General features: G+C 42.2%; 2 protein-coding genes across 10 annotated transcripts; both read right to left on the bottom strand.

Annotated features, from left to right (window-relative positions):
- Positions 1 to 12,680: 12,680 nt before the first annotated feature.
- Positions 12,681 to 33,281, bottom strand: LHX9 (LIM homeobox 9). 9 transcript variants are annotated; one of them, XM_017832964.1, is made up of 7 exons: positions 32,858 to 33,281; positions 32,486 to 32,618; positions 26,934 to 27,052; positions 25,026 to 25,228; positions 23,889 to 24,244; positions 18,569 to 18,771; positions 17,002 to 17,374 (listed from the first exon to the last, which is right to left on the bottom strand). In XM_017832964.1, exons 3-7 carry the CDS (start codon positions 27,048 to 27,050, stop codon positions 17,117 to 17,119), a joined length of 1,137 nt encoding a protein of 378 aa, XP_017688453.1. In that variant the 5' UTR covers positions 27,051 to 27,052; positions 32,486 to 32,618; positions 32,858 to 33,281; the 3' UTR covers positions 17,002 to 17,116. The 9 variants fall into 9 exon arrangements, with proteins under 9 accessions (XP_017688456.1, XP_017688455.1, XP_017688453.1 ...); XM_017832959.1 differs by having other exon boundaries at positions 17,117 to 17,374; positions 26,934 to 27,216; XM_017832965.1 differs by lacking the exons at positions 32,486 to 32,618; positions 32,858 to 33,281 and adding an exon at positions 29,435 to 29,491.
- LOC108506172 (basic proline-rich protein-like) lies at positions 27,539 to 29,481 on the bottom strand. Its single transcript, XM_017832877.1, has 3 exons — positions 29,435 to 29,481; positions 29,007 to 29,268; positions 27,539 to 27,967 (listed from the first exon to the last, which is right to left on the bottom strand). Exons 1-3 carry the CDS (start codon positions 29,479 to 29,481, stop codon positions 27,539 to 27,541), a joined length of 738 nt encoding a protein of 245 aa, XP_017688366.1.
- Positions 33,282 to 65,539: the final 32,258 nt, after the last annotated feature.

Below are 65,539 nucleotides of genomic sequence, written 5' to 3'. Positions count from 1 at the left end.
CTGGGAAAAGAAAGAGAGAATAGAAAAGAACAAAAAAAAATTGTGTGTTGGGCTTTAATGTCATATCACAAAAAACCAAATGAGTAAAAGTGTATTTTAAACTTCCAGTTCATCATGTACAACCATGGTCAGAATTTGATCCATTGTCTTATTGTCTGTTTCCTTCTGGCACTTCCATAGGACCAAGTCTGACTAAAATTTTCAAATTAAGTTTATATGACAGGCATGATCTTTGTGATGTTACAACATGATCCAAAAATATAAAGTGAAAACTAAGGTTCTGGAGTTCCTCCCCATCTTGTCTGTTTCTACTGTTTGCATTCTGCTGTCCCAGTCATTATCTTTTGCTTACTGAGATTTCTCTATCTCCTTTGATTCCTTAGACATTTCATAGCTGCTGGTTAGATGCTATTACCATGTGACATGTTCAACCTTTAAAACAAATAATTTACTGTGAAAGTTGAAAACTGTTAGAATGATGAATTTGAGTGTTTATCACAGAGTTCTTCAGGCCTAAAACTACTGTCAAACTCTAAAACAAACAAGTATAATGAAATTACCCTTCTTTTCAAGGTCTCAGAAGGTGGATGGTAGGGGTTTTTCTGGCATTTTGCTTATTGCTGTGCAGCCTGTCTAGAGGTGTTGTTCATAAAATAGCATTTTCAGCTTTTATCTGACAACCACATTTGAAATTAGCAGCAGATAAGCACTGTGCTGCTACCTGCCATTCCCACTCATGTTTCTGTGGGAAAGAATGTCAGATTAGCTAAAGCTGGAGGCCAAGCCACACAGAGAGAAGAGAAGGAGCTCAGACAGGGTAAGCAAAGTTCCCCAAACCCCAGAGCAGTGAAGTGGCACCAAAGCAACAAGCACTTCTGTTGTAGAAGAGACTGAGGAACTGCTCTGCACAGTGGAGGACATGGAGCAAAAGAAAAAATTGTGCTTAAATGGTTGTTTTCTGTCTTAGCTAGCCAGCAAAAGTGCTACAAGGAAAGATATACACAGCTTTAATTTAGTTTCTAGTCTGAAGAAAGCCGCAAACAACACAGAAGCTTATGGTTTCCATCAACCATAGCAGAGTGAAAAGGTGAGCGTTCACAGTCAGGCCTGGGCTTGGGAAGACCTCCTGTGGTCTTAAAGCCCCTCCATCACCTGCCTGAGATGAGAAGGGTCCTGTTAGAGCAACACAACAGAGCTGTTTGGGTAAGAGTCCCAAACAGTGAGCACTGGGACAGGTAACACGAATACCCAGACTGGATCCTGGGAAGAGAACAAGTCATGCCTAAATTCTCTCTTGCGTGGGTCCTCCAGCTAACATGGACATTTCCTGTTGTTTTACTATTGTTCATCTATTTATCAAGTTAAACAGAACCAACCCTCCCCTAACACCATTTTCAGGTGTCATATAGACATGAGATTTTCAGCCTCTGGCATTTTGCTTTAAGGGAAAGACAGCAGCAATGCCTCAGAAACTGAAACAAGGACCAGGCTTTTTACCTCAAGTTTATTTCTTAAAATCAAACCCTGGCTCAACTGAGTTTCTGGTAACTGTACTTTAAGACTGATAGTGAGTGTGATTGAATTTAATAGGAAGTTTAGCCACTTAATTTGGCACTGGGTCTGGCTCGAAGCCTTAGAAACTAGTAGGCAGCTAACATCTAGTGGTGTTTCTGTAATGGAAGGAGATAAAAGTTGGACAGATTTCCAGTTTTCTCAACTATAACAGCTATGTTCTACTGTCCAGAAAAAAATGGTTTGTGATGAATTCTTGCAAAGTGTTTGAATAGCTGCAAGTCCTACAGAAATCATCAAGCAGAGAGATGCTAAAGATGATGCAGAATAAGGAACTGTGCTAAATATGTTAGTCTTGTAATAAAAATTTTTATTGTGCTTTCAGCACTTCATACTTTCTACGTGATATTCGGAATAGCAAAACAGTATTCTAGCTGATTGTTCTCTGCATTTTCATTTGTACCTCCCAGTAAAGCTTTTGGACAAGCTTGAGGTTATAATTATTTGACGGAGTCCAAAATATCTTCTTCTGAAGTGAAGAAAGCAACCATTGCCTCCAACTGTAAATGCTCTATTACTTCTATGGTATTTAGGACACTAAAAGAAAAGAGCCCACAGAAAAGGGCCAGAGATTTTTAATGTCAGCACAAGGGAATGTCATTGTTTGTTTCCTTTCAGTTAAAATCCTCAAAAAAATAAATAGCAAGTATTCATTGCTCTAATAACACCTCTTTTTTTAAAAAAAGGCAAACTCATTCTACAGCTTATCTGAAGTTATGTGAATATTATACAAGAATCAAAAGTAAACCAACATAAACATTAATGTTAAATAGAAACTGATATGTTCTTAAACCCTATTTATTCCAACAAGGGTCAGTAAGGACTTGTTCTATGCTTTAAGTCTGCAGATAACAAAATCTGAGCGTGCAGGTAAGACTGGGAATGAAAAGTTTTCAGGCCAGAAAATGTAAAATCCTACATGTAACTTCAAACACATTGATAAACACAAAAAACTTTCAACAAAATTCTGATCATTCTGTAGCAGAGAACTGTAACTTTCTAAACAAAGATTAATTCTGTCCTTTTCTAACTAGACTAGAATCTCAAAATTACACTTTAATTCTTGCTGCAATTGTCTTTCACATAAGTTGAATAAGTTACTAAAATCTCCCAGGCAACAGTTTAGAATTGTTTATGATACTTGATATTTTCTTCTCTTTTGCCTCCTCTTCTACTACCACTTAGTGACAAATAGTGTTTTTTCCTCTGACCCCATACATGCCCTTTGTAGTATTTTTACAAACTCAATATCAAAGTCTTTCTTCAGGAAAAAGGAAAATTGAATTTGGACCTTCAGATTGCCAAAGTAGGAACAGAGTAACAAGGCAGCAGGCATTGTCAAAACATATTTAATGACAGAAATCTTCAGAGAGCTTTGCAAGATCAAAAAAGAAAGAAATTACTTGATGTTATAGTACCCTGTGGGACTTGATTTTTGTTTTAAATTGGGAAATATTGTTCCTGAAGAAGCAGCATATTGATTTGTTAAATCTCTGATTTAAGAGTAGCTTTTAAAAATTGAAATGTAGATGGCATATTTTCTTTGTGAGTTGGGGAAGCCTTCAGAGAAAATTATCTTCTCTGAGACTCCGCAAGCATCAAAACATGACTTATTTGTAAAACGTTTAGTTAAGAAGCACTGAACATGTTAGTAGGAACTAGGGCTTTCTGCCAGGACTAGGTGCAGAAACATTCTAAACTACACAAAACAATTAATTTGCAGTTTTGAAAGATACACCAGGGCAGCTGCATCAGACTATCTGGTAGTAAAAAGAAAGAAATACTGGAAAAGTCAAAAAACTACAGGAAAGAAAAAATCTTCAGTACAGATATTACAGATCAAAAGCAAGCAGGAAGCTAGACCACTTTTCAGATTTTTGACTAAGAAGAAGGCATTTTAAGCTAGAAGTAGTTCTTTCCTGAAGAAGAACAGTTTGATTCAGTACTTGTATAAAGACCGGAACTTATTTTTGGAACTATGTCTCCCCAAGGCCCAGAAATCTATCATCTAGATAGTGAGTTTTGTTCCACTGTTGTTAATTATCACAGACTTTTCCCGTATTTCTTTGGAGCTCTGGCTTTAAGCGTGTGAGTATGTGCTATGCCCACGATATGCATCTTTCTCCCCTAAATATGAACAACCAAGGTCCTGTCTGCACGTTAACTTGCATTTGCACCTTTATAGGAAAGACTTAAATGTTTGGTTTGTAGTTGTCTCACCCTCTAGTGGCAGAGAGGCCTTAGTTCTCAGAGATGAAGAAATGGGAGATAGAGTTTTTTCTTCTACTCAACTGTGCTGTGTTGCCTATTTACAGCAAGTTGATAAAGGACTGAAATTGTTTTATTTGTTTATGAAGCCACAGATCGTTGTCTACAATATGTGTCCATCACTTCTTATGGAGCAATGCAAAATATGCTGACCTGCAGGCACTGAAATAATTAAAAAGGTGCTAATGAAGGGTAGTAGTATGCTCAGATGTACCCCTTCAGTTATGTGAAATGATTGCTATTAAAGCCTTCCTGAGCCACCACAGCTAGTAGTAGTATGCTACTGCCTGAAGACTGAGACAGAAACCGTATTTTCCTCAAAATTCAAGTTCCCTATTAAATTGTCATATAAAAGCAGAAGATAGACACCAGATTATTTTTGTCCCCAAGAAAGACTTAAAATCATTGTGCAAAGTTTTCATAAAATAGAGTAGTGACCAGCTATTGGACAATTAAAACATTTCCTCTCCTGCTTTTGCAAAAAAAATATGTGGCATTGCCATTACTTACTCATAGGTAGCAATTAAGTGAATGGAGAACTCTGGAGATATTAATCAGCTATTAAGAAAGGCCTTTGGCCATATTTCAGAGGAGGATGTATAAAGTACAAAACCACGGGGAGCAGTAGCTTATTTGCCAGTGCACCATCACACGTGTTAAAACAATTTTACCATTCTTAAAAAGTTTTTAAAAGCGTAATTCTTACTTGTAAACATGTTGTTACCAATAATCAGGTACGGTTCTAACATGTCACATGGAGCTGTGATTTTTCAATTAAGAATAGATTACGGTGCATCATTCTAATTGCCTTCATTCTCCACTTGCACGCTGTGAAATATTTTTTACCTTCTGGCCAGACTTTGGGCAGTGGGACTTTTTTTTCACATGCCAGTACAAGATAAATATTTCTCAAAATTAGGGTACAGAAAGCTGCAGTATTTTTGCTACATCCAAAAATCCTACGGGCATTGTAAATGAGAACTCCTCCTAACACAGCACAGAAAATTTGCATTTTACCATATTTGTAAGACTGTGAAGGATACATAAGAAGCACAAAGCGCTTTTAGCATTGCTCTAAACACCAATGTCACCAAACAGCTACGTAGGAACACGAGCAACACTAAGATTCACTATATCCAGAATGCCCAAATTGTAGAATTAGCATAAAAAATGGGTTTAACAGTCCAAGCAGCATACCATGCCATCACTACTATTTTAGTACCAAGCATGCAGTTGCATTTTTGCAAAGATATGGCACACATTTGCAGTCATTTTGTAGATTTAGTGATCAACAGTGCCCTCAGAAAGACTTCTGGAGAAAGCAAATATTCAGAGAGAATAGCTGACAGTAACTGGGTGCAAGGTTTAGGCTCCAGAGTGAATCTGTCTTCTTTGGTTTAAAAGTCAAAGTTCAAGCTATTACCACACAGCTGGTTGCAGTCATTGCCAGATAAATCTGAAATTGTGCATCCTCACTGTCATACCATAGGACATAGGGTGCAAATGCTTCCTTGGGTACAGCCAGCTCACTTAACCTACTGTCCTACGTGTTTGATACTTTCTTCATTTTCTTATGTACTTTAAAAGTGTCTAATAAAGATGTTTTACTTAATGATTCCTTATATATAGATCTCAAAGCATAGATAATGGGAAACAGATGACAAGCAAGCTCATTTTATATATATATATATATCTCAGAAAAGAGACTGAATTCTTTTGAGCGGGATTGGTTTAATTACACCACAGACTTTGATCCTGTTCACAATTCCAGTGTGAATTCAGGCAAAACTTCACTGAAGTGATACAATTAGAGACAAAAAGTGTTTCAAGACCCAGAGCTGCAGCAGAACATCTCTGAGCAAAGAAGATGCTATTAGACAGGTGGTCAGAGTACATAGGTCACACCTGTGTACCAGCCTACCACCCTTATTTAATGCAAAGTCCACACAGTGAGTATTCTGGTCATGCAAATAAATCCATTAGAAAACAATAGTGCAATATCAGTACACAGGGAACAAACCATATAATAGTATAATTATAATTTTATGCATGCGTCAGATTTTTCATCATACTAAGCATTTTTAAGAAAGTTTGGATTCCTATTTCCTGGTACAGTACACTGGATTTCACTAATACTACATTGATGGTAATACATGTGCTGCAGCAGTGGCACAGAAATACTCACATCCCCCGGCCACCACTCCTTGCTCTTAAGACAATACAAAAACACCTGGTTAATGCCTCCTGCACTCCCTTGGACAGGCTGCTGCAAATTATGTTGATTAATTCTAATCACGTGCTCGATGTCTGTAACGGCAAATATTCACCTATGATCCTATTTCCCTTTCAAACAAGGTGCAGTGCAAAATCAGGATACAAGAATGAGGATCACAGAGACTGCAGTTTGGAGTAGCACTTCCTCCTGGAGAAGGCATAGATACACTTACCTGTTCAGACTACTACTGCTGTTCTCCATGATGTCCTTAAATAATAGGGGATCAAAGTTCAGCTTGGATTAGGGACAGAGTAAGTCTGCAGAGGATTCAAACCAGGCATTCTGAATTTCATCTGTACGCACCACAGTGCAATCAGAACGGTACAAAAGGATACTGTATACACCCGTGCCCATATTCTTTCTGACATAGTAACTAGTCAGTTCTCCAAACAGTGTTGCTCAGGAGGCAGAATAACAGCTTTCCAGAGGATGTGAAGAGACACCTCTCTGAACAGGACTGCCATTAGCACTACAGGTGAAGAACCACCCTAGGACACACTCCCCTATTAGCCGGAGAGGCACTGGCAGGCTCCATTCTGACACATGTCAGCATCAGCATGGAGCAGGGGAGCAGCGATGCGGATACTGGCGTGTGTTCCCACCGCCGCGGTCGCTCGCACCGCGTTTTACAGCCCGAGTCAATTGACAGTCACCACACAATGGCATTTATGCTCTGAGCAAACTATTATCCTACTGAGGTGACCATGTGGAACTGCGTGCAGATGATGGCACCGGGTTTTAAACAGTTAACATGGTTGTGAAGGCATTGTTAGACTCTGTCCCCCTTTCCTCTTCAGGCTTTGGGTTGCCTGAACGTTTTTACCTAAAATGAGGGAGCAAGAAACCACTTTCACCTGTGAGCAAGGAAATCAGGATCAAAAAATCCCTAGAAATACTGGCTTGAGTTTGAAACAGTTTCTTTTCTACAGCTTTCTAAAAGCTGCCCAGGCTGGTTCTTGCTTATCCTCTTTATGGTTCAGACACAAACTGAAAATCCCAGTTGCTTCATATTTGTACATTGGCAGTAAAAACCAAAATCTGGGCATGCTTTATTGCTATCTCTGTCTCTCATATAGCTACTTTAAAGTTGTGCTGAATATTAAGTATTATAATTTGGAAGCATAGAAGAAATAACATCTGTTGTAACCTGCAATACCAAAAGTAGGCCTTTTCATTCCATGCCAGTGAGGAAACTAATAACATATGTGCGGAATGCATTTATATATGGCAGTGACATATTTGCAAAATATTCAAGTTATAGTTTCATCCTTTGTCCATTTGTACTCTAGACCATTTTTCCAATTGCTTCCATCCATAGTAATGCTAATTCATAAGTAAATGTAAGCAACTGACAGCAAACAAGGTAAAATTCAGAAGCTATAGGGATGTTTCACTAATTTTCTACTAACATATCTGAAAATCTTTAAAATCTGTTAGAAGGAAACAGAGATGGTATAAATTATACACTAAACTCTGATTTTATTAGTTTATGCCTCCAGTTAAGTCCAGCACTGCAAGTAACCTCATTTAAAAATACCTCAGTGGTATCACACAGGATAAGGAAGTTAAAAACATTCATACATGTTTTCACTACCAGGATCATAGCACATGGATGCAAGTTGGAAGTAGAAAGAGGAGCTTAAATTAGTTTTTCCTGTCAGGGTTCTGCTGCCCATTACCCTTATAATGAATTACACAGGATGATTTCATGAAGGCCAGGTTGGAAAGGGCTTTGAGCAACCTCAAAGTGGAAGGTGTCCCTGCCCACAGCAGGGCTGTTGGAAGGAACATTAAAATTCATCCCCTTCCAACCCAAACCATTCCATGATGCTAAAACCAGTCTCCAGTGTGGGAGAGCTGGGTGCATCCATGAAGGAATGAGCCTGCAGACTGGGGGGAGCCACCACCCCTTGCACAGGGGGCCAGGAGCTGGTGCCAGCTTTTATTTTCTAAGCAGCTTTAACAGGTGCCCTTATCTCTGTCCCGGGAATGGAGGAGCCCCAGCTGCAAAATGGAGCCCTGAAGAAAAACAAAAATTACCAAATCATAAAGTATTCCTTTCTTACAAAAAGCCAGCCATTCCCGAAGATCCATGGGCAGTCTGGGATAGAGTCAGGCCATGCAGCATTCCCACTCGAAGCAGGACCAGAGGCACATGAGGCACAAGGCACAGCACAGCTGAAATGGGTGGGAGGGCTCAGGTGGAGCTGGTTAGGTGATGAGAGTGCCCTCGGCTCAGCAGGGCTCCTGCCACAAAGACCATGTAGGCCCAGGATTAATAAAAGGAATAAAAGTTGCTTGAAAAGAGCAGTCAGGAGTGCTCAGCCCTAGGGTTGCTATCCACTGCAGAATCTCATATACAGTTCAGGCAGTGCTGATAAGGCTGCTGGAGTGATGCTGCTTGGACTGGCCTCACATGGGCAAAAATGGGACAGAGGAAACACAGATGTTCAAAAACAGAGGGGTGGGGGGCAGGAGGGAAGTAAAAGAATTTGGAGGATTCAGCTCGCTCAAAGTAAGAAGTTTTCATAATGAAGTGTTACTTAATTTAATGGCAAAATTCTTCAGAGCTCAAGAGAGAGGCCTTTGAAAACGAGTTATTGGAGAGCCTGATTCCAAAAAATAGGTTTCCCTGTTACTTTTTTAAAGAAAAAAGAAAAAAAGCCCACACATATTAAAACACTTCTGAACTGAGTCTTAGTTCTCTAAAATTGGTTTTCTCACTGGTGTTATACATTACTTCATTTTTTAGTTTTTCTTAAGACCAGGAAGTCTAATAGGCCATTATAAGATTAAGTTTCTGTTTCAGTAGATCCAAGTAAGGAATCAAGAATATTTAATCAAAAAGCTCCAGATTTCACCAGAACTCAGCAGTCCATTCTAGAAATGCAATGAATTTAGACAGTTTGAATAGATGCAGAACACAAACATCCTTTTGAGCTCTCCAGTTTTGTTTGTGTTATAATACAAGGGGTTAAAAAAATCTCAGAATCTGGATGTTATTTATAAAAGGTCTGAGCACTACAAGTCATATAGTCTTTCATGATACTGTTTTAGTGATAAATTGTGATCTAGAGAGCTTCTCGATTTTGATTCTTCCACAACACCAAAAGTGGTTAAAATTAGTAGTTTGAACCACAGATTACTATGTAGTTGCTGTCATGTTAGTGCTCTGTTACGGGTTAAATAGAGAAGAAATTGATTCATTCCAGTCAATTCTAACGCTACCGTATGTGTAGAAAAGTTCTGGACAGATGAACTATTTCTATTAGGTCACAATGAACAGCAAAAGCTCTAACTTCTTAATTTACCCCAGCCAGATTCACAAAAAACATATCTGTCCAAGGGTTAGATTTTTAAGAAATGTTTTGACAAAATGGGTTAGGAAATTACTTCAGCTGATGTAGTTACAGCTTGTCTATATAACCTCATATATAAGAAGCAAGGCATCTTCAAATAATAAAGCAGAAAGAAAGCTGTAATATCAGTCTGCAAGACTGATAAAACCTACTTTGCAAGACTGATATTCAGAGCCTCAGTGCAGCAGCATTTTATATCAAATGTGCTAGCAGGTACATAAAAGGCACATAATCTTAATGTACTTTTCAATGCCCATTTAATTTTCTTTTCCATAGCACACTCTTTCTTATAAAGTAAAAAATATTCTTCTGGACAGCAAGAAAAGAAAATGAGAGGTGTTGTCTGACACTTGTGGCTGCAGCCTGAGCAGTAATAATGCAATTATGTTTGCAAGTAAAAATACTCACCTCCAAGCTGCCAAGTTTGTTACTTTCTAAACTGATCTTAACTGTCCCTACTGGCACTACATGCATGGCTCCCTATTGTGATGGGATATGTATTTGTTTGGGAAAGTTAATTATCCTCTATGAATTAAACAGAAATCATGAGCCTGCGTATCTTTATGTCTAAGATATAATAGCAATTGGTGCTTTCAGCTTTCCTGATGTTGCATTTTATTTTACTGATTTTAGGATATTGGACAATAATATTTTATTTTGCTAGATAATTATTCCTGAGAATTTCTTGTTACAAATTAGACTCTATTACACCTCAGTTCTGGGATCAAAGTGTGTGTAGCAAAGCAATCTACTTGATCATTTACTCTCCGTTAAGTCCAAATTCCTCAAAGGAAGTGGTGAAATAAGAATTCATAGGATGTTAAATAAAAAACTACCACATCTCTCCCAGTGACTGCTTATATTTGCAATCTGATAACCATTTCTTAGCTTGTTCTTTCCATTATTAATTATTTGCTATAAGCAGCAGTCTCAGAGATTCAAAATACTGCATATCTGTTCAGTCTCAAAAAGAGAAGTGTGAAACTGAAGTGCAAAAGGAAAGCATATATAACTTTTATTATCTTGCAGAAAAATAATTATTGACAGTATTTTTATCCTCTGTTAAAGCCCAATTTGAAAAGAGAGCAAACTGGGAAATAACACTAATATTTGTGAAGCTAGATCTGGCCTTAAGTCTAGCTCTCTGCTCCTAGCAGTAGCAACTACCAGAAATTTCAAAGGATAGTTGTTTGCAACCCCTTTTCCAAAAACAGAAGCATGCTTGAGCCAGAAATCAGTGCGGCTAAAAAAATCCTATAATTTCTAATATCAATCATATTAGATAAAAATAGAATTTTCTGTATTTGATATCATTTGTTATGGTAAAATCAGTCACAGAGGGGAACACCTTATAGTAACATGCAAGCCAGGAATTAAATGATTGCAGTAAACTTGTTTTTCTAGATATTACAGGAAAAACTGGCAAAATAATCTGTACACTTAAGTATATTAAGCACTACTTTTTTTTCGGTCCAGAGCTATGGAAAAAAAACAAAAAAACCCAACATACAAAAGTACAAACTTATAAAATCTACTCCAGAAAAATGTAAAGGAGTATCAGAACAAAAATTACGACAACTGCCTTTGCTAGAACGTGTAAGCATGGAGAGTTGCTTCCTGTAGGTTTGAATGACTTAAATAAATATGAAAGTACTGGTTATCTGAAGGCAAGACAAGGATATGTATATAGGTATGTGTCGAGATAAGTCTGTGTCAAGTGAGAAGCGCAAAAGAATTGTTCAACATTGCAGAATAACTGAATAAAGTCTCTGACACTGCAGTAGCTTCTGGAAATTCCAGTAGTATAATTTGTGTCCTGTATTTGGCTGAAGGAGGAAGAAATATTTTGAAGTCAATTTAATGCATGTGCCAGGTGCTTGGATAAGCAGCTCTGAAGAATGAAGTCCAAAGCACAGAGCAGCATTTCTGTCCTATATATTCTGTCTCATTCTGAAGGTTATGCTTTCTTTAGAGACAAGAGTGTAATTTCATCTCCATGTTCATTCAGCTCCTGGCTCAAAGCCCACAGAACCAGAGAGAGAAAATTTCACCAATTTCAGGGGGCTGCAGTGTCAGCCTCCTGTCATTCGTCCTGGTCCTGCAAGCCATTTCTCTGGTGAATCATTCTGAGTGAGATGTTCTAGGACTGCGCAATTTGACTTCTCTTTGAAGACTAGGGGAGCAAAGAAATGCTGTGTTTAGACATGAATGTGTAACCACTAGAAAGACCCCCAACACATTTCTCACTCACGACAACACTGAAAACCTACATTTGTGTTGCATTCTCTCAAGTTTTGCTTGAAATTACTCCTTTCTTTCTTTCTCAGATAATGCTATCCTTTCAACATGGTCACTTTCTTATTGCAGGAGACAGTTCTGCATCCTTGAAAAAATTTGGATTGTCTAATGATACTGGTCAGGTTAACCAGAGCACTGTGTGAAAGACTGTCTCCAAACAGCACAGTGTTGTTAAGAAAAATCAATCCTTTATGCCTCTAATCAGACACGGAGAAATAAATTTATCCTGGTTTTATTTTAATAAGTGATGATTTTTTCAGTATTTCACCAGGATTATTTAATTAATTTATTTTTCTAATTTAAATGAGGTGAAAAATGCAACATACAGACAAGTATCTAGACTAGAAATATCTCTGTTAAATATAAAACCAAGAGGAGAAGAAATTCAACTTACTGAAGAATAGAGTGACTTATAAAAGAAAAATTATGGCACATAGGTTTTTTTCTTGGTCCTAATCACCACCAAGTTCTTTACTGATTGAAATAATTGAAATCTGTAATATTTTTCTGTGGACAACAGGGGGAAACCACATTGTGGCTGACATGAATAATTGCTTTCTTACATTTACTTACTTTCTACAGCAATAAATATTCATAAGGCTCAGTTTAAGAATTTCACAATATACTTAAATTTCTGATCAAGCTGATTTGAATTAAGTTCACTATGCTAACCTTTTCAATAGAACTTTACAACATACTATAAAACTGTTGTTTAAACAATTCTTCTCATAATTACCACCAATAAATGATACCTTTTTATTGCCATTAGAACACTCTTGTTACCAGTTTCCAGAGATCGCTGCAGTAATCTGTACATAACTTTGTCTTATGTTGTTAAGAATTGTATGGTTTTCTTTTTAGAATTCTGAAACTGGAAAAGCTTAAGAAAACATGCAAAATGCTGAGGATACACGTAAGTGAAATATTTAATGTCCATCATTCATAAAAGTTACATTGTTTACATAGGGTTCATTAGTATATAATAAAAATGTCATCTTAATGAAAGATTTTCTAGCAAATCTTTTATATGTTAATTTGTTTAACATATGCTTTGGCTATACAGCTAAATAGGAATATATTTTAAAAAATCTTTCTGCAAATAGTTGCTTAACAGTTACAAAACCTCATTACTAAGACGTGGTTATTGTTACACTTGCCTGTTGGCTTGTAAAAATCATCTGTGATTTGGACTGGGAATCTTAGGACCAACTTTCTGTAGCATACTTGCTCATTGCATAGTGACCATGTAAACAGCTCAGGGATCCACAAATTATATCCTTGTACTCTAGACATCATTGAGGATTTTACATATTGTACTGCTCGTGTTTTCTTATATTGATGAAGAATTTGGGGGTTGTTTTATTGTTGATGCTGATGGGAATTTATTTTTAAAACGTCAGTTTTATACAGGAAGTTAAAAAATTAAAAAGTTAACACCAAAAGAAATAATTTTACACTGTGCAACAGTATTGCTACCTCATTCTTTTTGATTTTAGATATATATAGCATATTAGAACTGCACTGTACTGCTTCTTCTCAAAAGAAAAGTTTAAATTAGTTGGAACAATTGACTATGTGTTTACATAAAGTTAACTATGTTTGCATCAAATAAAATGTTTATTAATGAAAGCTATCATACAAGAAACATCAAAGAGAAATTCATTATACAGAAATGTACACTATATGTGACAGATGGAAAAGTGCATGCAGATTTGTCTCATTTAAAGAAAATTAATTCGGAAACAATAGTACTAAAGTTACTGGGTTTTGATTCCTATGATCTTGGATGAGTGAAAAGTTCTCTTTGAATTTACAAAAATCCATTTAACAGATATGACTAGTACACATTAGCAAGCAAGTGGAATGAATGCACTCGGATTTTATTTTACAAGTACTTGTGCTTGACAAATGTGATTTTTTTCTTTTTTTAAAGAAAAGGTTTCGTCGAATATGGGCTGGGTAGATTGCTGCCAGGTTGCTCTGGTTTTATACATAGTTTCTCTAAATTTGTTTTTGATACCACACAATTTGTTGAAGCCTTCAGTTCTGTTAATTAGACACCATAAAATAACATATGTTTTGTTAACATTCAGGAAATGACATCAAGTCTTTTATTTTTATTTTTTGGCTCAATAGATTTTTAAATGTATGATTATCGTAACCTAATATTGTCTTTGTCTTCACTGCAGTGGATTTCCGATCAAACTTTTCCCCTTCTTTTAATACTTTAGGGAATTTTCAAACGTCGGGATGTTTGGCTGTAATGCCCCATGATTTGTTCTCCCTGAAAGAAATCATAGTGACAATTTATTAAACTACAGAGCAACCTGGCTTTTCGGGGTCTGCAATTCTATTTTGTGTTCAATATACCTAGCATTAAATCTTGATTCATTTCATCATACTATTTAGGTTATATTTGTCATGCAATTACTTTAGCTGCTAGTTTTAGAAGTCTAAGACAGGGTTTCAATATCAAATCAGTGGGGCATTACTTTGTATGTTCAAAAAAGGAGCTTAAAAGGCTAAAATCTAAATTGCACCAGCAGTAGCATATACATCGAATATGAAGAAATTGAAAACCTAAGAAGGAACCATATTTTAAAAAATTTAAAAGGCTGTGTTTCTGTGTTTAATACCAATTGTTCATAGGTACCATAAAAGTAAAGAGACGCATTGGTACACGTAGACTTTAAATTTAAAAAAAAAAAAAAGGAAAAAAAAAACCAACAACGAAAAATTGATGGGAAATAAAACTCCTTAGATTCAAAATGGTTTATTCACACAAATTTAATAGGATATATCACAATTGTTTGGTCCATAAATATTTAGGGGAAATAGTTTCTATACAATGCATTTATCAATAAACAAAGAAACATGGACAATTTTGCTAGACCACTTACTGTACTATAAACACGAAGCTCAATATATAAGATTATTGGATTTATCAACTATATCTGAAAGAGTGCACAACTGCTTTCTATGACATGTTTGTCCCCTCTAACAGGATACACCATAAAAAGAGTTTCAGAAATAAGAGGTAAAACAGTACAAAACTAGTGAGGTGTCAAAAGGGCTTAAAACAGTTAATTTAACAAACAACACATATATCCTGATTTTTCACAAACTTACTCCCAAGGTATATCATAAGGCACATAGTAGAACTGAGTTTTAATTAGTCTACTTAATAAAGTAGATCTCTAGTACCATATATTGTTCTGTCAAAGAACAAAATTTATAAGTATCAATATTTTTACCTGTAAAAGTGTATTAATAAAGATCTCAGCCTTACCAAGGTCGTTTGGTCTGGTTAGTGGTAAATGCCCATAAGGTAATAGAAATAGGAAAAGTCAAGATTCAATATCCGTAGAAGATGATAACCATACTTGCTAAATATATAATGGCAAACACACCTTTCTTCTATTACAGTGTTAACATCTCTTCCGTCATCTTTTTTTAAAAATAAGCTACTTTTCTGTGCTAATTTTCTAAAAACCCTGAGCAAAAATTACAATAATGCACTTTAATGTGGGCAGTGAACTGTCAATATGTAACCACACATTTATACAGCCAAAAAGGACACCTTTAAAATATATTAAATAGCCACTTTGACCACCAAAAAGAGATTTGATGGTGTTTAAAAAGTGGGGTATATGTGCAAAGTTATTCTTAACAATCCACTAAAAGCAAGACATAGATCTTGACTGGTTATTGTTCGTTTTTGTTTCTGAGACTCTCCACAATCTAATTGGTGTTCAACTACAATAAAAGGATACAAATGAACATTCACCACTGCCCAGACCATTCAGACTTTTAGCTTAAATAAAACTAAAAAAGAAAGATCACTACTGTAAACTAAGAAATGTATTCAGATCAGCATCCACAAGGCTTCTGAGTTTATCGGCTTTAAAGTTATTCACTGCCAATTCCTGGTTTTGTACGATTTTTGCTAACAGTTTTTTCTTTTCTACAAAGTTTAAAAAGTTAAAGCATATGTTAGAGATATTAATGAACTAAAGATTTTTAAGTTCCTGTGTTAAACCAAGTGTCTGATACAATCTCAGGAAACATCTAAAGTAAATTCAAAATAGTAATGAATAAATTGTACTGAAATAATTTTCCTTAAACATCTTAATAAATTATATTTTGCTTATTTCCATTTTCCCTGGAAAAAAAAAAAAAGTAGGATTTACCAAAAATTCATTTTAATAGTACATGTGCATGCACCTTCCTGGAAATTATTTCTATGCTTACTAAAGTAGCTAGGCAACCTCTTGTGTACTTTGATTGTATGGCATCAAAGCCATGTAGCAAACTGCAATTTTTATTCTTTTTAATTCCAAATCAGAGCTGCTTGACAGACAAAAATTAAAACCGCTCCCTATGCAATATTTCAGATCAGTAGGACTCCTCACCTGCATTGTTATTCTGTTATTATTAATTTACTAATATTCTTATAGGAGCGAGCTCATTCTGGAGGGTTTTTCCCAGATCTTGTCTTCTTAATGTACAGGACACAAATCTGGAGACCAGCAGCCTGATCCTGCCATCCTCACCCACATGCACTCTCATCACTGGGTCTCTCCAAGTCCTCCATCCAGGCATGGCTTTCAGTGGTGGCCAAGGACGTCCCAGCTGGGTGAAGAACTGGCAGAGGAGCGTTTAGCTATCCCAGTGAGATCCCCAGTGCTCAGGGAGGATCAGGCTTGTGACTTATGCATTAGAAAAGAGCACTGGCACTTCCAGTCTGACTGTTGCAATGATTAGTTTCGTTAATTTTGTATTTGTTATTCAACATTTAAAAAAATAAATCATACAAAACTTTTAGATGCATTATAAAAATGAAATTAAATTTAGGGTTCTTAAATGCTGAAAGTGAACATACAATCCTGAAACAGCATTCTTTTGATGCTGGCTTTTATCTGGTTATGGAGAAGGGAAAGAAACTTTTTTTTGTTTGTTTTTGTGGTAACAATCAATTCTTTTCAAGGTTCTGGAAATAAGTAACATACAATTTTAAGAGGCACTTATGAGAATGATTCAAAACCTTCTCTTAGGTCATTTGATGAATTTAAAAAATTTGAGTACAATTTAACAACAATAAATGTTCATTTATTATAGCAACATATGACTTCAAACTCATTTGCCAAGTGGCTGCAGATGCTACACATCAAGCTGTTTATTTTCCCAAATATTCTGTGGGTTTGTTTGTTGGTTTGTTGGTTTGTTGTTTTTTTTTTTTTAAAAAAGGCTTGAAAATAATAATAATAATTATAATAATTATAATAATAATAATAATGAAGAGTAAGAATTAAAAAAAAAAAAAAAAAAAAAAAAACCTGAAATGTTAGAAAAGGTTTGTTAAGGTAGTTTGTGAGGGGCTCCCGGATTCGTGGCTGTCCAAGTTAGAGGTCACTGATGTCACTACAGTGATAGTGGGATTGGTCAGGTCTGTTAAAGTGGTCGCAGTGCCGGGTGGAGTGAGTGCGCCGCTGTCTGCTGAGGGCGGTGCCGGTAGTGAGGTGCCATCAGCTTTATCGACACCCCCATTCTCCTGCCGCAAAAGGTTCCTTCTGAATTTGGCTCTTGCGTTTTGAAACCAAACCTGCAAACCAATCCCAATTGATTTCTTTACCGATGCTTGTTTTTGTTTTGCTCATTTTTGTCTTTGTTCTTGCTCCTAAGTCATTTTTGATGTTTGCTTTTGTGTGTGGCCCATCACCTAAGTCATTCTACAGCCATTCTTGCTACTGGTGGTACCGCCTTTCTCACAGGCCCAGTGCTACAGATGCTCGCTGGAACATCACAGCCCCACGTGCAGCCCTTTCAGAGCAGCCCTAAGAAAAATCTACTCATTCAATCCCCAAATGAAAGCAACTTTCTTGATGGCCATGTAGTGTTCCTTGGGTTGGGTAGCTTTGGGGTCAAGACACATGATAAAGATTGAGGTAAAGGGTGAATGAGCAGATTTTTGCCAAGGCTGAAAGTTTGTCTTGATTATTTGAAAATGCTGAAGAGGAAGGAGAGGTAATTACACCATCTCTATCATACAGACTGTTGATATGGGTCACCTAGTCTTTCTGTTCTGTAAGGTTCACTGAAAATCTTTTAGGTGACGTGTAACACGGACAAGGAATTGCCGCTAATAAATTCTCCTACCTCAATCTCTGCCCTTCTTTGGCACTCTGCATATAATACACACCTCACTTTAACTTCACTGAGCTAACACACACCACATAGGGGGGTTTTAACATAATTTGCCAGGCTGTCCTTCATAGGGAAGTGACTTTTGACTATGTAGGCCCTTAATGATAACAGATGTCTAACAAGCATTGAGAGAGGGAGCCAGCTGGTCCTGGAGGATCATGTTGGTCAAAGCTTGTTGGTCATAGCAGGGGATCTCTTAGTGAGGGGCCACATTATCTACTTCTGGGGAGCCCAAAGGCTTCACCCGGTGTGCATAAAATTAGTATATTTGCTACTTCTACCCTTAGTGAGATCACCATGGAGAGACTACCAATCCCAGGATATCTGCTGGGTTGGTAGACTCTGAAGACAGTTTCCTCATGTTGAGGTTGCCACTGATTATAAATCACACTTTCATATTCGGCTGCCTTGGGGCAGTAAGGCATACATCCGACACTCCTGCCACGTAACACCATACCCCTCTGCACACCCACTAGGGACACACCTAGCAAAAGTATTTCTATGTATATTGCTCTTATTACACATAAGGGAAACGCTATTGACTAGCAGGGGTAGGGGGAAATGCTGTCAAGCCTGTGATGTGGCTTCTTACCTGCAGAACTCTCTTGGTCAGGCCTGTTTTCTGGGCAAGCTGCTTGAGGTCCTTGGCATCTGGATTGTGGTTGATAGCAAAGTAGGACTTCATGGTACGAAGCTGGTGGTGTTTGAAGGAGGTGCGCATGCGCTTTGTCTTCTGGGACGGGGGATAAGGCTGCTGGTCTCTGTCCAGGTGATCTGCCTCATTCTCATTACAACCTGTCCAATAAACAAAGTGGAACAAGGAGTTAGTGGCCATGCATCACGTAGGATAAAGGAACCAAGGCAAAATCTTAAGTCTCATACAGTTCAGAAGGAAGCAAACAAGAGAGAAAGGAAGGAAGAAAGGGCTAAGATGGTACATGGAAAAGTACAGATGTGATAATTAAATCAGACCCAAAAAGATCCAGAATATTATAATTTCCTATTCTTAAAACATGCTGTGTCCCCCAGGCCTGTATCTACTAAGGGCAGATTTAGAAAGTTTTCTCTCCTTTAGCATTTAGTCTTTTCCCTGTGGTGATGGTTTTGCTTTGGGCATTCAAAGAGTCATTTGGAATCTCATTCAGATTTTGAAATCTCACTCATTGAAACACTCTTAGCTTGAGAGAAGAATAAAGGTCAAACCAGCATTTTGAACGTTCCTGAGCTTTTCCCCAAATCACAAGCACCTATAAAAGGAGATGTGCAGCAGGAAAGTTTCTTATGACAGTTCATCAAGAAAGCGTAAAATCTGGAGTGTTTTTGCTGATAAAATAAATGCTTTTGGACTCTGCATGAGAGTTTATATGAACTGCTCAAACACCTTAATCTGTAAAACATGTCTAGAAAGCAGTTGCATCAAGGCTTGATTCAGTCCCTCAATCCCAATCCCAATCAGCAGTAGCTCTTACTTGATACTGATTGAGGACATTTCTACAAGCAACCAGCTAGGGGCTGAAAACTTGAAGAGAGCTTCCCTGATTTCCCTGATTCCCCTGATTCAGGATTTTCAAAGTGTCTATGAAAGATAAGTTTGTTTCAAATTACACTTTTATGGGTGTGAATTATGTACAAGAGTTGCAGCTCTTTGGGAAAAGTGGCATCATTACTTCATATTGGGGAAAGAAATAACAGTATTGGCAAAAAAAAAAGTAAGAAATATATCTATATTTTTCTTTTCAGCTTAAACAGAAGGGTTAGCAATTTCTAGGATCTCATTTTATAAAGATAGCTTAGTCTCACAGAAGAAAATTAATGTGTCATCATAGCAGGGAATATTAATTAAAGAAGATCTAATTAAAAATGTTTCACAATGTCTGTAAATTAAACCAAGTTTCAATACTTCTTCATTTGGACTTTTGAACTGCCTTCCAATAGTTACTGGATTATTTACAAGGCCTAGCTGATCCCCACTCCTAATTTAAAAAGAGGGAGAGAGAGAGAAAGAAAACAGAGACAAAGCAACTTGAAACCAGGAAAAAATAAAAAGTTTCTTGAAGATGTTTTCTCTTTTGAAATATAAGACAAGTCAACATGAACAGATGCTGGTAAGACAACACTTTGACAGAAAATCAGGTGAATATTTAATTATAGCTAGCTTTGCTTCTAGTCTTGGTAAGAAGTATATCTTCGCTTTCAAACAAAGTAGGCTGACACTTCTGAAAATATCAGGAGTTGAAAGTTGCCTTAAAAACAATATCAGGCCAGATTTGGATTGTATTTACTACTTGTTTTCACAAGCAATCACACTGCCTTCAGTCGAACTGCGTGGGCCGTAACTTATGAGCTGACATAAATCAGAGTACCAGAATTCAGCCCTCAGATTTTACTTCAGAGTTGCAAGCTGCTTGTTTGTGTTGTTTTTCCTAGGTTTACAGTAGCAACACAAACTTCCTCAGGCTCCTCTGTCCCGCTTACTGCTTTTGCTTCTGTACTCCTCTTTTTTTTTTTCTGTGATTTACTTTATTTCAGCTTTTATTTTCAAGAGAAAATGGGAAGAGAGCTCCAAGCATCCTTAGACAGTCCTGTACAATGATTACAACTCACTCTCTGTTTTACATGGGTGAAACAGTGTTATGTGGTTTGGCCAAATCACAGAGCAGAGTTTTGCACTATCTCCTGGAAAATTAAGGGGAAGAAAAAAATCAAGTAAGACATTATTGCTCATTCCTTTGCAGTGGGATTGGAGGGTTGTTTAATTTTGCTTTCAAAAGAGCTAGAATAGTTTGCCCCTTATTGCCAAGAATTCTTCAAGGGAACTCTTCATAGTTTTTCACATACATACATATAATGAAACAAAGTAAACAGCTCTGAGTAACAGCTGTGTAAAATATTTTCCTAGGCAAATCTTCTTCACCATCTCATTTCTATATCCTGTGAGCTGTAAGTCAACACAGTTTCCCACAAAATACATATTAATTCTATGATATAAGAGGTAATATAGAGAAAGCCTTGAATGTTTTAAGTACTTTTGAATAGTTTCTTCCATTTTTCACATTAATTCCAGACAGCTCACAGGTATGAATGACTTTTACCTCATAACATTTTGAGTTATTTATTGTTGTGTCTCCACTTTACAACCGATGAGTTGGGAAACAGAAACTAAACTACCAAACAAAATACAGAAGAGAAAAATTGTTGTAGATCCGGCAGCAGGGTCGGATTTTCCATTCTGGCCCTGCGCTCAGCTCCCCTGAAACATAATGTGGGCGCAAATCTGAGCCAGGGCCTGCAGGACGGCCTGTGAATACACACACTCTAATGCTCAGCTGGGGGAAGTTGTTATAGCTTCGCCGGAGTTTCGTTTTTTAAGGTCGGGTTCGTGTCCCATAGTGTCTTGGCACATGGGTACGGACACCCGCGGGGGTGGCTGTTTCGGTAGGACACCGCCTTGGCTTGCCGGGGAAGTTAAAGCCGTGGTGCCCACCGAACACGGAGTGCCAAGAGGAAGCTTGGGCTGTCGGTGAGGAGCTGCAAGCACGGAGCGCTGTGTCTCGGCCCGGGCGCGCTTTAGCGCAGAGCCGAGTCCGGGGCAGGGCTGAGCCCGGGGCCCCTCGGCCCTCCTGTCCCGGGGGAACAGGGGCAGCACCACCGCAGCCATGGCCGGGACCCGGCCCGCCTGGCCTGCCGGATGGGCTGCGGGGTCCCACTCCTGCCTTGGAAGCGCTAATGGTGTGTCCGACATTTAATTTTCTGTGCACTGCTTGCCCTTTGTAAATAATTACGTGCAAGAGCAGTTACCGAGTCACAAGGCAGGGAACGAAAAGTGTGTACAGGAAAGTGGCTGCCAATTAGTTAGAGATTTTTTTTTTTCTCTCAAGAAGAGATTTCATCGACCGCAACTCATTTCGTAACTGTTACAGAATTGTTTTCCTCCCCCTGGATATGGAGCGCAGTGGCTCAGTGGTCTGGGGTCGTTTGCACCGGGTACACGGTTTGGCTGCAAACTGTACTTTCTCGAGACCATGTGTCAACCCTGGACATTATTAGATAATACTTATAAAAAAAAAATAAAATCACGGCCCTAACAGAACAGATTTCTCAACCATCTAGCCTGAGTCCAAAGCATCATATTCGAGCGTTTGTTGATTTGTTGTTGGGGTATTTTATTCTCTCTGTCCGTTGCCCGGAGGATTCTGTGAGATCTCAATGCAGTGAGATGGATTTTCATAACGGGCAGTGCTTTTTAATCTCATTTGGAGTCAGTGGTACATCTTATATGACCCGTTGTTGTAAAGAAGGGGAGTTTTAAGACTAGCACACAAAAGCTATGTCAGCTTTCGCAAATAATGTCTCTCTTGAGTCCTGAAGTTTAAGGGGTTTATCCTACTCTTCATTCTTCTCTAATTTCTGGTCCTACTTCTAACGCTAAATTATCTCTACTAATATTTCCCTTTATGAATCTGGGGATTCGGGTGATAGTGTGTGGACCAGGGATAGCACAGAGAGGAGCGCGGGCGCACGGAAAATCCACCATTCGAAGCCTGGGCTGAATGAATACTGGCTGCGCTACAGGTTCCCTTTTCTTTAGCAGCTTTCAGGATTGATTGGAAGCTGCTCCGTAGCCAGGGATTCCAATGTCATCTTCAATTAACAAGGAACAATTAGCGCAGTGATTACCCTGGCTCCAAGGTCTACGCATCAGAGGAGATGAAATCGCCTTGCACAGCTCCCTGGTTCCGAGCTAAAGCCCGTTTCACGAGTGGCCCCAGAGGAGGTGCTGGGGGAGGGATGGGGAGGACAGGGGGGCGGTGGAGGATTCCTTATGGATCTCAATGAACTTGGTGGAGGGGAGAGAGCTCCGGACCGATAGCGGTGCACTGCTATCGACCGCGATTGTCAGAAGGGGAGGCCTTGACCCCTGTCCCGGTTGGGCCAGCGGTTCGCAGCCCTGAGGAAGGAGCCCCCGGCTCCCTGTCCCGGCCGGGACGGCTGCCCGCTTCGCGGTGAAGCACCTTGCACCTCTCCTGCTTCCCACAGCTTTCTCTCCTCGTTACTGACCATCGGGAGCTTGAGTTTTGCTAAAATAATTTTGGAGTTAGGAGTTTGCTAGTTCATATTTACCCTCTCTGCTTTCGTCTTCCATCTAATGAAACTCTGCCTCAGCTGCTTGACCTGAAAGTCCTTTGCCTCTGGCCACTTGCACTGTCTGTTTATACACGGTTTGGGTACTTCAGCGACTGGAGTCAGAAAAGATATTTAATACAGGATAACACTTTTTTTCTTTCCTACTGCTGAGAGAATAGAAACCGTTCTCCTTAATTACATTTGTTAGTGTTTAGTTACATGGAACAACATGCATTCATTGACCTCTTGTACAGTTTGATCATTTATGTGCCAGTAAAACAGAATTATTCAGCCTGAAGAATTAATCACTATAAATTGAATATCTAAATCGAGTTATGTGCATAGTACATTGGCATAGGAGCCATATACTATACCTTTTATTCTATTTTTTCTGATTCATTTGGTTACTTCTAATTTGAGGTTTAAATGGTGAAATGCTTTTAGCTAAGCAAATATAAATAATGATAAACTATCTCTAAGATTCCTACAGAGAAAGAGCTATGTGGGGTTGGGTTGGGGTTTTTTCCATTTTCCTTTTTTTTTTTTCTTTACCCTGGGAAGTGGCTAAGTTTGGGTGTTTGACATTAATAGGCAAAGACAGCCTTTGAGGAGGGCTGCTGTTAGCTTTCCTGCAAACGCTCCAACCCTCAGAGGGCTGTTTGTTTGATTTTCCAATGGTTAAGCAAGATTTGGCCTGGCTGAGTTACTCACGCACTGCCTAGCTGAGAGGAAGCCCAAGAACGCTCTGTTCGGGGGAACGGGAGGCAGGCTCGGCGTGTGTTTCCCACCTGAGTTGTAGCTGACGATGTCCACTCCCAAGGCAGGGCTCTTTCTTTTCCTGGGCCTCCCCTTCTGGACCGTGCCAGTGCCGTTAAAGTAAGGCAGGGCCAGCCCTCCGCTCTTGGCAGCCAGCTCGGTGTAGCTCAGCTGAGGGGGATATTCTCCTTGCAAAAGGGACTCGAAGTGGGCCCTGCAGTAAACCAGGTTGTCCTTCATGCCAAAGTGATCGCCCGTGGTCAGAGTCTTGTTGCAGGTCGTGCAGGTGAAGCAGCTCAGGTGATAAACCGACTCCCTGGCTCTCATGACCATTTCGGAGGCTGAGATCCCAAGGTGGCAGCGGGCACATCTCTGCACGGAGAACCTTCTGAAGGAAACGGAAAAGTGGGCATCAACTAGAACGGCAAAGACAGAGTTTGCCCCCGGTGCCGCTCGCCTTCTCTCCCGGCCACGGGAGGGAGCCTGGCCCCGACCCCGGCCCCAGGACGACCCATGTCACCGGCTGTGGCCCCTGGCCCTCCTGGTGTCGGGACACCCTCCGGGAGCCGGTGCTGGGGTCCCAGGGTAAGCAACTCGCCCTTGGCGCCGAGCTGACCTACTCTCTCAGGACTTGGGCGAAAGCCCTCCCGCTGCCCATGCGAACGGACGCGGGCAGGACGGGGTGGGGGAGATCGGTCCCTGCTCTCCTGGCATTCCTGTCAAGACCAGAAGTGCCGCGGGGAGCTGAACCCCGGGACAGCTGTTAGGCACGGATCAGGATCAGCAGTGCCCGCTCCCGGGGTCCGGGCACCCTCCGTGGGGCTGAGCCGGGGCGGTGGGTCCCCGGACCGCGGGAAAACCGGCAAGCTCCGGGCAGAGGGAAATTTTTGTTGGGTTTTAAGCTGGTATTTACGGAGGAAAACCGCCGGGCAGCGGGAGAGCCTTCGCCTGTTTGTGTACCGCCACACATGCTCAGTCAGCGCGTCCCCTGACGGTCCGTCCGGTTTTTAAACGTGCGAGACTTTTCGGAGGGGACGCGTTTTCAGGATTAAGTAATCGCTGACTGCGAAAAGCTACCTTTGAAAGCCCATGTGGAGAAAAGAGCGTTTCGGTTCATAATGTCTTTTGAGGGGATGTACTTTTGAACCCATAGGGACTTATTGCTGTACCTGTAGTAATCCTCCTTGCAGTAAATACTGCCGTCCTTGGCAAAGCAGGTGAGTTCTGACTCCAAAGCCAGTTTACATTCACAGCACTTAAGACACCTGAGGTGCCATTGTTTGTCAACAGCCAGCAGGTAATATCTGTCTGAGATCTTCCCTCCACAACCAGCACACAAAGCAGGCTTCTCGGGGCTCATGGGGGGCATGTTCTGCAAAACAACCACACCACAAGGGATGAGACAGGGAGAGGAAGACAGGCAGGCAGGCAGGCTGGGCTGGGGACGGGTCCTGCGCAGGGCCCGGGGCTCGTACAAAGACACTGCTCTCTGGGACCAAACTCTGTTCCCAGTGGGAAGTTTAAGGGGGATCCGGGACCATCCCCGCTAGTAAAGTGTTACCGCGATTCAGCTTTCGTGTTTATACCAGTAAACCTCTCCTAATGATATAAGGTCATGTCAATACCTGAAGGCAACTGATTAGGCCGTAATAAGAAAAGCAGAGCTCATTCTTTCCTAAGGTACTGAAGTTAAACTCTGAGGCTTCCCCATTACTTTAGAGTTTTAATCTTAGAGCACTTCACAGGAACAGCATTTTAAAGCAGGAAAATATCGTTTTCCTCTTCCGAAAGTTTATGGCAGAGAGTTCAGACTTGCACTCATTCTACGGCAAATCTTTACCTGTATTTAAACGAGCCGAAACCGCATCTCTAAACAAAGTCAGGCCATTTAAAACAGGAGTAAGAAAAAGAAGACAGGTGGATGATGTAAAGAGCAGGGAACGTGAACGCTCACCAGCACGGCTAGGGACACGGGTAGAAAGGTGACACAGGCTGGTTTCAGCTCAAACTAGCATCTTTTTGTCAGTAAACTTCTGCAAGTTCCCATTGATCTGCTCCCCACGAGGAGTGTCGCTCGGGACAAAGGGAGATGGAGGGACGGCGGAGACAAAAGCTCTGCCGTGAAACTTGGGGCAGCATTTGCTGATAAAGTAACAGGAGAAAAAAACCCCCAAACATCTTGTTCTAAAGTTGCAACTGTTTTAAAGTGGCAACTCCGCATTCATTTTCCAATCCGAAGTAATGTTCCTCGCCCCCCTTTTTTTTGCAGCAATTGAAAAGGCGAGTTAAATTTACCTTGCAAATCCTCATATAACAAAGCGTGAGTTTATTTAAGAGGAGGGGGAAAGGACCCTATGGCCCAAAGCCTTAAAGCAGTTTTTCAGGCCGTTACTTTGTGTGCAGAGCCTTGTGCGCGATCGGCGGAAGCCCTACAAGTTGGAGAAAGGGAGATCTCGCTTTGCACAAAGCCCAGCGTGACACTCGATTTCTCCGCCATCCTTTAGTACATATCTGAAGACTTTGGTCCTTTTGACTAAGAGATGTTACTTCTAAGCAAAGTAGTCGGCCGGCATAACATTCAGAGAGAGCGGTGCCTCTTTGTATCAATCACACATTTCGGACCAAAAACAGTTACAAAAAGTAAGCATTAGCGGTCTGAGGTTTAATTTAGGAGGCTCCAGGAGAGCAGAAAAAAAGCAAAGCACACCTCGGGAGCTCCAGCCGCAGCCTTGCTCGAAGGGGCAGAGCGGCCGCGGCCGGCCGAACAGGGGCAAAAGGCTGCTCCACCGTAAGGGCTGAAACCCCTCCCTGGTATGATTTAAAATAGTTTCCCCGTTGCTCCATAGAGCACACACAACAACATTGACTAGTCAAAGGTATAACCGAGCCTGGCCAGCATAGCACCCAACGTTACGGGTGGATTTACAGGGAGCCTCGGAAGGGTTTCGACAAGCAAGGGATGGCAGGGAAGGGGAAGGGGGAAGCGGCGCCTTTCTCTTCCCAGAGTCAAGGTCTGTCCCGGTGCCGGTCCATGCTTGCGGGGATTCCCTTGCAAAAAGTGCCAGCTCATTTCTTACCGTTTCTCGGCCGTTCATCTGTCCCCCTTTGGCCAGGCGGGACTCGGTTTTGGATCGCCTCTCCATCTCCTCCATGATTCCTTGGATGTGGCCTCCGGAGATCCCGTGGAAAAGCATGGCTGGGGGACGGAAAGGACAAGTATTTTCTTCTGCTCTGCACCCCACTATTTCCATATACAGACCCCAGAGTCTTTAGATCATCCAAAATGTTTACACCGAGGCGCACAGCGCAGGGAGGGAGGTTGCAATAGGAGCTTCTCTTTGCACAAGCACCGAGGGCTTCCTGAAGATGTGCAGAAAACAAACAAGGGGGAGAAAATGTAATAATAATTAGTTCTAAAAATAAAATAGTAAAAGCGAGCTAAAGGATCTGTTACTGTTCTGGAGAGCTGGGGCTCCTGACTGGAGAAACTTGGACCTGGGGCAGTAGAATCGGTCGGGAAAGGATATAGTTTTGAATACAAAGAAAGCAAAAAGAAGTGCTATTTTCAGCAGTCCCTGGTTGCTTTAAAGTTCCCAGTGCCTGTAGGTTGGATTTGGGACTGCTGCTTTCCGGAGCTCTGTCCAATTTGTTAAGAGACTAAAGCCAGCCCATTTTTGATAATTTAGTAGGAGGAGTTCTCTCCCTTGAGCTGCCGCTGATTTTTATTCAGACAACAAAGACCTGTCATACTCCTCTCAACCCCTAGTGATGGGCAAGCAGTGACAAACATTACGGTCGGGGCTGTGGGTGGGGTGGGGTTTATTACCTCCCCCAAACACGGAGTCCCGGGAGTTGGAGGCGACGGCGCCTGGCGAGGGGCAGGGTGGCCCGGGGGCCCCGCTCCTCTCCCGGGGGCCCCGCTCCCCTCAAGGCCGCTCTGCGGGAACCTCCTCTTCGCGGCCACCCGGGCCGGCACCGCCGCTTCTGCCGCCGCCGCGGGAAGGGGAGAAGGAAGAGAAGCGCCGTGGCGGGGCAGCCGAGGCGGGATGGAGCGGCCAGACCACTCCCCGGGCCCAGGGGGCCGCGGAGGAGTGCTGGGGGGGGGAGGGAGCTTCGGAAGCAAGAGAGTTCCGGGCAGATGGAGCGCTTACCGGGGCGCTGCCCCGCGGAGCCCCCGCCCGCACCCTCAGCAGGATGCGGCCCCTCCGCGGGCAGCCTGCGGGGACAGCCCCGGCCGACCGGGGGTTGCCCTGGTGGGACTGCCTCCCTGCCTCCCCTCCCGCTCCCCGGCCGCGCACTGCGAGTGATCACTGTGTGTAGGGGACTGGGCGATGCATTCCTTCCTGTCTAATCTCTCTGTCTGTTCCCCTTCCCCTTCTTTTCCCGTTTTCCTACTTACTTTTCACACCACTCTTCCTTGCCTTTCCCTGAAACAGCTGCCGGCTGTTTCCTGACACCTCGATCCCTACTGAAGGATCTTCCTGGCGGCAGTCCTGCGCTCCCTGCTCCCTGGGGGACACTCCACACCAAACCCGAGTGCGACTAGTGAAAGAAGTACCCCAGCCCCCACTTCCTTTCCAAAGCATCCCAGAGACATCCTCAGGGGCTCCTCGAGTCACCTCTTCCATGTAACCCAAGATTCAGGCAGCCAGTTTCCTCCCTTCTCTTTCCCCCTTAAGTAGCTAAAATTAATGTTATTTGCAGATTGAATGTTGCTACATTCCTCCGAGTGCCAGAATACAGCTCATAAAACACAATTTCACACAAAGATGAAGTCAATCAAGTGAAATAAGCCTGGATTTTTTTTCTCTGTTGGCACACTAGACCCTGGACAGCAGGGCTGCTATTTACTGTAAGTAATGTAATTAGCCCTTTTGGATGGAAATCAATGTGTTGTATATATGTGTGTGTTTTAATAAGAGAGTAATAGCTATAAAACCAACGAGACTCAAAGGGCTAAGGGAATCTCCCTTAAAAAGGGCAGATCCCTCCACGAGCCGTAGTCTCCTGCAGAGCACTCCCGGTCTGGAAAAAAAAAATCTGTGTGTTGGTAATAAGGAGGGAAAGATAGGCTTTCCTTGGAGAAAACAAGTCAATTAGCACAATAAGACATCAGGAAAAAATAAACAAGGTGATTCGATCCGGGATACGGGAGCTGTTCGCTCGGAATCCCCAAATCCATCCCCACCCCCCCTCCTTTCCGCCGCCCCTCCGCGACGCCCCGGCTGCTCCAGGAGACGGGCGAAGGTGCTTCCCTCTCGACCCCAGTCCCGCCGGGGAGAGGTTGCGGGGCCCGCGGCTTTTGTGGAGCGGCCTGGAGAGGGGGGAGAGAGGGGCGGCCCCGCCGCGGGCGGGGGACGAACCCCCGTGCGCTCGGCAGGTACCGCCTGGCTTGGGGGATTGCAGCGATTTCTGTCGACAGAGGTCAAAAAGTCTCACTTAGAGATGAGTTTATTTCTAATCGTTCCAATATAGTCTTTCCTCTCCACAGGCACGTTCAGGGTTTGTTTCGGCTTTTTTCCCTTTCGAACTAGATTTTCCTGTATTCCTGTCCAGCTATGTTGTCGGGGTAACTCACCCTGCCTCCGTTTCGTGTTGCGTCTGTTCTCCTGGAATGGTCTGCATTTCCCGTGGCGCCCGGGTTGCCAAAGACACCCCGGCGTGTGCCGGGCTCAGACCTCCGCCGCCTCCCGCCCTCCCGGGCCGCCCCCGCAGACCCTCCCGGAGGCTCCACCGCCGCCGTCCCGCTGTGGCCGTGTCCCTGCCGAGCTGAGCACCGCCAAACTCATCGCGTCCGCCGGCAGCGGGGAAAGAAGGGGGTTGGGGAAGCCCCTGGGCGACCGCCGAGCCCAGTTCCCTCCGAGGGCTAAAGTGGGGACACTGAGCCCCCCGAACGTGCTTCGCCCCCGCCTCTGGCGCTCCGGGTGCGGGCACCGCTCCTCTCTCCCCTCTCCCCCTGCTTATCTCGCATTTGCTCTCTCGGGTTCACCGAAATGCTCTGCAGGTGCGGTGTCAAAGTATTGGTCCAAGGCAGAGACACCGAAAATATTGTTTGTTAAATTCTCGTCTCTACCTTAGCTCGATGGCGCCGTTAGGAGTAATTGGGCAGACTCATAACAAAACTCAGAAATGACTGAGCCTCCTCCGGTTGGGCACACTTAATTAATTAGAGGGTCCTTTCTTTCTGCTCCATCAGGTACGGTTAAGGATACGCTACTAGCTACTGCTGCTACAGTAAAGGAGGCCAGCGGTTTCCAAGGCGTTTTCTGATTAACATCCTAATGCTGGCAGACCACTTCTTACCTAAAGGGACACTAAAAGTTTGTTGCTAGCATCAAACGTGACTTCTCCGTTTCCAAAAGGCCTGTAGGAGATCAAGGTAAATCTATTTCAATGTTCCTGAGATCTCATTCCTCGCTGCGAACTGATGCTCCGCTGCTCTGAGGCAGGCTGGTAGCGAGAGGTTGCCATTATAGCACGAAGGGCTCCGTATAGTTTTGCTGGTTTGCTTGGGGAGGGGAGAGAAAAGCTCAAAAAGAACACGACAGGGAATCTAAAATCCAAATCTGTGAGCCTGTCCCTCATGAATCCGTCGGCATTAGCAGTTCCTCATTGCAGGGCGCTTTCATCTCCTTTCTCTGCAGCATTTGGGGAAGGATATCTGATGTGCAATATTCAGAATATTTTAGTAACATGACAGGCGCTCTCAGTTTTTTCCTTTTTGTAAGGCTCTACCCGGGCTCCCCAAGCTAATGAGGGGGGGTAGGAGGGGTGTGTGTGTGGAATACATCGCTGTGGGGATTTCCACAAGTCCAGCGTTTGTCTGCCCACGCAGGGCTGGAGAGCTCCCACGAACATCCCGCTGCAGCCCCTGCCCGCAGCCCCTGCCCGCAGGTCCCCGGGCGCTGCCTGGAGCCGCTTCCACCTTCGCAATTAGCGTGTGCCCTGGGCACATTTCAGCGTGCGGTCACTGGGATCCGCTCTGCCACGGAGCCCGCGTTCTCCCTGGCCACGGGCTACCGTCTAAAGCCTATCACAGCGTGAACGATCTTGTGTTTAGTTCGGAGGATTTAGGGCAAGGTCTACATGCAAATTAATAATTGACCAACAATAATTAGGAGAAAGGGGAGGGTGTTCAGGCGGGGGTTGGGGGTGGGGAGGAGAGGGTGTTCTTTAAGCAGAAATGGTTTGGATTTCGCCTGCCCTACTTGAGGCCGTGGCGTGTCCCGGCTGCAGGCGTAGGGCATTGCCCGGGCCAGCCGCCTCCCGCCCCGTAGGGCACCAGGGCTTCACACCCTCTCCGTCAGCACCTGAACTTTTCAAGACACTTCCAGTTTAATCATTTCCAGAAATTTAAAGCGCGTAGTAAAAACAGCAACAGGATTACGATCCTGTTGCCTGCGAGTCGGGTGGTTAAAGCCAGATCTATTTTTAAATCCTAACACTATTTTCTGCTCTATGATCTTATGGTGGAGTACAGTGCTATTAATGAACAACCTCATCTCTTTGTGAAGTCCGCGGGTACTACATGCAATCTAGACACAAAGAAGGAAAATCTGAATAGAGTTACATCTCTCGGCGGTGGTATCAAATGTAGCTAATGTCGTTTTCAGCATTCAAATAGGTTGCTTTTGGGAGCTTTGGTCTTGTTGGGTTTTTTGATTTTTTTTTTTGTTTTTTTTTTTTAAGCCCGACATTATTTAAAAGTCCGCTTCGGAGTCAGATACAACATATTTTACCACCACCATCATTCTCCTCTCTCTAGTCCTCTCGAGTGTACCGTGGACCAACTTTCGGATCACTGTGTTAGAGACATGTTAAAAGCCAGTGCATCGCAGGCAGATTCGGGCACCAACCCCTCTCCTCCCCAGCCAGGCTGTGCGGGGGCTGGCGGTGCGAGGGACACAAGCGCAGAGTATCTTTAACCATAAACGGCACCGGATTAAAAACCCCCAAAGCTCCAATGTGCTTGTACCTTCCGGTAATCTGAAAACATGTCAATTAAGCCACGTATTCATTTGCTTAAGGAGATGATATTTAAATAATAAACAATTAGGTGCTTTGCATGGTAATCCCAAACACATATCTCCGTGGTCAAGCGCTGTGACTGACCACAAACAAGTGATCACACAGCCAGAAGAAAGCAGGAGAGGCAGATTATTGTCTAACATGAAACTGTTCACCGCCCAGGACCTCAGCACTGTCAGCTTCTTAGTTGTCTGATATTAACCGTAATCGGATTTGTACTCCGGTTGTAATTAAGCCGCTGGAAATCATCATATTTTGCTGCTTTTGAAAAGGACTCCCTCACAGACCAGATTCACAGACAGGTGAAAGGAGCCATTCCATTGGAAAAAAAAAATAAAAGAAAGGCAAAGAACACGGGCTTTTTATTTTTTTTTCTTTTTAATTGAGCTGAATGGCTCAGCCTTCCCAGGCTGCTATTTTTCTAGATTAAAATATAGATGCATGAAATGTTATTTGTGAATACACCTGGGAAAACTACCATTCTGTGTTGTTAAAAAACCCCAAACAAACAAACAACAACACGCCAAAGAAACACCACGCAAATTACATCCGTGAGGTCCAAATAGCTGCAGTACTAGCAAAGACTCATGCAGGAGCTTACCTTGAGACCTTAGAAGCTTCTTCCAAAATTGTACCCTCCTTAATGAGTGATGAGGGATGGGTTTTGGATGGAGAAGAGACGCAATGATCTAGCCAGTAGATGGAGGTTGTTCCTTGTTCCTAGCAGAGGATCCCTATGTTAATTAAAATAAACAAGCTGCTTGGTGGAAAGATTTTTTTTTTCCTCCCTTCTCTCCCTCTCTCCCCCTCCCCCACATAGCCTCTGATATAGAATTGACGTGAATTTCTAACCCCTGACCTCCTGCCAACACACAGATACCTGCCTTTTATTTTCTGTTTGTTTCAAAATATTTTCTAAAACTAACTAAATAAATAAATAGGAAGAATGAATGAAGCAAAAAATAAATCCCACCTCTCGATTTTGGCTGGTTTGCTGGATTTTCTTGATTAGCTGTCTCAGCTCCTCAGTAATCAGGTGAGGTGTTAATGGGGAGCTGGTTGTAAATAAAACTAATAAAGCAAAGAACATATTAGGAAATTAAAAAAAGGCGAGGACTGAGAGGCTGTTAAAAATATTGTAGCGAGCTGAGCGTTTCCCCATCACGTCGCTTTTTTCGTTCTGTGCTTATTCACAGCTGAGCAGCAAACCCCGGGTTGTTGCCATCTTTCCACATTTTTTTTTTCAAATCGCACTGAACCAGCCATGGACTGCATCAACCCTTCCCACTTTCATAAAAAGCCTCTCAAATGGAGTCGCTAAACAGCAAACTTCAGCCTGATCTGATGTGATATGATATACGGATTCATGGAGCAACCTCGCTTTGCCAAACCCGATGAAACTGTGAGTTGTCATGCAATACTACGCAGTCAAACCTGGGATAATTGTAAAAGTGAACCCAATTTAACCCATTAGAATAAAATCAGATGCCAAGATGAATCGGAATCATTGCTTCTTAGGTGACAGTACTGATGACAATTGATCCACCGGCTCAAAACAATAGAAAAATATAGGGCCGAGAGTCATTTCGCGTACTCTCCCTGCTCGGAGGAAACGGGGAGCCGGCGGGGAGGCAGGAGCCGGCTCCCGGCCGGACTGCGGAGGGGCTGCGGCCGCGCCTCCCGCCGGCCCTGGTGGAGCGGGTCTCGCAGGAAGGGGCTCACTGAGAGGACCCTGTGGCCGGGGAGCTGTTTCTGCAGCAGCCACACGAGATGACTTCTCGCTTCGGCTTTGTTTGTTTGCCCGTTTCTCTTAACTCCTGCGACAGTTTCAGTCCTTCTCCCCTGAGCCATGTGACCCTCAGGGCTACGTGGCCAGCTTAGTAATCTATCACAAAAAAAAAAAAAAGGGGGAAGCAAGGGATGCTAATGATCTTCCTTGGAGTTTGTCAGCGGAGCCCCGGCGGCGTGCGGAGGAGGCAGGGCGGTCTCGGCTTCCCGCCGGGGTGCGCACCGGCGGGGGGGTGTCCGGCCGTGCGCCCCGGACAGGGCGACGGGTCCCCGAGAATCTCGGCTCTGCCGAAGGGGTGGCAGCTCGGCAGCGGCCGGGTAACAGCGCGGTGGCACCGGCAGCCTCTCTCCCCGCCCAGGGCTCCCTCCCGGCCGCCGGGGGGAGGCCCTTTGCCCGCCCTCCCTTGGGCAGGGGTGGGTGAGGAGCGCGGGGAGCCCGGGGCGCTCGGCGGGAGCGGCGGCATCGTGCCTGCGGTCCCCATGGACGCAGGCGGGCAGCAAAGGACACATACCACCCGACAGCAGCAGCTCACCTGGAGAAACCGGCCAGGGAGGTGTCGGGAGCGTTTGTGTGTGTGTGTGTGTGTGTGTGTGTGTGTTGTGCGTGCGTTAGTGTGGGTACTTCTGGCGGAGAAACTAAAAGCCGGGTATGTCTCTGCAGGAGTAGTGGACTTAGGGCAGGGACCATGAGCTCTCATTACGCAGGGTTTGCTGCCCCGGCTCCGGGGCCATGCAAACCCGTCTTGCTCCCATGGTGAGAGCTTTTAAAGTAAGGTTTTCGTTAAATCCGGTGGTGACCAGGAAGTTTAAAGGCATCCCGGGCAAAAGTGGGAGCAGCCCCGGTGCAGGGGTAGCTGAACCCGTCGGTTTGTGCGTGCCGGGAAGCGGCTGAGCACGCAGGGAGAGAGGGGCCTTCATGGGACGTGCTGCCTCCTTAACCTCCCTGAGAGAGCACCCGCCATCTGCGCCAAGGTACAGCAATAAGAATTATTAGTATCATAATCACCGCGGTGCTGTTGATGCGACTTTGAGGGAGAAGCCCAGCCCCACGGCCCCGCTCCGGCTCTGGCTCCGCTGGACGCCGCAGCCGCGGGCTCTTCCTCGTTCCTCCGCTTACTCTCTAAATCGCCTAAAATATTTTTTCCCCAATTACCGGCGCTCTAATGGGAGCAGGAGGCAGAGGAATATGCAAGGCTTATAATAAGCCACCTGCTGCGTCACGTCTAACTAATGTTATGCTTTATTTCATTACTGCTGCCGCGGCAGCAGCACCGGCCCGTGCGTTACAAATCCCCCACCCAGCATGACAGCCGGGAGAGGATCCCGGCGGGGGCCGGAGGCCGGTCAGCGACAGTGACCGATGCTCGGTTCCTGAGCACGGAACCAGGACCCACGGGCAGTACCTCGGCGCGGGACTGGGTCCCGGCCTCTGCTTTGCGGCGCACAGTTCCCTGGGCCCGTTTAGAGCTGTCTTTTCCTGCAATGACCCCTCTCCCCCTCTATTTGCATGGACACGCGAAGCTATATAAACAGCAGTAATAGCCTCATACATTAAGTCAGTATTTGTTAGCAGAGTTATTCCGAGTCATTTCAGATATTTGGAATCAGTCTGTTCAGTGTAGCTCCAACCTATTGACTTGCCAGACGAGATGTTCATGTGGACCCACTTGCTAAAACGGTGAAAACAGACTTTAGCTCTAAACTGTGCTACTCTCCCATCTGACGGATGTTAACACACAAATAAAATCCATTTGGATGTTTTTTGTTACCAGAAGGCTGCGCTGACGTTCAAATGATCTAAATCTTAGCATCTGGAAGCCTGTACCAGCATCTTTTTGGAATAGGTTTCAAGACATTTCGTTCAACCCAAGCTGAGGAAGAATCAAAATGGGACACCAGGAAACTGACAATAGTTTCCCGTCTAAATGAAACTGGCTTTTCATTTGAAACCACTAAAATGAAGAAAGAAAAAAAAACCCCAGCAACCAAAAAAAGCCTTTCTATTTACTACAGCCCCTCTGAGAAACCCCAAACCCTCCCAGCCAAAGTCCTTGACGGAGGTGCTGCGAGGCATCGGGATGTCCCGAAGGTCACTACCGCCTGCGAGTCCTCCCACTGGCAGAGCGCTCCACGGCGAGAACAGACCGGCTTCATCTGAGGGACACTGGCTGGGCTCGGAATTCGTTTAGGATTTTCTGGGCGCAGCAATTCATCGACACTATGATAAGACATGTTATGTGAGTGCCATTCAACCTTAATGAAGATCTGTGGGAGAAGTCGAGAGAGACAATAAATACAGCTGTCCGGATGTCGGTGACTTTAGCAGGAAATAAAGGAGGGCTCCGTGTTAATGAAACAAAGATGCGATAGCTCTTGGCAAGGGCCTCGAATGTCCAGGAGTGCTCAATACCTCCTGGGTGCTCATGAATATCTGTGGTGTGCGTTACACTTCATATTATGTTTGCAAACAGAATTCTTTTGTCTTTCAAAGGCTTTTACAAACTTGGACACCAAACAGACCGATGTTCAGTCAAATACAAAGAATTTAAATTATTAAGGAACCCAAGCCATTCCGTGGAGCCTTTCTTCCTACCATCCCCCATCTCAGTGCCGGGGATTTAATCCGGTAGCAAGTGTGTCAGGGAACCGCCTCGGCCCTGCCCCAAGGCGGCAGGATCATCTCCCGGGGCTGGGGGGCCGGAGACCCGGCGGTGGCTTCCCCGGTCTCCCCTCGGGAGGGCTCCGGGGCCGGGCGCCGAGCTGGTGCTCAGGCATGGCCAAGCTCACTGTGCAGAGACGTCGGAGCATCCCCCGGAGCAGTCGAAGGGGATGGGCTTATCCCAAAGGGCGGATTTTCCCGGTACGCGGCGGGAGCGCTCCGCCGCCCCGGGCATCCGCCTCTGCCGGTGAGGGGCGACAGCCGGGCTCGGCGGTGCTCACACACACAACACAGCACACAACACAGCGACACACAGAACAGCACACAACGCCGTCCCGCCCTGCCCCTCCCGCCCTCCCAACAGCCGAAACTCAGGGGCATCGACGACTCTTGGTCATCCCGTTGCTTTACAAAAGTAACGTTAGATACACCCGTGGGATTTACTGATCGTATATGCTCCCTTTCTTAGTTTCTTTTAAATTGAAAATAATTGTATTGCGGGATTGTAACCCATTACTCGTAGCGCAAAAGAAAGGGAAAGGAGGATCAATGATGCGCCGTCTAAAACACACGTTCACATATGGTTCAGTTTGTGGTTTATGACAATTAAAATACATTCACTGTGAGCCAGGATAAGGTACAGCAAATGCCAGTATTCCAGCAGTGGCAGCCATAAAGAGATGATGGGCTTCGGTTTCGCAGCCGCTCTCGCAGAATGTGATGTTAATACTCACACATTTAAAAAAAAAAAAGAGTTGAAGCGATTCTTTTTTGGACTGGTCTTTCACGTTAACTTGCTCATATGGACACTGCAGAAGAAATAAAACAAGTCCTTATTGCATTACTCAGTAATCAGTATGGAAAAGCCCAACCATGCTTATGGTTAACAAGAATTGTTAATGATATATAAATCATTTGATCTATTGTGCCCTCCAGTCTTAAAGGAAAATAATGGCAACCCCAAGCAAATGGTCCTAATTAGTGTCCAAGAAACCACTTCCTAAAGTATCCTTCCAACTCATTCCAGTTTAACTGTCCAGAACAATCTTTTGTTCTTAAACCCCTGTATTTTGTGTGTAACTACAAAAATGCTCTGCATACCTTCGCTTTGAAAATAGCTCATCTCAGGGTACAGCCCAGCACCGGGAGCAGGAGAGAGGACGAGATGATCTCACACTCTGGCTGTTGCCTGTAAATAGGTCCCGATTATTTGAAACTATATTTCCCTAAAGCCTTGCCTTCTGACAAGCCTCCTTAGAGAAGTACCAAAGGGGATTTAATAAAAAAATCGAGTCTCTGCCGCCACTCGGACTGCAACACAAACTTCGAAAAGAAAAAGCTAAAACCGGACCCAGAACCAAGCTGTGCAAATTCGGGCTGTCTGTTACATGCTTTCACCCACTCTTCCCAAGATCTCAAGGGTGATCTGTAAGTTAAATGCATCGCGGGTACACCCACATATACCACACTTGATGTGGTACCCAGGTGATGTGTACCCAGATTCGGGCACACACTGGAGGAGTAACAGAGCTTGGCCAGTGGGTTATTGTGGCCTTGATCTTATCTCCACTGCAAACAACTCAACTCCCGCCGTTTGCTCCCACGGGAGGCCTCTTTCTCGGACGTACATAATACAAACTGCTATTTCTCATTAACTGGAGTACCAAATCCTGTTGCTTCATGAAAATCGTCCACTCTTCCACTGAGTCCCGCATATTCTGTCACTTCTATACCACTACAAAGCATAATTCCTAAAGTTTTAAACACAGTGCTGAACTACCTTGGACACAAAACCGATCTTGGTCCTTGGTCCTATAATCTTGCTGTGCTTTGGTGTGGTGGTTTTTTGTGGTGGGTTTTGTTTTTTGGGTTTTTTTGGTGTTTTTTTTTTTTTCCCTTCTTTTTAATGAAAGCTGGCTGGAAACAGACTTTCTGGCATGGGTTCTCTTCCTAAACGTGACGGACTTGCCAAAGGAAATAGAACTTCTATAAAACGACAGTCAATTAGATAGCTGCTGTGTAGTGCTCTTCATGCTATTTCCAAGAGATAACACTAACGGGAAATGCTGCAATCTTTTGACTAAGAAAATCCATCAGCGACCTTCCCTGGACTTAAAACGTCCTTGACTCATTTAAAATCAGGGTAAAACACATAAGATGGGTTGCCAGCTCTTACTACTCCAGCATAAATGGCTTTACTAAGTCACGGAGACAACACACAAGCTGATGCCGAAAGGCCAGGTTTCTTACTCACGTGTCTGCGCGCAGAGAGAGCCACAGCAGTTACCCCTCTGCAAGCGGGCAACTTCGAGAGCACTACAGCCCCAGCAACTGGATCCACTGCGGTCTGCTGGCCAGCCTGAAAGCAAAAGCAACCAACCTCGGCTCTCTGGACCCTTCAGCTCTTTCAGGTTTCATATTGCAAGCGAGTTTGATATTGTCCTCTTGTAACTGCTTAAAATGAAACACGCTTGCTTGGTGATTCATGATTAAATGCGTTTATAAAGAAATTATAGTCCGTTATTCACAGGGACCTGGCAAATCAATGGATGGGGACAGGTTATAGAAGCGATTGTGGCGGCTCTACAGCTAACATTTTATTGCAGCCACAGCCTCACCGCTCCCCGCCCGTTCCCTCGGGGCACCGTTGGCAGTGCCCCAGTCAGCCCGGGCCGTCGGTGCAGCGGGACCGTGACGGACCGTGAGCCCGGGGGCCGTCCCCGCACCTCCCGGGGGGAGCGCGGCCGGGCGGGCTGGGGCTGCGGGGTGCGGGGTGCGGGGCTGCGGGGTGTGGGCTGCGGGGCTGCGGGGTGCGGGGCTGGGCACAGCAGCGCCGGCTTCTGCCGGAGATCACGGAACATTCACACTCCTTTCACTTTAGACGTTGCCCCCTCTTTGACACTATTTCCTCTTCCCTTTCCAAATTTCATCTCCTCGACTTGTAAAACATTTCAGGCAGTTATTAGAAAGAATTCCTCATATTTTATTGCATTTCAGAGCTCCTTGATCAAAAGCAACATTTATCCCTCCAAGCCTCCGAGCTCCAGTGTGTCCCGCAGTTGGCAGCCCGGGGCCACCGAGCCACTGCTGCCCGCGGGGGAGCTGCGAAGGCGCCGGGGAGCGGGAGATGCCACCGGGGAGCGGGACCAGGAGAGGGACCGGAGTCACTTAGCACATCTGCGCGCCGCTGCCGGGCGATTATCAGGTCATTTCTTCCGTAATGCAAACCATGCGCTCACGTATTACATCAAACCGCTAATTGCGAGTGATACGTTGCGGTAACGGAGGTCAGCGGCTGCAGCGATCTGGGGCTCAGGGGAGCGCTCCGGGCAAAGTTTGCTGGGCAGCCCCTTCCCCGAGCCGCGCCGGCGGCCTCGGGTAGCGGTCGGGAACTCTCAAAGGGAATATCGCCGCCCGGGCACGTGCCGGGGCGGTGGCAGCCCCTGTCTGTCCCGCCGGTGACATCCCCACCGGCGTCATCCCACGGTACCTCCCGCCCGCCGCCGCCGGCCCGGCTGCTGCTCCGGAGGGAAGCGGCGCCCTGAACGAAAGGAACGGAGCCCCAGCCTAGGTCCGTCTGTGACTTCTCTGTGAGGGGCCGGTGGCCGTGTTTAGGCATCTGGGTACTTTTTAGGGATGGGGGTGTCTAACGCAGCTGGGCTCCCCTGGAATGCCAAATGCCACACATCTGGAGCCACTACTAGCAAGGACTCCCTAGTCGGGATATGCCTGAAATCAGTGTCAGTGAAACCTTAATTTGTGTTTTGGTATATTTTGATACCACTTTAAACGGCACAGTTGCACAGTTTCTCTTCCCCTATATGTACCTCCTTAACCCATTTCTTCTGTGAGTCCAGTGTTGCTTTTCAGTGCAATCTCAGGTTGCACATGGTGTTTCTCAGGAGACCTTTCAAACCTCCTTCTTGAGCCTTCAGCCTCAGTCCCATTCCCAACCATAATGCCTTTGATGAAGCATTTCTATTTTCCTTGTCCCAGACTTCTCGGTCTTGACACCACGAGTTTCACCACAGCCAAGTATCTCCAAAAGCCCAGAGCATGAACCCAGAGGCTCAGGCTCCTCGCTGGAATTGAAGCCTTGCTGCTGGACTGTTTGTCCCCAAACTTTTTGTTCAGCCTTTTCTAGTCATCTACATGGATTTTGCCTTTTTCCAGAAGTTGTGGGCTCAAGGTGACTCACCTTCCTTTCTGATTCCTCTCCTGTTGCCTCTTCCAATGTAGTGATCACCTCCTCACTCCTTTATTATTTTGCCTTTGCAAACATGATGGTTCTCAGGGAACACAGCTGCTCATCAGATGTCCCTTTATTCCTCCTCCATGCTGAGTGTCAGTTTGTTGCCTCAGTTGAAGTCGACTCTCTGTTCTCTCCTACTAAAGTTCAACCCTTGCTGGTTCTGTGTGTAAATCAGAGGCTTTTCTCTCCCACAAGTTCTAAGGCCAGCAGGAAGTGCAGACAGCACCACAGAAAAGGCTTCTTTCACTGATTCCAGACCGAGACAGTCTGAGAAAACCTGAGAAAAGTCCAGAAGAAAAATTGCAGATAAAGTTGCGCTTTACCCTGAATCTGGGCATTTCTACTGAAATGGAGTCATCAGAGAATTTAATTGCATGTATTCAGCAGGTATAGCAGGATATATGGGTACATGCAAGGCATGGTTTGTTACAGTTTATGACTTGGCCAAATTAGGATACATTTTCACTTATTTGGCAAAAGTCACATTCCCAACAGACAGAGCTCCTAGTACACCATCTCCCTGCCAAGTTCTTTGCTGCTCCAGAGTAGAGGACGCAAGCATTGCTAAAAGTCTTTGGAACTACTAAGATAAACACAACAACATACTTTTTTTCCATAGTGTTATGTAAACTTATATAAAGGCTAAATCTTTATTTTTGGCAAAATTTTTGTAAAATATTTACCCTAAAGCAAATAAGAGTCTGGAAAATAGGAGCTTAATTTATTAAAAATGATACAGTTCTAAGGAGCTGAAAACAAGTCAGCTTTATAGATAGTGAGATACTGACTACACTTAAAAATTTATGAAAAGTATATTGTTCAGCAGCAGTGAATAACTCTAAATAATTCTCTTTATGATTGAGTGGCTGCATCAAATTGCTTTCAAGCATTTAAGTTTATTTATAAATTCATGTAGTGTTCTGTGTGGTGCCTTGCAGGATTCAGAAATGTGTACAAACATTGTGCCTAATCTGGAAGCTTATTTTCTTTCCTAGGACTGTCTTTACTTGTTTGATGTATGCATCATCAGTCTACTTAATAATTCATATAAATTACGAACCTTCTACCTGAGGTCACATTCCATAAATTTATTTCCTTAACAATGACCTTTAGAAAAATAATCAAGCAAATCAGCAGTTAACCCAATTATATAATCTTAATTCACCTTACATTAACATCTTGATTTATAACTGACTGTGCAGGTTCCTTTTAAGTACCCAGTGACCTCACTGGTGTAAATCCTGCACTGGAAGAAGTGACCCAACTCTCTGATGCTGCAGGCTCAGGATCCTCTGGAACTCCTGCACCTAACTTCAGTGTATACATCTAGTTCTCAACAGCCACAGAGCTCTCAACTAACTGAAAATCTATACCCTATATACCATATTATGGAATTTATTTGAAAAAAGTGGTATTCGGGATAGGTATTGCAGCTGAGTTTGGATGATGAAGAGAAGATTGAGAAGGCATCTGGTAGAAGGGGTGTTGATGGAGTGTTGAATGACAACTACTTATTTTGTCCTTACAGACTGAGTTGGTGGATTATGTTGTTTAGCAGTTCTGACCATAACAACAAATAATGATTTAAGAGAATCTATATATACTAAAATATCAAGCACTGAAGATACATTAGTTTTCCAGCTAAGTAGCCTATTTTATAGGTGTGTGAGTTATATATTTCAGTTAACTGAATGCAATAAAACTAGACTTGCTTTTGCAGATGTCAGTTCCACTTCCATAATCTTTGCAGGATTCAACTTCAGTAGCAGTTTGACAAATTCTCATTTTTTCAATTTAAAAAAAAAATTATAAAAATGAGGACTTAGTTTAATTCATTTATTCCAAGACACCAAACCTCTACTTTTTGAGAGTTGAAAAGCATTAGCTGATAAGGCCTGTACTGGTCCATTTGGCTATAAGTGTCTGGAGGTGTGAGCAAATTGTTTATTTTCAGAGAATAACTGGTAACTGTGTTCTTGATATATAGAGTAGGCTTTGACTGAGTGGTGCTGGCTTTTCTCATTGCAGACAGGAGGTCCCAAAGACATGAAGGCAGAATGTTCTAGCACAGCCTTTATTTGGTCCTCTATAAAAATCAGTGCTTCGATAACAAGGATTTTAAATCTGTTTCAGTGGTGAAATTCAGAAAGGAGTGTCACCATAAAAATTTGAACCCTTTATTTCAGTGGAAAGATGTTGCTGAAATTTATTCTCATGTGGCCATATATTCCATTAAATTAACATGGCTGCACATGATGAGATATTGTTTAGGGCACTGAAAAGAGGCCCATACAAAAGGTCATATAGCTGCTGTATGTCTGAAGACTACAGGATGGTAAATTTTCTGTTCCAGTCTACTGAGTCCCCTGAGATGATGGGAATTTTTCAGAAGATTGTGTGGAATTAAATCTTCAAAAATGTTGAGCTTCATTAGATCTGTTGCAGAACGTGCTACCTTTACAGCACATTTTGGGAGCGGTGAGAATGAGTGTTGCCTGTCAAGAAGGGCACATTCATGGAAATATATCTTGCTTTGGCATTTGATACCTCCATATACAACCCAGAAAACTGGCATTTGTAAGAGCATTAAGAAGTCCTGGGAAAGGTTTAGTAAATTCTTTGAGCAGGCAGCCCGGGATGCCGTTATTTCTCAGTGCCGATGGTCTGGGCTACTGGGGCACTCAGTGTGCAGTGTTTTGTTGTGGCTAGTGCTTGTTTATGGGCTTTCCATACCTGTGACTTCTAAGCCAAAGCACTAAACATTTTTACCTACTTTTCTCATGGTTCAGTTGTTTCCCCCTTGTTTGGCAGCCCATCCAATGCCCCACTCCCTAAATAAGGACATGTTGACATGTTGCACATCATTCAGCCCTCTTCTCTGGATGTTAGGAGAGTTTCAACCCCGAGTAATAGGAGCTCTTCCTACAGCTTTGCAATTTACTAAGTAGAGTCTGCTCCTTTCTAGTGGCTGGCACTAATTTCCTTCTGTATTTTCCCCTGTGTTCCATGGAATATAAATCAGTATTTTTTCAAATCACAGCTACAGACAGAAAGCCATCTGTAACAGACATTTGGAGAACATACAATGTATCTTATTGAGCATCTTTTAATAGACTCCGCTTCTTGGTACGGAGTAACCTTCCTTTGAAGAGAATTCGAATTTTTTGTGAAATGCTTTTTAGTGAACCTTCTCACATTCTCAGCTGTCTACACGAGATAATACAGTCAGCTATGAGCTTAGCAACGATGGGTATTTCTAAATCCAGAAAGGAAAATAGTTTTTCAATTTCAATGTGCTGATATATTAAAAAACACATTATAATACTAAATGGAACATATCTATTTTTGGTAAAGAAGCTGGGTTAGTATGTATGCTACTACCTGGTGTGGTGCCATTGTGACATCTGAGCACAGTAACAAAAAAGTAATTAATCAGGATACAGTTGATGTATACTTTAGCTTTGTTTAAGATTGATTATCTCTGCTACTATCTGACTCTGGTTTTTCTCTTGGTGTTCCTCTCATCACTCTTAGCCAGAGAAAAAAAAGGCAGTTATGCAGTTATGAGAACCTGATGCCTGCTAATGCTGCCTTAGTTTATGATGATGTAAGACAATCTTAGCAAAAATGAAAATTAAATCTTGAGTATCATCTCAGGCCCTCTGACTATATCAATCCTCTGCACAGCTCTTCATGAAAGACAGACTGTCCTGTGCCCACAATGCATTTTGAGATCAAGAAAACTGGGAAAGGGGAGCAGTCTGAAAAGCTCAGGAATCTGAGGGATTGTTGTAGTGTCAAATTCTCTTTAGCAGTTACAACCCCTGTGATTTTTACAGTGAGCAAGGAAGAAAAGAGCATAATAGGGAGCCTGCCATTACATACATGATTACTCACTGCTGCGGCTTTTCCTTTGCCTTATTTTTTCTTGTGTTGTGTAAACTTACCTCCTTTCTCATTTAAATTAATGTATATTTATGGTACTTAACTGTTAATAGGAAACCACAATTTTTAGATCAAAGAGTAGCTAGTGAATCAGAAGCACTTGTTCAACAGTTGGTGATTGCAGTAATTTGCTATTATGTATTGCACGTGCGATCACCAACATACAAAATTAGAGTATCAATATTAGCTAATTGAAATGCTGTATATGGTAGCATTTAATGTGAAGGGCCTGCTTTGCTTTAGCCTGTGTTTTCCCCTATGATTCATTGCTTCTTCTCTAGCACATATGGAGGAAGTCCATTGCAAGAACTAACATTAGCATTTCAAGGACTTGGCAATTCTGTTTGTATAAGGCATGTAGGAATGTAAAGGGCTCCACTTGGGAAGAGAGACTCTGCAAGCTGGATGAAGATTATGCTCTCTCACAGAAAAAAAAAAAATCATAGTCTTCTAAAACGATTTTTAATGATAATAAGTGAAAACACAAATTAAATATTTGTGAGTGCTTGTAGAAGACTTAGAGTTATCATGTGACTTTAGCTCCAGTAAGGAAAAGATACAACCCTTCCTATGTTTTTCTAGGTCCTTCCTAGAGCAAAAGGAGTTAAGCTAATAATGCAAACTAATAAAAAAGTTAAGCTAAAATAACCTAATTCAGTCTATTTCAAACTAGCATTAAATTTTTTGTATTCTTTATCTGTGACCTGAAGTAGCAGCCATCATAAAATGGGCAAATAAAACACACTTGTTTTTGTGATATAAGGGGATTCTGTCAGGACTGCTTTCTGTCGCTCTGGAAAGACCATTTAGTGGAGCATACAGTAGACACATAATCCATGGGATCTAGAATCTGTTGGTTGAAGCCACCCTGTTGCTGCCTACAGAGACTGTATACATATTTGTGCAGTTTCTTTTCATCCCTGTAGGCAGGAGGTGGGAGTATCCTATCACTCTTTTGGACTGAATGTTCTATTACATGTCTTCTACTGCGCCCTGTGGACACTGAAAAATATATTTTTATCAGTAGCACAGTTCAAGGGGTGATGGTACTGGTGGAAGCTCCAGTAAAAAAAAAAAACGATTTCTACCATGTTGTTTCTGTCCCAAATCAATAACACAAACCTCCTCACACTACTATATGGCAGAAACTCCCAGTTATTTGGATGAAGGCACTTACTCAGCAAGATGGTGAAGACTACCGGAGAGAATATGGGTGGATTAACTAATTTCAATGGTAGAAATGAGCTGGAGAAAATCCTAAGGGGGATTATTCTGTGTATGCATATATGGGACATATATGCATCTTTCTCCTGCACCTAAATAAGGTAATACAAAATATATGTGGCAGCTAGAAGAAGTAATTGCCTGGTCCCTGAGGGCACCAACAAGCCCTCATGCTCTGAACAGCCTCACCTGGGCACCACCCCCTGCCCATGGGGCCCAGAGCTCTATTTAAGCCCAGCCCAGGCTATCATTCTCTGTCCTAGCTGTGTGTAGGTGTGGTGGTGTTCACAATACAGCTGCTGTTCTCCTGCTTTGATGTGGATCCTGCCAATCCAAACACTGAATGGTGTCTTGGCTTGACCTTGGACCTGGTCCATCACCAAGGCCCTGCCTAGCCACTGGCTCCAGCCCACCCTGCTCCTGTGCTGTGGTGCTGGAATGGGCTATGGATATGTGACCCTGTATCCAGGAGAGGTTTCCTCGCTCCCCAGGGGGCTGCTGGTGCCTTGCAGTGCCCTACCAGGTGTTGCCAGAAGGTGAGTCTGTTTTTGCTCCTCAAAGGTGGATCATCTGTTGAATACACCTGATGGAGAATTTTTGTCAGTAGGAAAGCAATGGAATTGATACTCTCTGAAAGGAACCGCATTAAGGTTTCTGCTACTAAGGGTGTTGGTGACTATTGGACTTCCTTATTACTGAATTAATTTTTTTTAAAACTTTGTTTGGAGAAGTGGAGTACGTGTATTGGTGGCTTTCTTTCAGGAGAGAAGCATTTGGGAATGAAGTATTGTAAAGCAGTATTTTATTTTTGTAAATAACTAGTTGAACAGAGAGGTGACTTCTCCTGCAACAGCCTCATAGCTGCTGGGGGCCTTAAGCAAAAGAAGCTGGTAAATCCAGACAAAAGTCTTTATGATTGGTATTTAATCTCAGCAAAAACCTAAAATTTTTTCTCAGCTGCTGCCTCCAGAGGTAGGTTTTGATGGTGTAATTTATTTCTTCAACACTGTAAGGAACTTCCTGCATTGAACACGTGGGTACCTGACCAATGGCAAGATACTAGCTCTCTTTTAACGGAGTTTAACTTCCTCACAACCTGCTTTCCCCTTACTGCAACTCCAAAGCCTTTATTCAAGCTCTTAATCCCTCCTGACACTAGAAAAGAAAAAAAAGTAGTTTGGATGATGTTTGAACCAGGCTGATTGTTAAGTGTGAGCTGTTGCTGACTGTGGCTGGCGCAACTCTGAACTGGGGTCTGAGGAGGTTGCGCCTTGCACAGATGAGCTATGGCATGTTGTTCCCATTGCAACATTGGGATGCAGCTGCTGGTCCCCATTTAGGGCTATATTTGCTCTTGAGTAATTGTTCCTCTAATATTTCTGTGTTTTATAATATTAGTAACTAAGAATGGTTGCCTTGAGGTAATTATCAGATATTTCTTCACAACACGGTGATGCTGACTTTTTTGTCTGGTTTTTTTTTTACGTATCTCATTTTAGGGGGGCATCGCTTTTGAAGCCTTAGAAACCAGGAAAATGAGCACAGAGCCTTTCTTGTAGTTCACTCAGCTCTGTGCCAAACACCAGTTAAAATCTGTATGTGTACTTCAGGCTGTTGAATGCAGTTTCTTTTGAGTGCTTCTTTGTTATGACTTAGAAGAGCACTGTAAACAATCATCTTCATATGATCTAAAGTGATTAATATTAACACTAAGACTTTTATGGCTTGTACCTGGGAATTATTTCATAAAGTGAAGTACTGCTCTTATTTTTTTTTTTTTTTAAATTTACTTAAACTGAAAGGAGAAATTGGAAGGTCTGTGTTACTCTGATCTTCAGAGAGCCAGAGCCACTGTTGGGGTGAAGAGCTTTGTTTATGTTCTACGGAGTCCTTTTACTATTTCTGTGGTGTTTCTATTAAAGTTTTTCCATTTGTTCCTGTACGTAGCTTGTGAGGTCTAGGATCTGACATTTGCCTCTTCCCTGAATTCTACCCATATGTGGCAAGAGCTTTAGAGAACTACTAAATAAGTAAATAAAGCTCTTAGCTTGGATAGTCACGTGTCCCTTCTTTCTAACCTATTTAGCCTGTGTTCTGGATCCTTGTCTCTAGAGAGCTTTTCTCCGTTTCCTTGTTGCCTACAGGATGATAAGCCACCTGCCTGATTGGATCAGTGAAATTCACTTAGTTCTTGCTCAGAGGAATCAATATTTGCCAGTAGAGTATGGATTTCATGTGCATGCTGCCAGTTTGATACAGAAGCCTGTTTTTCCTTGAGGTAATGCTCCAGGGTAGTATGCATCATGAGCTCTCTTGCTGTGTATATGGAAAAAAAACTGAGAAGCACAAGTTCTATCTTCCCCATTGCCTGTGCCTGTTGGTAGCTGTTTAACAGATCTCAGATTGTAGGGTAAGGTTTGATTAGTTATTAAGAAGCACTATCACATTAATAACTAATCTGCAGCCTTCATGTTTTTTCTTATATTATTAGAGAAAAGCAACAAAATCAATGAAATAGGAGTAAGCTACTGTATCTACTATGCTGCAGCAAAAAACTCCGAACAACAAAACACCACCTCCCTCCCCACCCCATACATTAGGGTTAGGAAGATAAAAGCTCTTTGTTTTCCTAGTCAATTAAAAATAAAGCATTCCTAACCATTGTGAAGTCTGTAAAATTCCCTGTTTCAACCCCTCAAAGACATCACTCTCATTGCCTTTAGTGGGTTGAGTGTAGCCTTATGTGAGGAAGGACAATGCCAGGCACAGCAGCATGCCAAGGCACTGAGGGTTTCAGAGATTTCATATGAAAACTTCAGATATCTTTTCTGTCTTCTGGACTCTGCCCCTTCAGCTGTATGACAGTGCCACTTTTGCATGATACAGAGTTGCTAAAGAATCAAGTTTGGCAGAGTCCTTTAACTTTTCATCTTCAGTTTACTGTTTAGTTGCTAAGTACTATTGTGAAGTTACATTGCTCATAGCACAAGGTATGTCTCTTATTTCTCTTTCTCTATAGAAAATTAGTTCATGTCTGATTGTAGTCCGATACACAGCACACCAAAGATGAGTTTGTAGTGACTCTGACTGCAAGTGGCTTAAAATGTGCAAGAGTGTGAACTCAGAAATCTTGGGTTATGCAAGTGTTTGTGTCCTTTGTGTAAGGGCTAAATAACTAACTCCTAAGTGGGAAGTTTGACTTGTGCTGTAGTTACAGTCTTATCTGTGACTAAAACAGATTAGTCCATGAACTGTATCATTGTCTTTCTTGATATTGTGACTGGTCTCCGTTTGTGGAATGATGGATTATTTTGTGGTGTCTGGTTTGTGTTTTGCTAACTAAAGATATTTGATTAAAAGAAAAAATTAGTTCTCATTTATGCTGTGGAATGTGTTACTGTACTACACTGTTGAGAATGATGGGAAAAATAATTCCGAGTAGAAAAAAACACCTGATGTGTCTGCAGTGCAGGAGAGTGAGGATCTGAGCTTGCTGACCCCCTGTCCTGTGGGGGCTCTAGCACTCTCCACAGCCAGGTGTGTCAGAAATGAGACAGACTTCACATCTTAGGAGACTTTGGCAGTGAATGAAGCAAAAGCTTAATGGAACACTTCTAAAATCAGCTCCTTGAAGTCTTGAAATACATGAGCATTTTGAGAGCTGGAAGCTCTTAACTAGTTAAATTGCTCTTGTTGAAACCATGGGTCATCTCCAGTGTGGAATTTAGCCTTGTTATCTGGTGGGATGGGACCTGTGTGGGTGAGCAAAGAGCATCAGACTTCAGAGACAGAAAAGCAAATCTACAGCAGAGCCAGCCAGCCTGCTGGGAACTAGAGAGAGCAGGGGCTTGATAGGCTTTGGTGCAAGACGATGGGAACACAGTTTAAAGAAGTCATCAGTATAATGCTTGGTCTGTCACAGGAGCAAACCTTTCATTTCAGATTTAAATTTCATACTGGTTTGGTTGAGGACTTGGTGCAACTGCTTATGTATCATAATTTGCCACAGCGATGCGTTCACAGAGGGATTGACTGAGGACTACACACCTCGGCCTTGGGGCAGGCCTTCCAATACCTCTCTTAATCATCTTAAATTATTGCTTTTACACGTGGCAGATTGATATATACACAAAAAGATCTTTGCATGTGCTTTCGAACTGCAGCTGTCTCTGTAGTGAAACATGATTGTTTAAGCACCAAAACCACACCAGAATAATTAAAGTAAAATTTGGTCTCGGTTCAACTTGGACTGCATGAGCAGTTGCAAGGAAAAAAACCAACTGACTGCTTTTCAGAGGTGCTCAGCTCATGCTCTTTAGAATGCAAAAAAGGTTAATTGTCTTAAAATGTGAGGTGAACAAGGACAGGAGATACACAGCAAACCAAACCCAAGAATGGCAGTGATTCAGCTGGAAAGGGGTAACCATCTTAAGCAATCACTTCTCTTTCCCTGAAAAGGGAACTGTCAGGTAGATGGAGGTACTTGGAACAATGCAGTCAAAGTCTTCTGTCACCAAAGTTTAAGATGGAGTCAGTCATCAAGCTTTTTGACTGGATTTTAAATTTGTACCAGAAAGGTATATGAAAAATATGACAAGCTTTAGTAATCTAAAGGATCCGAACCATTAAACAAGCTTAAAAAAGGTTAAAAGAAGTGGGGACCTTCCCAAATGAAAAGTAATGATTAAAAACTTCCTAGACTTTATTCAAAAACTCAGATGTGTGCTTTGCATTCACTCAGCTCCAGGAAACAAACTTGGACAAGGTTAGAGTTTCTTTGGGACTGGGATTTAGAATACTTCTGCGTAGATTAACACTGGCAATTATACATGATAGATGGAACCATAAAGAAAGTGTCATTGCTCTCTGATGAAATAATCTAAAAATCCAGTCTTGGTTTTAAAGCTTTCAGAGCTGGCAGCAAAACTGCTTCATGGGATAGAAACAGAATTACAGCCTTTCAGCTGCATTTTATCTGAGTTACAAGTAAAAATAGAGTTTTTCTAGAAGACTGACATCTGGAAAAGAAACAGATCTGGTCTTCATGGCCATCTTGAGATGGCCATCCCTAATATGTAGGGACTGTGTTACCTAAGATGATTTTAAGTAAGACTTTGGTCAGGCAACTAGTTATGTTTAATATACATATTGTTCCCCTTGACTATGCTGTGTGGAGATTCTCTATCTAGACATTCCCTATTTAGACTCTTTCCCTATTTAGACACCTCTGCTGTAGGTACCCATACCTCAGCTGCCAGTTACTCCGTAGTCAAGTTAATGTACTCATCTGAAGTACAATTAATCTCTCAAACATCTGTCCTTCAGTGAAGTTATTTATGCTTTTAAAGTGCTTATTTCTCCCCTATGGACTTCCTCCCACTTTGGGTGTGGGTTTTCTGAGATCTGCAGTTCAGGAAGATGTGATTCCACCCATCTTGTCCTTCCTATTGTATGCCAAGTATGCTGACAGCCTACTAATTTTGGTGTGCTGGATGTTTCAAAATACACTCTTTTGCTACTGTAATTACAGCTTAACCTGAAAACAAGTGCCCTTGGTCCCTTGTGTTCCTAGGGAACTGTTTTGACAGCAATGCTGCAGCTGGACACTGAGCCTTGAAATGAACATGTATATTATCTCAAAATAAGCAACAGCTCTTTAGCCAATGATATTTCCTGCATATAAGGTTCCTTAGTTATTAGGTGTTTATTGGTCTAACTTGATAATTAGTTTTTTTATGTATCTGTAGCTTGGCAATGGAAGTTTCTGGAACATAGGTACGAAGCAGGAGTGCATGAGCTGGATGGATGAGCTCAGGAGTGCCGTTCACGAAGCGTGGGACTAGGAGCAATTTGTGAGAGAAACACAGTAATGAACATTCAAGGCTTGCATTGTGTTGCAAGAAGGAAAAAATAGGATAGGAAGGGAAGACTCATAATAGAAAAAGCAATATGCTAACCTGTCAAAGTTAACTCATAAAGAGTGATTTTAAAATACATTGGCAAATAAAACCGCTACAGGAAAGCAGGAGATTTCTCACTGTGTGGGAGGTTTCCATGCCATGTTGAAACACTATTTGAGCTGCATGGAATTATAATCCGGATACTCTGTGTGTGGAAGGGTTTCCCCAGGTTGTATTGACGGGATTGATATGATATAGAGGATGTATGTACTGATTTAAATGTGTACTATTTCTGGGAGTTGAAACCCAGCTTGTGAGCTGCATGACTAGACTTCAGAATGCCTTGATAATAATGAAAGAGAAAGATAAACCATGATTCAGCTTTAATTTATGTTAGTTGCACACTAGTAAGTCAATTGACAGCAGTGGAATTAGTCCTGAATTTTTGTGATATAAGATCAGAACTAAGAAGAGTTTGTGTGATTGGAATTTGGGCTTCCATACTCCATCAATTTGTATCACAAAGACTACATTATTCAGGCACGAGTTGTTTCATATTTAATATCATATTACATATGTCCCTTGATGAACAAAGGACTGTAATGTAATTGGGTTCAACCATCAGGTTAAACCCTCAAGAGAACAGAGTTCAAGCTGTTAATAAATTGCTGCAGAATCCTGACATAAAATTGAAGGTTGGGAATTCCATCTGTTGTTTTAATAGAGATAGAGAACGATTACTTAAATATTTTAGAAAGGCTTGGCTGAGTAATAACCTGAGAGATGAGGTAGGACAGTATTTACAAGTCTGAGCTATTGATTCATTGTGATGGCTTTATAAGACAAACAACAGGAAACTACTAAAAAAACCTTCAATTTTTCTTTTCTCAGTCTCTCAAGCTTCCCCCAAAATTCTTTATCCTGGAATAAGACTTAGCATTAAAAAACTATGACGTTGACATGGCCTTAACTTAATTTCTGGAGGCATTATTGCAATAATATTGCGAAGTCTAATCCTAAATGCTTCTAGTCTGAAACATCTTGCTCTGAAGCTGTCCAATACAGCTTTATTGCATGGTGTTGGTGATGGAATGAAGAAAATAAATGATAACTGGCTGATTTGAAGCTGAGTGGTAGGAGCTGGATAGAGAAGGGAGGAATAACTGGGTGAGAAAACAGAAGAACTTGTGGTATAAGAGGAAAATACTATTCATTAGAGGACATGTAATTTGGACATTTTCTTGTTCTCAGAAAGAGCTGAAGACTATATTTAGCTCTTAAAGAGTATAGAACTGATTAGATATGCAATATGGACGCTAGAGATGAAACTTATAGAGTTGTAGATTGGGTGAAGGCTTGGAGGCAGATGATCTTTCCCCCACGAGTTTTCTTTGTAGATGCTGTCACTGAAGTGATCAGAGCGCTCTGCCCAGATGGTGTTGAAGGCTGGCCCCCTTTACTCCTGTTAAGCTCCTCCTTTGGGTGACAGCACCAACTGCTCAGCAGTGTGGCCGGGAGACTGAAGGAATGTTGGCTGTGTGGGTGAAAAGCAGTTTACCTTTTTGGCTGTAGCCAGACTGCCATTGCTCACTGCTGGCCTGAAACTTGGGTAGGCAGCAATGGATATTGCCCATCAACACTTGGAATGCTTCATTATGAGGTATAGCCCTGCTTCCTAGGTGAGAGGGCGTCAAGATTTCTTTCAATTGAAATCAAGCTCATGTTTCTCTGTCAGAATGTACAACATTTTGCGTAACAGAAAGCTTCTTTATTGAAGTATATTCAAAGACTTAACAGTGTGAGGTTTAAAAATACATCATATTGATTTTTTTAAAACCATTACATTTTTGTAACTAGGTCATCTATCCATTAATTCATATCCCTTATTGCTCAGATATTAATATAGATTTTTTTTATTGCATTAATCTCCTGTAATATGAATATTTTGCTTCTAAAATAAAACCCATTAAGCATTTGTTGGTTCATGCAAAAATACAATAATCTGATAGCCTGATTAGATGTTATTTAATTTGGTAATGGTGCACCAGTGACTAGAGGGAAACTGTTAAATAAACATGGAAGAATTGCTCTATTAAATAACAAATAAATTATCCTCTTGAATCTATCCTTAAACAGACCTCCCACTTCCTTGGCAGCATTTTTAGGAACAGATTAATGAAATCCGGGGGATAATTTGCATATGCAAATTATACATGCAGTTACTTTTTGTGGTCACAGCAGATGTAGGTGACAGTGCAACTGCCTTTGAGTTTTTTTGCCAAAATATAAAGGTTTCCTATTGCATTTGGTGAGTTAATTGACACGTGTCCAGAGGGAATGAACAAGGATGGCAAAGGCATTCAGGACAGAGACAGTGCTGTGGAGGACTGGTCCACATGCAAACTGCCTGTGCCTTGGCTGGTCAGACTGGGAGCACAGGACCCCTCTCCCTCCTGGGCATGTGGAGGTGCTGGTATACCCTGACTCCACTGGAGTCTCAGGAGGTGAAAACATTGAACAAAAGCAAATGGAGAAAAACCTTGCTATCAGTCCTGCCTTTGCACTGGCTTAGGAAGAGGAAGGCTGGGGAAGAGGTAGGAAATGGAGCAATGGGAGCTGTTGTGATGCAGGGCTGGCACAGGTGTCACACACTGCAGGGGGATGTCCATCTGAGGCAGCAGCACAGACCATCTCAAGGAGAAGGGTTGCAGCTTTCTTTGTGGTGCTGGAGGAGTGATCCTAAAGCAGCAGCTCTGAGAGGTGTCAGGGCAATTTTTGGTTACTGTTGTAACTTGCAGTCCTTGCAGAGAGAAGTTGCTGCTGTGGAGGAGTGAGTTGGGATTGGTATTTGTCACCGTGGGTGGTACCATTCCAGCAATAAAGGTGTTGGTGAATCTTTTCACATGGCTCCAGGGTTTGTACAGAAAACAGAACCTGTGTGTCTCTGTGCAGTGCCATGCCTTCGTGAGGCCCTGCAATGCCCAGAGCTGCAGTGTGTGCATCCTGTGATACCTCCACAGTAAATTGGATTTGCTTCAGTGGAGTTGCTCCAATTTATGCCTGAACAGAATTAGGCCTTCTACATGGTTTGGATTCAAATTATTGCTTGTCACAGCCACTGTGCAAAGTCATCTGATGTTAATTCACTGGAGTACTGTGGATTGTCTGTGCTCTCATCTTGTCTCTTACTGTCAAAGAAATATCCCAAACTGAAATGTATCCAGAGCTCATGCACAGCAGCTCCAGTCTCCTTCCTGCAACTCAGAGGAAAGGAAAAATCTTTTGTGGTACATAGTGACCAGAAACTAGGTAGTAAGTCAGGTATAAACTGTAAGAACATTAAAATAATTCTGTGCCAAAGAAATAGCTTATAAATACTCCTTGTGAGGATGATGCATGAAACGAGTTAGCAGGAATTACTGGGGTTTTTGCAGCTGGAAAGCATTTGTATATATTAAATATTTTCTATTGATTAAGTGCAGCCTGTCTGTAAATCTCTCTTCTTAACTTGCTTGCTGCTGTGTTGCCACTTCTACTATGCTATGCCATGGGCTGCTCTTGCTCTTTGACTCTATTTCCTTCCCGCCCCCCCCCCCAGTCACTTGTGAGTGACTCAAAGTCTTGAAAAATCATGATAGAATGTGATTTGTTTTACAAGTCTGGAAGAGCTCTCTATAGAAGGCAAGATGGGACCTGGAAAAGGGTCTTTGGGGATTGCAGATACTGTATATGACCCCTGAATACATATGTGGATCTCATTCAGTATGAGAAAAAATGGGATATTATGGTTAATTATTATGTACTTTAAATAACTTTTCTAAAAAGTGAAGAATAAACTGGAAAGACAGTTTTCATGCTTTGTCTTCATGTCAGACTGTTTAATATCAAATAGTTATATGCATATTTGCAGTTATAGGTTCATACTTTCAAAAGTTTTAAAAATTCAAGAGAATTTCAGACCTTGCTTCTGTTTGCATTATCATTCACATGCCCCTGGCATGCTTTAAGGGACAGTGGCTTGAATCCCATAAGAATAAAGTAATTTAAAATGGCAAAAGACATGTCAAAATATATATTTTCTTATTCCATAATGGAATAATTTGACTGATTTGTGCAGAAATGAAAAATGTATTTACTGTAGTGCATTGCTAGCTAATAGAAAAAAGAATTTTTTTTATCTCAGTAAAAATGTTATTCTGCTATAAAAAAATTAGTATATTGGACATGGACAAGAAAAATTTCTTGTGCTTTCTGCCCTTTATTTCAGCAAAAGGGTCTTGTGACTTGAGCAGGTAACGAAACTATGTCATAAATCTAGCCTAGACTACTGATGAATAGCATGGCCTTTGGCCACAAAATTTTAAAATAAGATAAATTTTGTCTCTGAAAACTATCCATATGCCTGGAACTGGAGCTTTGTGAAGGCTGATCAGTTTTTGTAAAGATCTTTCAAGTTCCTCTGTATAACACAGTGTAAAGATGCCTAGTATTCAGTAAACAGCTCACAAAATCCAGGGTGTGAGAATTTGGAAGTGAGGCTCTGAAAATGCTAACTTGAATTTTGTAATTACACAAGATGTGGAGAAAATGCCAGTGGGATCATTCATGGGATGAACCTCTTTTTATCTACTGAATTTAAAACTGCTTGAAAAGATGTCTGGTAGATCCTGTATGTCTAGATAAAGTACCAGTGAATAGGATGCTTTATTTTGGGAGTTAATGCTTATTTACAGCTCATCTTAGTCCTCATCCCAAGCCATTCTGTCACTAATCTTTGGGATTTCAAAGAGCAGTGAGTCATCCAGAATGAACTGGCTCCAGTCTCCTCAAACTGAGGTAATGGTGCTGTGGTTGGATGTATCAGGTTTCTTGAATCCCCAGTAAAGTACACACAGAAGCATTGCCACTGTTGGAAAATGTGAATCAAGGAGCTAAGCTCCACTTTTTGCAGGTCTCTCTTTACTTTCTTCAGTAAACATTGAACTTTAAAGGACTGTAGTAACTATTTGAAATTATTGAATGTTTCATGACTTGGAATATTTTGACTAGTGGAATTCTGGAGCTGTAGCTGGAGTTGAACTGTAGTCTCATCCCAGGAATCATCAAAGGTAAGGTGACTTTTGCTGCTGTAAAAAAACCCCCAGCAACAACAACAAAATAACAACTTGGCCTAGGTGATCTCCTCTCAAAGATGAAGGAAATAAGCACTCTCACCTCTGTTTCTGTGCTTTCTAGAAGGGCTGAGCTGTATGTGTGGGCAACCAAGCACCTTGATAAACCAAATGCTAACATGCCTGTCTGTGCTTATATTCTCCATCTGCACCATGAAAAAACAACCTAGTATTGTCAAATATCTAAAAGCTTGACAAAATCTACTCAGCAGGCCTGGAACCAATGAGTTCTTAAGCTTTTTGAAGCATCCAAACTAACTTTGAACTATCAGATGGAGGAAGGCCGTCCCTCAGGAGAGGAGAGGGAACAGGGAGCTATGCCTTCTGTGTGGACATTATAGGGCTGTGGTGGCTCTGGGCAGCAGAAGTCAATAAGGTTCAGATACCAGTAGTCATTTAAAAGGTGATGTTCCCATAGCATCTGGGATTAATACATGCTACAGAATGATTCATAAAACTGCACGGAAATGATGTATGTTCATCCAATACCTTTGGCACTCAGCACTATTCATAAAAATGTAAGTGTTCTGTTCCCTTTGAAATAAGGACTTGACAGTGTATAGGGTTCCCTGCTTCTTGTTAGCATCTCATCTAAGCTAGGAGTGGACAGGGAGCATTTTAATTTCTCCTGTGTCTCAGGGGAAGGGCAGATCAGTCTATTTCCCCATTATCCTGCCTACTAGTGGTCCTACCAATAAAGTTATAAATGGTAATTTTTCTGCTAAAACTGCTCTTGCATGAGTTCAAGATCAACTATGCAAAAAATTTTGGTAGTCACTATAGAAAAATGTAAAACACCAGCTCTAGAATTCTCTCTGGACTATTGTTAAGCCCCTTAAAACTACAACAAATGTTACTGAAACAAGCAACCCCAAAACAAACCCCAGCATTTTAAGGCAAAACAAGCCCTGGACAAAACTAAGTAGAGCCTCAGAATTCATCATACATTACAAGATGCTTATTGCTATAGCTCCAGGTGATCTAGGTACTCCATAGTAACAACCTTGAAGCATTTTTATTAAACGTTTTATTAAAAAGCAATAGTTCAAACTATTGCTTCAAACACAACTTTAATACCTAACAGACTACTAGAATGCTGGAAACTGAACTTTATTTTTATAGTTACTCTTATGACAAAGATTTTTAGCAGAAAACTTCGACTCTAAAAAAATCCATAAAATGACACTTCCCAAGTGAAGGAGTGGGATTTCTTAATGCTTTCTCACAAGAGCTCAATCCCAGATGGAACAGTTCCATTATACCACAGGCAGCTTTGAGCAGTAGAGGTGGGGGGAAATGGCTGCACAGCCTGTTGGTGCTCTCAGGCCTTGATTAGAAAATTGAATGAGAACCCAAAACTAATCTGAATTGAGAATTTATATGGAAAGTTCTAAATAAATTCAGCAATTCAGTGGCAGAGTATTTGGGAAAAATCTCATTTTACTGTCAAATTGGAAAAAAAAAAAAAGAAACCAACCGCTTTTTAGGACCAGTTATGTTTATACTGCAAAGTTAAGTGGTGTTGAACACCCTTTACCAATGGCCTCAGTAAAACAGAAGTGGAGGTTAGTCTAACACTTGCATTCAAGACCCAAAGACACAAAGTCACACACGGCCTGACATGACAGTTTTCTGTTACCTGGTGACAATCCAGAAACTGCCCTCAGGGTAGCTCTGTGATCCTGAGCTGTTTGGTCAGTCATCTGGGACATAGGAAACCAACTGCGACATTTCTGCAGTGGAAAAAAAATAAATGGGGAAACCTCAAAACCTCTCATGAAATAGTTATTTTCTGCTTTGCTATGTTATCCACTAAACTTGTCCTTCTTCATTTGGAAAGCATGGATTGCTCTGCAGCTGGAGATTGAACTGAACCTGGCATGGGTCCACAGTGGAAGAGCACTGTGTTCACCCTGGTAGCTGTGACAAGCACTATTCCTTGTGAATTAGTCTAGACTCAGGAGACTAATATGGAGCCTCGGCACGAGTAATCGCTCAAATGCAGAACAGCAAAGCTGTGGGCGGCTTGTTGCATTAGCACATGTTTGGGTTTAGTACATGTAAAGTGATGCTGAATCAAGTGAACATACCTCCAGGGCCAGAAATAAGATCTTGGCACTAGGCTGTAAGATGGCCTCAAGTAACACCGATGTTAGTGAGGAGAAGAACAGGTTTGTTTTTTTTCCCCCCCACAAGTTAGATGTTTGGGAGGCAAGTGCTGGAGCCACACTGCTTCTGAAATAAAAGCTTGAAACCTCACTGGTGGTGGCCCTGGTCACGAGGGTTACTTCTGGCTTCCTCTGAAGAGAAGTGGCTCAGGTGATTGGAGAAAACTCTCATCTGGAGCTGTTTTGTGTGATGCAGGAAATGGGGCCACCTTCCTTTCAGACTTACCTTCTGCACTGTTCGCTTCAATTCACATCCTCTTTCAGCATTAGTGTGCTGGGCAGCTGGGAGAGAGGTGAGCACAGATTTTAAGTGTATTGAATATGTACAGAACAGAGCAGCAGCAGCTGCAACGAGCAGTGCCAGAGCCCAGACCACCAAGCAGCGACCCAGAGCATCTGCTCTGTGCCTCCCCTGAGCACCAGTGCTGTGCTGCTGCAGCACTGTGGTACTGGAAACAAATGGCCCTTTTCATTGACCGAGAGGCTGATGCTTCCAGAAAGCCATGTGTGGCCTGGGGGAGACTGCAGTGACCCAGTAGAGGCCTGAAAGGGAATGTTTGTGCCAGTGTCTGATCCCTCTCCTCAGTGTGTGCCTGCTTGCTTGCAAGCAGATGCTCTCCCTGTACTCGCATTTCCTGCTTGGGAAACTAATTCAGTGTCTGTGTGGTGAAAGCAAAGGTCTGAGAGCATTGAAATGAGAGTGGCTGTAGCACTTCCTCAGACTAAGCACACCAAATGGACTCTTAATCTCTAAAATGACTGTTTTAGTGGAATACAAAATGAAGTGCCCCTCAAACAGAAGTTCTACTGCTGCATCAGAAAAATTATAATTTAAATGTTTTATAAAAAAACCCTCTATCTACTGTGCCATTACTCTTGAGCCTGCACTTCTCAGTAGCTGAGTTATGGTCCCTTCTAGCTCCTCAGAGGTGGAGCTGCAGTAGTGTTTGGCCAGAGGTGATCCTGCTCCTCCTCTGCCAGCTCTGGGAATTGCCTCACCATCTGTGGGGCTTGTTCAAACGACTGAACTGGCAGAAAACTACCCCAGGGTACTCTTTTAAGCCTCTTCCAAATAAGCATGTTCATTTACTGCTAGGAAAGGTGTAATTTCCCTGTCCCTTGGGCAGGTATTGCCTGACCAGTGTGAGGGTGCCAGCACAAGGGCAACAGTGAATATGCCAGGACTCACCAAAATCATCCTTTTTCCAAAACAAGATGGGACTCCTTATTGAAGCAAGTATATAAGGATGGTAGACAGTGATCTATGTGTTGATGTAATAATAATCCTTGAGAATGAAAGATGAAATCTGGCTATCTTTAAAATCAGTGGAAATATCTGCTAAATGCTGTTAAGGTGTTTCAGCATAAAAAACTAGAGGTGTCCATTAACCCATCAGGCCGCTCATCCTTGATTCCATATGAATTAACAGCAATTTGCTAGTGCAAGTTTTTACTTTTTTATCTGGTAGCCTAGAGAAATATCAAATTCTGTATTCTAGGTAGGTGCATTTTTTTTTTTCTTTGAACTGATGAGAAAGCAAATGTTGCACTCTGCTTTCCTTGGCCCATAACAAAAGGAAGTGCTCTCTCAGCCAGGCATGCTTTATAGGAGAAAATAGATCAAGACTTAGAAATACTAAGAGGATGTAGTTATCAAGTGATGCAGAAGTCAGCATCTCTGTCCTAATATTTATAAACCCCAGTGCTCTTGCAAGTCAAGACTTCTTTTCCCCTCATTTTGCTTATCCATGTGAAGTTTATATTTGCCAATATTGAAGCTTGATGCCATCTAGAAAATGTGGTATATTTTATTTAATTTTTTTTTTTTTTTAGCTTAAAAATCTAAAGCTGCACTCTTTCATCTGCATGGGATGGCATGCTATAGAACCAAAGGCACTCGTCTCAGCTTCATGGAGCCTGTGGTGACAATGCAAATGCAAAAACCTTTTGCAGGATTTGAAATGTAGATTATATTGGTATTATATAGGACATTAGGGACATAAGAGTCATTTGGCATTGACTTCATATTGGCATATTTATATCCACATTTTTCTATTTATGATTGTTTAGGAATAGGATCAGGAAATGGATATTGAAACATTACTTGCCAAAAGCAAAGATGACTGAAACAGATGACGTGATCTTTAGAGTAATTTTTTACAACTGGGGAAAGAGAGGAGTAAAGGAGAAAACCAGCTTACATGTCAGTTTTGTGAGCTTCAGAATAGAAAGGCCAGAAACTACAGTGAGAAACAATCTGAAACAGTCAGCAGCATTGCTTTATTGTAAGAAATGATGATGATAAACTTGGCTACAAAGACAGTGAGAAATTTTGTGGTGTAAAAGATCACAGTGCAGAGTTACCAGGTTCACTGGACTGAAATCAGAACTGAAATTGGATGCCAGCAGAATCAGACACTTTGGCTCCACTGAAGAAAACTGGGCAAGAAAAAAGATTTTTTCATCCAAATGCCATGGCTCCAGTCCCTGACTCTGGGAAAAACATGCAGAAGAGCTTGGTTATTGTTTTCCCTGAAGATGTCTTGTACAACTTGATAAAGCACAATAAATCATATTTACTTATTAGGGTATTTAGAATAGGGCAAAGCACTAGGCTAAAGATAGGAGCACAGGCTCTAGGTTTGTAAAGTGACCTTTTCAGTCACTGTTTTCTGCCCTGATCCAAGAAGCTACACTGTCATTATCCTGTCACAATTTACTTTTTTGAAAACAAACCTTATTTCCTCCTTAAATCTCCAGGGAGAGTACATTTTTAGCTCAGTTCCTTGAGCTGCTGGTATTATAACTTTGGCTAAAAACTTTTGGTAGTTTGGGAAACTGATCAGCCGCCCTCCCAGCCTTGCCTTTCCTAAGCTAGATGAACCACTTGCTTCTTTCTACCAGAAATATCTCACCTGGTGTGAAACACTTTTGTTTACCCTATTCTGTGTTGGCTTTACCAGTTTGTATCAGCTTCTGTGCATAACCCAAAACTGCTTTTGGAACTGGTTATCATCTGACTGCTTCTGAAGTCCTTTCCCTACAGTTTTCCTCACTTACCAGTTCCAAATAGTTTTAGCAAATTTTAAAGAAAGTTCCAGGACTCTAGTGTTAATATTCTTGATGACTCCAGGAAAGTTTTCTTCAGTTAGTTTCTCTTCCTTAAAATTTGCTCTTTAGAAATAAAAATCAGTTACAGACCAACATTTGTTTCTTTTTCCTTTCAACTAAACTGTAAGTAAGTTATGATAACTTAGTTCAGATTTATTTTGCATGTGCAGCTCTTCTATAACATAATTTCTAAAAGTCTAAAATAGCCTTGTTTCTTGGTTTGATAATTACTTCATAAAGAAATCTGTCAGCTGCCATGTTCAGGAATAACTTTGTCAAATCATTAGTAGAAAACACTGGTTCACTTGAGCAAAATTAAAATCGTTCATTATAGAATTCATGTTAGTGTTCAGCTTTCTAATATGAAAGTGGATTTTGATAGTAGGTTATTGAAGTGATCTCTCAAACCCCTTCTCATCTTTCTTCCATATTTTGAAAAACTTTATATCTTTAACTATGCTGTCCTTGCTTATTTCATGATAGTTTATTACATAATTGATAAATAATTCTACCTCCCTGTAATGTGGTTCTTAAACACCTTTTCTTTCTTAACATTAGCTGTAGGCACCTTTACTGAGGTTAGGGTGAGGTGTTCCTTTGGTTTGAGTATCTATATAATGTCTTCAGTCATACATTAGCAAGTTTCTTCTTTTTCCTGTTCAAGTTTCTTGTATTACACAGGACAGCAAGGGTAGGAATCCATTTTCAGCTACACTGAAGCTTTGTATAAAAACTGGGACATTTAATATCTATTGAGCAGTTAAACCTGATTGCCATGGATCCAGGACTTTTATCTGCTTGTGTGCATTTGCATGGTTTCAGCAAGTGCATGTGTAAGTGAAGTGGCTAGATCAAGCCTCCAGCTAGCACTATTAATTCTGTACTATGATCTGAGGTGCCCTTAGAATTAATAAGTATTTATGTGGTAATTAACTAACCTATGATACTGACCTTGTGGAAAAGGCCAGTAAAAACTAAGAGATCTGAAAATTAAGAAATCTGAAATACTGGGGCAGAAATGGCATTGCCATGGTCTGAGGTTGCTCAGAGCTAGACAACGGATTTTTTAATCTCACAGTTTTCAGTTCTTTGCCCAGGAAATAGAGAATAACATTTAGCTTTCTCATAATGGTAGTTTGTGAGATTAGTTTCTGTAGGCTGCTGAATTCAGCAGATGAGGATCTTCATAAATCAGACAATCTAGATGAGAATTGCAATCTGGACTCCTCCTTTGGGACTCCTTTGGAAGGCAAGTACATTGAGACATTTTCTCTTGGTTTATTGTACAGCAAAACCACTATAGAAATATTAGCTAGTTTAATTTTTTTTTAGCATTTTCAGTATGTCCTGTTTCTTACAGAGCCTATTATTCATGACAAGACGATCAGAAAGTTGTGGTTTGAAGTATGGACTGTTTGTTCCTCATCACAGTTGTTCAGGGCTCGTCCTGTTTGTTCACATGATTGTGTACCCAGAGACCAGCTGCAGTTTCGAAGTGGAGCTGCTGCGCAGTGGTAGAAATCTGTTGGAAAATAGATAATCTGATATATTAGTTTATATCAAACCATGAGGACTATTATTCCTGCTGTTCCTGGTCTTCATCATCATGGCTGTCAGCTTGATATCCTTTCTAATCAGCTGGGTTGACAGGGTTTAAAGCCTCGGGCATATATATGAAGCGGAGAAAGAAGCAGCGCTCCAAGGCTGACTGACAAAAGTAGCCTTCTCTGTCAGTGAGAGCAAAAGAGAGGATGGAGATCATGTTGAGTTCTTTTTATTTTGTTGGTTTTTTGGTTTGGGTTTTTTTTTTTTTTTGAGGGGGGGAGAGAGGGAGAAAGGCAGTGGCATAGCCTTGTTCCATTTCGCTTAATAAAACTCTGCAAACCTTTAATGTACCTCTGCGTCCTAAACTGTAACAGCAAACTGAGATGGCCCTAAATTTGACCCTGTGAACTGTTTGTGTCTGACTGTTATCAGCCAGGTCCATTTCTTAGAAACAGTTTTAATAAGTGTGACTAATTGGAACCAATTTCTTGATGATCTTAGCTAGCAGATTCTTTTTAGCAAGTTTTGCTACCCACAAAATCTGCCAGCCACTCCAAAAGCATATGAAGTGTTTTGGAAGAGAAAAATTTCAGCCAGATTATAAAGGTAAGATTTTAAATATGTAGCTATCTAGACAAATAGGAATACTGGAAATATTCCTGAAAATACTTATGTATATACTTAACCTTAAGCATAGACATAATTCTATTAACTTCAGTGGGACTATATATATTTCTAAAGTGAACCACCTGTGTGTTTGAGAAGACCAAGCTATTAAGCTTCTCTGCATGCAGAATTTTATCCCGTGACTAAGTCTTTGTGTATCTTGCTGTAAATTTACCCTGAAGCTCGCCATAAAGTCAGTGCTTTTAAAGAGTATATTTGAAGAGCTCCAGTAGAGTCTCAAGGCGGTTATAATAGTGTGTATTTGATTTACTGCATGCCATTGAATTAGGAGGGTATTTGAAAGGGGATTTATGTTAAAATAATGTAGACAGTGATTTAGAGCATGGATTGTGGCCATAAGTATGGGCAAAACAGAAGAGTTTATTGCAGCAAACAGCTCATTGCCTTCTGCGGAAAAAAAAAAACAGAAGTAGAAAATTTGGAGATTGTCATCTTGGCTGAGTATATCTGTTAACTAAAAATACTGGTCAACACATGGCTTTTCAAAGTAAAGAGGACTTTCAACAACATTTTGTGTAACCAGCACTGGATAGAATCATCAATGAGCTGGAACAGTGATTTGGAAAGGATAACTATGGAATCAATAAACCAGCTGGGACAACGAGTCCAAGAAATACACATTTCTTGGAAAAGGACAAAGCATTCTGGCAATAAATGCTACAAATGAGAGTAAATCTGAGAATTTTGCCAAATTCTTCAACAATACTGTGATGGCTCCCGAATAGACACATGCCTTGACCTGATTAGTAAACATTTGGGTTTTATACAAAAATGTAGAAATGAAATCTTAAAATAATAATTCCAAATCTTTTTTTATAACTCTCTAGATCACTCTCAGTATTGTTTTCCTAATTTCTTATTGGAAGCTTAAAATGCAAGACCAAAACATCAGCTGGCATAAATTACCTGACTTTTGTGAAGATGGACTGATATTAATAATATGGGGCATAATCTGTCTCCTTCAAAATGTCTATTCTCTGTCTTTAATTACAGTCTGTTCTTGTGGATTTAAGTAGATTTTAAAAAACATGAGGCTGTTCTGAAAAATGAGAACTGAATTTTACGAACGGATATAAAAAATGTTCATATATGTAAAGTGAAAACTATGAAACCCCCCCCAAATATGAACTTGCATTGGGAGACAGATGAAGACCACAGTGACTCATTTGGTTACAAAGTGCATCTGACCGAGCACAAAACACGCT

This window comes from Lepidothrix coronata, unplaced genomic scaffold, assembly GCF_001604755.1.
Source record: "Lepidothrix coronata isolate B3197 unplaced genomic scaffold, Lepidothrix_coronata-1.0 Scaffold209, whole genome shotgun sequence".
Taxonomy (NCBI): domain Eukaryota; kingdom Metazoa; phylum Chordata; class Aves; order Passeriformes; family Pipridae; genus Lepidothrix; species Lepidothrix coronata.
This window is presented reverse-complemented; position numbering and strand designations above follow the sequence as displayed.

What these genes read in the sequence shown, in the direction of transcription:
- LOC108506172 (XM_017832877.1), bottom strand. Translation starts at nt 29,481, where the DNA reads ATGCAGACCATTCCAGGAGAACAGACGCAACACGAAACGGAGGCAGG. An exon ending in CAACACGAAACGGAGGCAGG is followed by an intron (nt 29,269 to 29,434) that starts GTGAGTTACCCC and finishes CTCTGTCGACAG; the next exon opens with AAATCGCTGCAATCCCCCAA. An exon ending in ATTCCGAGCGAACAGCTCCC is followed by an intron (nt 27,968 to 29,006) that starts GTATCCCGGATC and finishes TTGCTTCCGAAG; the next exon opens with CTCCCTCCCCCCCCCAGCAC.
- LHX9 (XM_017832959.1), bottom strand. Translation starts at nt 27,107, where the DNA reads ATGGAAATAGTGGGGTGCAGAGCAGAAGAAAATACTTGTCCTTTCCGT. An exon ending in AGATGAACGGCCGAGAAACG is followed by an intron (nt 25,229 to 26,933) that starts GTAAGAAATGAG and finishes GTTGTTTTGCAG; the next exon opens with AACATGCCCCCCATGAGCCC. An exon ending in CATCGTCAGCTACAACTCAG is followed by an intron (nt 18,772 to 23,888) that starts GTGGGAAACACA and finishes TTTATTGGACAG; the next exon opens with GTTGTAATGAGAATGAGGCA.